Source organism: Amphiura filiformis, unplaced genomic scaffold (genome assembly GCF_039555335.1).
Source record: "Amphiura filiformis unplaced genomic scaffold, Afil_fr2py scaffold_37, whole genome shotgun sequence".
NCBI classification, from domain to species: Eukaryota; Metazoa; Echinodermata; class Ophiuroidea; order Amphilepidida; family Amphiuridae; genus Amphiura; species Amphiura filiformis.
Window position 1 is genome coordinate 632075 of NW_027305501.1, and position 72089 is coordinate 704163.

The 72089-nt window shown below is 38.0% G+C and overlaps 1 protein-coding gene across 1 annotated transcript; it reads right to left on the reverse strand.

Moving 5' to 3' along the window:
* Positions 1-5376: 5376 nt before the first annotated feature.
* On the reverse strand, positions 5377-55769 carry LOC140144028 (fibroblast growth factor receptor 1-like). Its single transcript, XM_072165856.1, has 12 exons — positions 55562-55769; positions 54596-54988; positions 53419-53811; positions 34532-34630; positions 34055-34369; positions 32657-32767; positions 27171-27358; positions 25391-25504; positions 19706-19817; positions 18368-18464; positions 15582-15681; positions 5377-7343 (listed from the first exon to the last, which is right to left on the reverse strand). Exons 1-12 carry the CDS (start codon positions 55626-55628, stop codon positions 7266-7268), a joined length of 2067 nt encoding a protein of 688 aa, XP_072021957.1. The 5' UTR covers positions 55629-55769; the 3' UTR covers positions 5377-7265.
* Positions 55770-72089: the final 16320 nt, after the last annotated feature.

Here is a 72089-nt window from a genome sequence, read left to right on the forward strand (position 1 = left end):
CCGCGCCTACCAACCAAAAATAACCTAGCATGCCAGGCCTAAAGTTGAGCATCAATATAATTGTAGGTCTAAATGCTCAACAATGTTCCGACCACAGCTCCTCCTCCTAATCATGAAAAAATTGTAGTATTAACCTGATTAAAATAGCTTAAAACAGATGAAAAGTGAACATACAGCGTGCACGTGAACTTGAATCAAGCGCGAAATGGCCCCCGGCAATGGCGGACGCAACAGCGCCACCCACGGTTGAGGCGTAGAAACAGCTCCCGTCGGATTCGTGTATACACGATCATGCTTATTACTTTCAGTGAAATTTCACTTGTTGAACTTTTTGTAAGCCCATTAACTTTGCGCCGCACCATTGTTATGAAATGTGAATGTGTTTTAAAATGATCGTTTCATGTAAAATAGAACACAAATTGAAGCATAAAAAGCCTATGTAGAAATATGCAACTTTTTGGCCGAAAATTTTATAAATGGCTGCATTGTGCAATGAAGATGATAAAAATAGCAACAAAAACCCTCTCTCTTGATGCATAATTAATCGGTCTATGATCCAATTTTTTAAACAAGAGAATTGATCAATCCGTTTTTGGATTATAACAAATGTCTCAGGGTGGGCTTTCTTTCTTGGAACCGTTTAGGAAATGATAGAATAAATAATAAGCAAGTCCATCCCATACTCATAAAATGATCTTATCATTTTTGAATAGAAACTTGTCAAATTTAATAAGGGAAACTATTCAGATGGGGATTTAATAGATTTCTATTCAAAATGAATCGGATATTCTTATCAAAATGACATGATCAAATTTGATAAGATTGCCTTGTCATTTAAACATGATATGGTTCTTGTTAAAAATGAATAGGTTCTTATCAAAAATGACCTATTTCAATAGTTTGTTTTGTCAGAGGGGGACTTAAAAGAATCATTTCAATATGAAATGGGTAATCTTATCAAATAATGAGTTGGACATCTTATCAAAATTAAACGGAAACTATTCGTTTTGATAAGATTGTAAGTTCAAAGTGATAATATACCTAATAAAAATGAATAGTATATATATCCAGTGGCGTAGCGTGGGTCATCACATTGGGGTGGGGTGGGGTTGGGGCACCGACCATGATTTGGGGGGGGGGCACTGGGTCTGATGGGGGGCGCACAAGCCGTTTTTCGGCAATTTTCCTACGGGATTTTTTATGCCAGATCGAGGGGGGGGGCACGTATGACGCTACGCCACTGAGTATATCTTATAAAAACGAATAGTTGAAATCAAACATAAATGAATAGGGATTATATTAAGAAAATGAATAGTGTGAAATTAGTGTGCAGGAAGCACTAACACTTTTTCCTGCCGGAAATATACTTGGCACATAATTATGTTGCTTGGGTCGATAGGATAAAAAAAAGGCGACGGGCCTCCTCGATTCCCCCCAATCCACTGACGATGGCGCACAAAACCACAAAGTGTACACAAATCCATTGAAATAACGTGTTTTTTGAATAACATGATACATTTTAGGCAAAATTATGACATGGTATTTGATTCACATAAAGATGTAAAAACATGTTATTTTAACGGATTTTTGTGCACGTTTTGATTTTTAGCGCTATCTTGGATTCATGGAAATAATCCCGTGGCCCAAACAACATATATGCCTAGTATAGTTCCGAAAGATAAAAGTGTTATTTTTTCCCTTGGATGGACCTGTCTAGTACGGTTAAGGGGTGGTTTGGAATGACAGGTGAGTCAGGGGTCAAAAACAAAATTTTTACCTTTTTGACCTCAGCACATGTGTATGTATGATCTGCCATACAAAAATTAAAAAACAATACCTCAAAGTATCATTTTTAATGTTTTTGTCATAATCACGCTTTTCTACAAATTTCATCTGTTTGTACCGGGGCGTGTCTGTTGCCAGGTAGGCCTACATGACAGCATAGACACACGTTACAACCTTGAATAATAATACAGAATTGTGACGTTATATTCTTCTTAACCTATCTTAGAACTGCCTATTATTTCAATTGTTATACTGTTCTGGTTGGTTTATTGCATATACTGTATAGAAATTATGCAATATGACGTCGAGCATGACAGAGAATATTCATGACAGATAAAATTCAGGTACCCGTAAGGTACCACGGAGCAATTCGCACGATAATACAATAAAACAGATGAAAGGTATGAATGGTTGTGGAATCGAATTGCAGACCTGTCCCTCTGTCACCTTAGAACTGCATCTCGTAGGCAATGGTAGGTAATAAACCAACCGGAACGGTATAACAATTGAAATAACAGCATGCCTTGGTCTCAATTCAAGATGTGCAATTTGGACACACCTACCCGTTGGCTGATTTATACTTCAACAGTTCCTCAAAACGATATCAGAAAAGCCACTATCTCATTGTTCATTGGCCCGCAGTATGCGCTCGCCCCGGGGCACTCAACTTTAGAATTGATGGGTATATGTGCCTACAAGCGTCGCGAAGTAGGCGCATATCAGTACAAAAACGTTGGGGTTTTTTATAATAAAAAAAGGGTCATTATGTACAATCAAAATGATAAAGGGGTCATTGGGTATAATATTTTGAAAACTGAAGGTGCCTGGTCATCGGGTATAGTCGGCTTCAAAAGAGGGGCATATATTGACAGGCACATACCGTCACCTCTAAAGTTGATGCCCCCCGGGTGCTCGCATTATATTTTGTTCATGGCTCGGCTTTTAAAACTCCCAAACATCACAATAAGGCTATTGAAAAGTGTATAGAATAGCTAATGATAGACCGGTGCCTGCGATTAGTCGCGGACCCGAGCGACAATATAGTAAACACATCGAGTTTATAACACAAGTGACAGAAGTCTTGAATTATGGAGGGTTTCATTGAACTTCTACCAGCAAAATATGGAATAATACTAACACAAGACACCAATCGAGATGATGATACCAGCCATAATGGAAAGCTTGTATTTGACCTTCTTATGAATCCAATTTCGTGGCGAGAAGTTAAAAAGGTAATGTATATTTCAAGAAATTTGGGTTCAAAAATTCCGTATCAGCTCGTATCATCAATTCCGTAAATATGGCGTATAGAGGCACAACTTGACAATAAACTGAACTATTTAAACGTAAAGGACGCACTGGATACACATAAATTTGTGTTTCCTTGCTGGCGGAATAGTTGCAAAACTCTTTTTGTCAAAAAAAGTTGGACAATTTATGAATTATGATTGGCAAAATAGCGAAAGGAAATAGACTTTTCCAACCATGTAAAACTACACTGGGTTGTTGACATGGTCGACATACAAGGCATATGCATGTTCCTAAAGTAGGAGGTAAGTACTATAATTAATTGTTTAAAGTGCTCAACATACCAGCAAAAAGTCATAGGGTCATCAGAGTACAGGGACTATGTGAAATACTGGGTACAAAAATAAAGTGCGTGAGCCGATATGCAACATCAAATATAAAAGCCGATTTACATAATTTCCCATGACCTTACAGAAGTGATCGTGCTCAAATATAAAACTATAGAGTTTGGTCCTTGATATGCACCATCAATTGTGTACTTGTGATCAATATTGCTAGGCAAACAATTACAGCAAACATGCCAAAATCCTCCCATTTCTCCTCCATTTACACACACATAAACCCATCCCTTAAGTGAATGTGTGAAGTTGAATATATAATGATAATAATAATAATAATAATAATAATAATAATAATAATAATAATAATAATAATAATAATAATAATAATAATAATAATGTTGGTAACTTAGTATTGGAAGCAATGGAAGGTATTATAAGATCCTGGGTAATATGGTTAGGTAAATACATGAAGTTGAAATATATAATTATGCGCTTGAGTGAATTTAATGTATTTTTATCTTTGAACTTGAAGAATAATTAATTTCAGAGTATTTTGATCACGTGATGAAGAACATTAACATAAAAACGATAACGCATGAACACTGCTAAATCAACCGGTATGGTGGGAAATATAAAGAGATTATAATAACACATTCCATCCACCATTGACAACATTGATAGTTAGAACCGTAACTCAGAAATTGTAGATTTAAATTTAGCGCCAGAAAGACGTAATCAGTAATAAAATGAATACCAAAGATGATCTTAAATTCTACTATTCTTAATCATAATTAACATATCTTATAATGAATAGGATACAACTACATGCTATTAGACCAAATTGAAGTTAAATCAGACACTTGCCTTGTGAGTTGTAAATAGGTGGGAATGTCTTTGAATATTAATATTAATAGAAATGTGGACTACTTTGTAGTCCGATTGTTATTTTTATTTATTATTATTATATTATTTTGGCGATTTTACGGTGCAGTTATCAAGAGAGGGCTCCAACCTTTGCGTTTTGCAGATTATTTAAAGAACTAATGAGAGAGAGCACTGTATATGTATGCCGTTATTTTTTATACTATAATACTTATCAAAAGAGGGCTCTCTTTATGTTACTGTAAGGTTTGCCGGGGCGTCAATTTCGGGAGGGGTGGTTACTGGGTTGGGAGCATACTCAAATTTTACAGTAACTGTAAAGGGAGCCCTATCTTGTGAGGAAATTAGATTGAATGAATTGAACATAACAATGTAGTGATTAATACTTAGAAATAAATAGAAAAAAAGACCAAATATCGACTATGGCATACCCAGCAAACACAAAACGTTTTCGACATCATTCGCAAAAGGTTATAAAAGATTGTCAGAAAACGTTTAAATGTCGGGTTATATAAAGGGTATATTAAGAGTATAAAACGTTTTCATAACCTTAAAAAACATTTTATGATAATCTACTGCTCAGCAAACAAAAATGTTTTACAGAAAACGTTTAAATGTCGGGTTATATAAAAGTATAAAAACGTTTTAATAACATTCCAAAAACATTCTTGAAAACGTGATACAAAACATTCTAAACAGAATGTTATTTTGGGGTTGAAAAAATATTTTGCGAAAAAGGTTTGCCCAAAATATTTTCAATCACGTTTTAAAAACGTTTTCATGACCTTTAAATAACCCGACATGTAAATGTTATTAAAAGGTTTTGAAAAAAAAACCATTTTAAGAACATTTCTGTGTTTGCTGGGTTCAAATATTTTAACATAATGTTATTTAAGTATTGACACAATATTTGGCAAAATGTTTGCAAAAATAGTTTACAATAACATTTTTTGAAAACATTTAAAAATATTATTGTAGTGTGTTTTCATACAAAACGTTTTAAAACGTTATCATGACCTTTATATAACCCGACGTTTTAATGTTATTAAAACGTATATACCTAAACCAAAAGCTAAAATATAACTTATTTAAAACGTTTTTAAAACGTTTTTGTGTTTGCTGGGTAGTCTAATAAAAATGTGGCTTCCAATAATCAATAGTAAATTAAATCAAATTCACTAAATGGAGAAATACACATGTTGAGGAAACTTCTTAACCACCTCTATGATATAATCTGGTATAAATAATATAATATTTACTGTTAGGCCAAACAAATGGTATAGCTCAAAAGTTGCAACTCGAATTCGTTTTGAAGTGCGCATTTGCCCCGGAAAAAACTGTGGTCAATTTAATGATTTTAGCAGATTTTACAAAAATGTGTTTTAAAAGTATTTTTTGGAAGATAGTGTTAGCAACACTTTTACAATATTACTGAAACTATACCAGTATGTGTTTACAAAAAGGGAGAAACGCGCATGCCGCATTAGATTTTAAAATTGTAGCAAGCTTTGAGACATATTATAAGAGTATCTATAATAATTATAGGTCCAATTTCTATTTGTTATTTCATATGCTTCTCAAGTAAAAACATAGGATAAGCTATGCTATTTATGTGTTGATTATTTTGACTATTTGAAATAACCTAGCCCCAACTCCAAGCCCATGTCTGCCATATTTACTTTACACTACCAGATTCCTATTGCTACCAACCCCAGAGGTACTACTGCCTAGCAACTTTGTGGATACTCTAAGGTAGCAGTACCAATCTAGTATCAGTGTGTATACTGTACATGTGATACGAGTACCCAAACAGGTACTCTACGGTACCAATGGAATGGAGTAGCTGGGCAGCAGTGTACCTATGAGGCCACAGTAATAGGAATCTGGTGCTGTACTTGTAAATACATATGACATGTATGCACTTAATGACTTTGTGTCCCTTTATTTCCGATCTTTAATGTCATTCAATACAAGCTCACCATTTCAAATGGTACATTCATTACGTTTTGTTACCTGAAGAGATTTGATCATATCTCACCTCCTGTTTCAACCAAAACGACAGTAATAACATTTAACCATAAATCGCCTCAGGCAAAACTCACATCCTGGGCCAACCAAATACCACACAAGGTCAGTTTTATGTAACTCATTGTGTCATATACTGCCTCTAGCCCTTTCACGCACCGTGTCCTCATATGAGGACGGTAATAAATGCACAATGAAAAATGTATTAATACCCCCTCATCAATGTGCAATGTTGCATCACAATGTCAAGACAGGGCAGTATACACTATGAGCTTTTATAAATGCCTACAGGCTCTATTTACCCCCCCAGGCACATTTCTACAATTGGGATTTCACAGCCATGCGCTATTCTTTATGATCTCTAGATTCAGCCAAATTTTTTACCTGTTTTATGACGTAGGAAGTGACTACAATTTTTTATTAGTATTTATAGATGTTATAGAACATAATGGAAACAACTATATTGTGACAAATATTTTAGAATACTTGAAAATAGTGAAAAAAACATGTGTCTTCAAATGAGGACACTGTAGTCCGACGAATAGGACCTAGTTTTTGAACTATCACTGCTCAGGCTCTGATTGCTCAAGAAAGATTGACCGCGAAAGTCCAGTGACCGCGCCGCCCTCGGGCGGCGCGGTCACTGGACCTTCGCGATTCGTCTTTCTTGCGCCATAGATATGAGATAGTGGTCATAGTCTGAGGTGAATATTGTCTGGTAAATAAGAAAAAAAGGTCCTACACGTCGGACTAGGACACTGCGCTATTGTGGTGTCTTACTATAGCGCCCTCCCGTCCTCATAAGAGGACACTGGGCATTTACAGATGTAAAATTTACCATGGTGGTATAGGAAAATACATACATGTAGAATGAAATAGGCCTACTACAGAGTGAATGTAATAATGATCGTATTTCATTCCTTAAAAAAAACTTAATAGGTTTCTTTTGACGCTGGGTAATTTGGGCAACTTGCTTCTTCCTTGTTAAACTTTTTCATCTTCATCAATCACTCCAGTATCGTCATAAAGATGTTCATCAATCTCATCAAGTAACAAGTAGTCCTGGAAATAATTTGATTGAAAACAATATTAAAAGTATATCAGTCACGGAATAGTTTTTATTCCTACAGCGTTAAATTAAAGGGCAGGTCTATTGCTCGGACAACATCATATCATTGGCAAGCTAATATTATGAGGACAATGAAAATGACCCCTTTTTTGAGAAAATAAGATGTTTAAAATTGATATTCCGCAAAACCCAACTTAAGATTTGGCCTAGAAAAACGGTGACGTCATGAAATGAGATGTGCCCGCTGTGAGAAAAGGGACTATAAACGCTCTCAATGGACAGAACGTATACTGTTGTTGTTCACAGAAAAAAAATCCAAATTAAGTATTACAACTTTAATGGTTTTTAAACATATGGATAAAATCAGCCGCTTTTTTTTTATATATTGTGATATTACAATTCATATGTATATCAATATCATGAGAAATATTAGGCGTAAAAAATAAATACATAATTTGAGCTTAGAATTTCATATGAGACTAGCATATAAACCGTGTTAAGGGTACTTGCCCATCAATTTCATTCAGGGGTGTGTTTGAAAAACGGCACAGCGCATTAGTAAAAAGAATAAAACATACTAACATTTACACAACCACTGCCAAGGCACTATGAATGCTAAAAATGCCCACTGTGCCACGGTGACGTGGTTAACATTCGGCGATTTTCAAAGATATACATATCAACACGTTTCTATTATATTAAAAATCAGATTTTGATAGGAATACAGTCGTAGAAAGACATATGACTCTACTTGTCTGTTTGTTTTTCATTTAATACAAATTAATTTTGATGAATTGAACTGGTATGACTCTTAGGACTCGTGATAAACGATGATTAATTTTGTAATACTAAAATGAAAACGCTGGGTCATTCACGACGTCATTATAATTCACGTCAAAACCTGGGGAGTGACCACGCACATACGTGTATACTTGCGCGATCGATACTCAATGATCCACACAATATCATTTGAATATACCACCCTTATGTATGCACATGCCTGACACATCTGCGGGAAGATATACTATACCTAATAGCTTACAATAGATACCCCACCGTAAATACGCGTAGTGTGCGTAATTTTGAACCATATTTTGTTCAAAAATGATAGGAAGGGACTGTTTTCAGCTAAAATGTCGGCTATCAGCAGATGGCCAATGGTATCAGGAAGTGTTGCAGAAAGGTAAGTGTAATCATTATTTATTCAAAATTTATTTAATTATACAATCCGACTGGGAAATCAGAAAAAAATGTCAGGTCAAAATTCTCACCCTAGAAATATTGTGAAATAAAATCGAATCAAATTTAGGCTCCGCAAACAATGTCCAACTATTCCCAGAGGGGTTTGCTAAACGCGTATATAATAAATTATGATTTGGGGTTAATTTGAGAAGAGTTATGCCTCAAGTTTAAAAAAACAACAACCGAGTGCACCTTTTTTGACCAAAAACCTCGACAATTCAACACTCTGTAAAACAAATCAAGAATTATCTGGGATAATTGCAACTACGTATATGAACGTTATGATCTAAGCTACCAGATGCATCATTAATTTCATGACTATGATATTAGGTTGTGGAAAAATATTACTTTAAAATTTCAACCAAAAAGAGAAAGTATCCTTAAGTCCACAAACTCATGTATCTGATATCCCTGTATATTGCAATGCTATAGTTGGATGAAATATTACAAAGCAAATGCATAGTAACAATACTGTGTGGGTTTTGTTCCCGAAATGAGAAAAATAGTGTGCATATTGTTATGCAGCATTGTTATGGTAAGTGATACTATCACTTACCATAGTACAACTCACTCATAGTACAACTCATAGTACAACTCATTGTTGCTAATGTCAAACTTGTCAAAGTGATTGTGATTGTATGATGAGAGCAAGATAAAGTGCCCGCTCCATTTACCTACGTTATCAGCCAAACGGGGGGAGAACACGTACGCTTCAAACGGGGGAAGAACACGTACGAGGCTGAACTTTACCCTCACAATTTCTCCTTTTTCGGAGAAATACGCGCAAAAAAATTGCAACAAGTGTCAACTAATAACTATTCTCTTCGAATAGAGATAAACTTGTTTTTAGCAATAGACCTGCCCTTTAAGTAACTTTATTTATTCCTTGCCATACACAAGTTGACAACTTTTTGATTAAGTAAAATTATATAATATATGCGTTCCCCGCATTTTTTTTCTTTTTGTTTTGGTTAAAAATATATAAGTTGGATATAGATGGTAATGCAATTAAATCGCTCTTCTGGTTTCCTCTAGTTATATATTATCTAATAATATTGTGAAAATCTAGAAAATGTATTTTTGGAACAACATAATGCAGGAATGTGGCTACAATAAACGGAAACTAACAAAGTTCGCGTCTGACGTCAATAAAATTCACCAACGGGTTTTTAGTTGACTCCCGGCATGCCTTGTGTTTAGTTTTCCACTTTCAAACATGTAAACCGTTTCAAAAGTAAGGTCCTAATAATATGCCCTGAAGACACCTTGTCAACCAAGGCCTAGAAAAACTGATTTTTGCTTTGTAACAGTGCCGATATTGTTCGCCATTTTCTAGAATTCCTTTTCTCTCCGACTTGCTAGCAATTGTTAAAAATAATGGAAACAAAACCATAATGTAGCGCACGCTTTTCGTAACAGGCTGAACGCTAGTCAGTCTATGCTCTTGTTCAACAAGACCCACCCAGTCACGTAATTAGGCGCTTGAAACGATCGAATTCGGTGTTGAAATAAGAAAAAAATTAGTTACACGCAATAATTATATAATATTGAATGACTTTGAGTGTGATACAAGAAAATATTGCACGAGATAGAAAAATAGTGAACGAGTCGAAGACGAGTGCAATATTTTTCTATCGAGTGCAATATATTCTTGTATCACACGAAAATAAGCCATTCAATATTATTATATACTGCGCCAATAAAGTATCCTTACATTTGGAAAAATAATCACAATTTCAAAACCGAACAATATTGGGGTAAATTTGTTTTTTTAATAGACGCACTGTCTAATCCTGCACAATATGACACCACATTGAATTCAATGTGACCTGAAGAAGTAAAGTTACAAGCAATTGAATAGACGACGGTCCCGTTTTAAAAGTGACAAACTGGCCTATTCAAAACTCCACAGACTAGACATCTGGTTTGAGAGTGTTGAATGGCTAATATTGTGTTGCATCCGGGTATTTTACAAATATTGTACAATATACAGTTTTATTGTATCGCTCAAAAGCCTGATATAAATAATAAATACTTTTCTCGGTCAAATGAAGAGCAATAATTTTTATTTCTTCGGTAAATGTCAGAAGAAAACTATAATGCTTGGTACTGTATTTTTTTTCAAACCCTGGTGTTGAAATTTAGGCTTCTAATATAAGATTTTCACAGGCTTCATTTTGCCCCGCGAGCTTTTTCTGGGGTTAACGTTTTTGCTTTTCAAAGTAACATAATTCGCTGACGAAAGATATTTCCCAACTTTTTAATGGGCAATATGTCATAGTTTTGTCAGAATTTCGGTTTTGATTGCACCATTTTTCAATTCCGACTACTACTTTTGTCAAAATCAACTCGCGATTGTACCCATGGATGGATGATTTTGCAAGGCACAATAGAATATCGATTATTTCTGCTGGTTATATTAGAAATGAAGCACTGGTTGGACATTTTGGGAGTGCGCAAGTGGAAAAAGGTGAAATCAAAACGGATATTCTGACAAAACTATAATAAATAGACCCACACGATGTGCCTTACAGAGGTGGGAAATATCTTTCTTTATCGAATTATATTAATTTGAAACGCTAGAACATAAATTCCGCAAAAAGCTCGCGGGCGAAATTAAGGTCTATAAAAAAATATTTAAATGTATATCCAAGCACTATGCTTTTAGCTGACTAAAGGGAAAAAATTATTGCTTCCTATTTGACCGAGAAAATTAATTTTATAGCAAAAAGGTGTATTTCTGAATTATGCTGATTTCAACATGTATCGATAGACTTTTTGCCCGACTATGCATAACAAAAGAAGCTGTGACCAGCGTGCAGAGTGGTAAGTGTTCCAATACATTTTGACGAGGATTGTAGTTGCCACTTCAATCAAGCGTAATCCAGTTGATTTACATTTTTCTGATTTAACTAATTTCATATCACTCCTGCCTACGTAAGAAATTAAAAACAAAGCTAGCCCATCAATCCCTAAAATGAACAGGTATCGATCAATCAATACAAAGGAACAATATATCACTAGCCCTCACAACGAATAACAAAGATACTCTCTCCTGTCACTCGTGTCGATTTTTACTTATGCATTTACATTATGTACAGTAACTTACAAAATAAGGCACTTGTAGGCTCTTATAATGTGTCTCTTTTTACATACAAAACATCTCCAAGTCACGTCTTGCAGGTTGTGACAAACAGGTACCCAACAATTATACCGAATTCTATAGCGTATTGTCACTTCAACAATAGGATGTTTGGTTGAATAAAAACCTTATTGACCGTCATTACAAAAGAGTTTACTACTATTGGCCGATTTCTCAGTTCTAACCATGGAGCTAATATAGAAAGGAGAGGAAATAGATTACGTAACGCCTATTGTTCCTTTGTGCCTATTTGAGTTTCCGAAACGCTATTCATCGAGAGGTACCTTTTGTTCGAGACAAAGGGCTTCCGCCATTAAATCAGTAACTAACCTGAAATCGTATTAAGGACAGAGTAATAGAAGACACATTCGTCCACGCCCGAATTTGAGATTTCTTGATATTTATCAACACTAAGATGTATTCTTTCACTTGAAACTGATAAAATACAACTTGCTAATATTTACTCGTATTTTTGCTTGATTTATTTCATTCTTTTCAACTCTAAAAAGTCACATGGCTCAAGACAGCTTAGTAAATTGGCGGGAAATAATGAGTCAGAAATGCGCGAATGTCCAACGCAGTCAAGGCACATTCGGTATGTTGTTAACGCCAGCAAATGTGGTGTAAACAAAACAAAAATTGATTTTTTTTTTACTCCGAACGGTTTTTTTTTCTAAGTTGTCCCAAAAAGTCGAGATTTTTAAACAAATCTGACGTCACCATGAAATTCCTTGGCTCATGTCCTTTCCAAAAATGTATAGTTTTATATACTTTGGACATACAATTAAGAAATAATGATGCTCGAAAAGGTCCATGTTCTCTCAGATTACTCTGCCCTTAACGCTATAATATGTAGGCTACTGTCAACAAGTGATGAAACGAAAGTCACGTGAAAGCGCCTACACGAACGAGAGGTACCATTTGTCCTAATCCAACCCAAGGGTGTGATTGAGTTGTCGCATGCACACAAAACAGAGGTTCGTCTGCCTGCAATACAAACCTATTGCAGCGCCCAAATTGGTTTGGGCGCTCATTTGATTATACTCAGTGAACACGCTTTGCTCTACCATTTCGCTACGGACAGTTCAGCAGCATAGGCAAAGTGTGCGCTCTGTGTGGCGGATGTAAGAATCTACACAAGTAAGTTGTCTACATTGTTTGCCAACAGGCCTCCATCTAAGGATTTAAAGTAATTATGATATCGCTCCTACTGTACAGTAGTATTTTTAAGGACATTAGCCGCGATCCACATCGTGTTTTTTTATGTCCTACCATAATAAGTATATAGGACTGGCAAGCGAGTCTACCCTGGACCTCATATGGTATATATTTGCTAATAACTCAAGAAGCATATAGCCGTACTATTTCTGAATCAATCAATAAAGCAAAGCAAGTCATACTTGTAGGTCTATAATACTATATTATATATGATTGCAGACCAACCGATGCAGCTCAATACGCCCAGTGTATGAATAAAAGCACCTAACAATAAAGTCGCCCAATTGAACAGCTGTAGGTCTCGATCGCACGACTTCATGAATATTGATTGGCAACATTTTCCAATATGTGACCCGGCAGCACGAATGAGCCGTAAATTCCCTAAATTGTATTCTGAGTTATGGTGTTAAATGTGTATGAAGGTCGTATTCATCGGTAACTTAAGCTGGCCCGACATCTGACTCATTTTGATAGTCAAAAACTAATCAATAATCCTATTGTTGAAGTGGATAATAAGCTTCTACCTTAGATGGCTATAGAACTTTTTAATAGCTCTGGTCTTTGCTTGCTTTTGCTAAATCCTGTTCAAGTGGTGGGTTACCAGGCATTGTATTTTGTACAGGTATGCATAACCAACAATGAGAGAACTTTCTTAAACCTCGTTGACTTGGGGATGATTTGAAATGACCGCCAATTATGACTGTTTGATATGTATTGCCAGCAATGTGGAAAAAGAGACACATGTAAAAACGTAAAAGCTATAATTTTGTTGAAGGAGCAAAGTTTAAGAAACCAGAACCCCGCTTCTGGATATCGTTTGAAGTCAAATGATAGACCATTTTTAAGTTTGTGATGTTTATTTTTTAAACACGAAATAAAACAAAATTGACTGGGGAGGAATTTACGGCTCATTCGCCGTGGACGGTCACATATGTCAGCGCTCAAATCGGACACAATAGAACAATAGACCCTTCAGTGCGTTGGTCCTAACACTCGTCGTTCGTAACAGACCTGCCGTAATTTTTTCTTTTCAGTTTCTGTTTCCGTATCCGTATCCGTTTTTGTAAGTCATTGTTATTCTGAAGTGGTAGCCTTTTGTCACTTACTAATAATTTGAAGCAAGTCAGTATCCATATTCGTTTCCATAAGTTATATTAATTTCTGACTTCAAACCTACAGGTAAGTGGGTACGTGTTCATTTAAACAAAAGAAGTATCTACATTTTACGGTCCAAAATTCACGAGAAATTGTACGGCTTCATTTACTTGTGTGTACTTAGGGGAGGGGAGGGGGAGGGAGAGGAGAGGAGAGGAGAGGAGAGGAGAGGAGAGGAGAGGAGAGGAGAGGAGAGAGGAGAGGAGAGGAGAGGAGAGGAGAGGAGAGGAGAGGAGAGGAGAGGAGAGGAGAGGAGAGGAGAGGAGAGGAGAGGAGAGGAGAGAGAGAGGAGAATTCGAGGCAGGATAAATTACCATAAACAATAAACAGATAATTATTAAGAACGCCCAAATTAATGCTTGATACTGAACAAGTGAGAGTGAGAGAGGGACGAGGAAGATAGAGAGCAGAGAGAGAGAGGCGGAAAGACTGGAAAGAGAAGAACTCGAGAGGAGAGAAAGGTGACTGGGAAGGGAGCGGAGAGACTGATCATTCGGAGGGGGAGGAGGAGGAAGCAAAATAGGTAGATAGACATTGATACGAGGGAAGGGTGACACTGCGGCCGTGCACAGGCCCGTAGCCAGGATATATTGGGGTGCGACTGGCTCATAAGCGGACCTTTTGTAATTTAAGGGCTTATTTTCAACGTTTTTACAGAAAAAAGTGCACCTTTTCATTCGGATTGGATTTTTTGTCATATCAATTTACCAACATCAAAGACGACAGGGTGCTAGGCCATTAAAAACACCGATGTTCCATAATCTTGCCTCTCCAGCCTTTATTGACACACGCATCCACCTCTATTGAAATAACCTGGTTGGTACTTCAAAGCTAACAAAGTCAGATTACAGTAAACTTATTCAATTCCTTGCGTTTTCGCATCTGAACAATAGACTTACGAAAACTGAAAAGATAAAACGACCACTGTGCGCGAGATTAAGAATTGGATTGCCACGAGAAAGTCTAAACTTCGAGGAACGTGGACAGATGGTGGGTTTTTATGCTTTATAAAAAATCGACAAATTCGCGCATAGAAGTTAATTTCAGAAAATAGAAGATTAGATTACCATAAAAACGAAACAGTAATCTTTAGCGAGGTTCTATGTAATTTTTACATAGACTTTCATCATCTTTTTAGTCTTTATTTTCACTAAATAAAAAATGTGCTATATAAATTAGAATTCTCTGCCTCCTAAACAAGAAAAATTGTGCCGCGATTGAGTATCACAAATCCTTTTATATGATGTGCAGTCGATTTTCATATATTCTTTTATACATAGTATGCTTCATTTTTCATTATTTTAAATTTCATTGAAAACCCTCCCACTCGGCTATTTCAAAAAGGTAACCAGGCTTTCTTAGCAAGTGCAATAAATGAGCATTAAAATTAATCTTATTCTATAGGGATTCTTGAAACACTTGTCGTATGGCGTCCACTGCTGTACCTTTATATGTTCTAAGGTAATGCACTTACTGATTGCATATCTATGATTCTGTCGAGCTTCTGGATAACCTCTGCAAATGATGGTCTGTTGCTTGGATTGGATGACCAGCAACCACACATGATATCATACCTAACAAAACAAAACACAGAAACAACTAACAACAAATTCCAATTTCGTTTTTGCCTTATAAAATAATATTGTCGGGTTTCTTACAAACCGAATTAAGACGTTTTTCCACAAAATGAATAATGATATTAGTTTCCACTTTCATAATTATGTTCCCGTCTCATTCAAAAGTTAAAATGAAAGAAAATAACTATTTCGATAAAATTTCGGGATTTATTTGGCAATTTCAGAGTTTGACACAAAGGTTTACGAATAGAGCACTCGTCTTCACAATATTATATTGATTTATGCTGGATCCCTATACAATTGTTTCATTAGTCATTCCTTGAATGGTTAAAAAAAACATATATATGGGTGGCCGTTATCAAGACTCAACTCGTTACAAGTGGACAAGTGAGGGACAACACCACCTTAAAGGACTTTTCACCAAATCCTGCAGCATGCGGGGAACCAGCTTGACCAACAGCAGAGAAGAACGATGCTTTGAAGCATCTCACATGAAAAAAGGCCTATTCATTATTGAAAGACATTAATAGGCTGCAGCTTTCATTGTAATTTATTCACTGAACCATAAAAACTGTTGAATGTGTGACACCTAAATCAGGAAAAGCTTAAATGTAATCAAATTCAATTATGCTTCTTTTTTATTAAATTACTCATTTAAAGGGAAAAAAATTGTCAAACACAAATTGAAGCATAAAAAGCCTATGTAGAAAAATGCAGCCATTTATGACATTTTCGGCCAAAAAAGCGGATGAAGATGATAAAAAGTAGCAACAAAAAGCCGCTCACTTGAAGCATAACTAAGCAATCTATGTTCCAAATTTTAAAACAAGATAATTGATCAAGCCGTTTTTTGGATTATACTAAAATGTCTTAGGGGGGGGGGACTTACTTTTTTGGAACCGTGCTTATTGTCATGACTGTGCTAAGCAAATATCGGATACATATCTATTGAATGTAGACAATTATAAATGGATCGGATATCAACACGTGGATGGGTCTGGTGTGGCACTGTGCTGAAGTATAAGCGTTGAACTTTTGTTTGTTTGTTTGTTTGTTTGTATGAAACATAAACGATGCATGATGATGGAGATTATTTGATTATGAATTAGTTTATTGGCTCCGGAAAGCACAACCCATACCTCTTACCTAGGCTTCCCTCTCCTTCACATATATAACCTCCTCCCCCACTTGCCCCACACTCTACATGCTCTATATTTACTCTCCACTATATCTTTATCTTCACTCCACTCTCGACATCCCCTCCTTCCCTTCCCACTTCCAATGCTTTCTCCCCACTTTCGAGTAACTTGGAATAAAAGTCAATTTAAACCAGCCTATATTGCATGTCATATAGCTTTCCATTATATCGATCCTCCTGCATGCGATATTGACATAAGCAGAGTAGTGTATAATACTGTATATATTACTCAGTCGTCTATTCAAAGAACAGGAATTAATTGACACGCATTTTCATGTTAATTCCAACGGTGACAAGCGGATCATGTTTTTATATAAAACGGCCCAATACACACATATTGTACATGGAAAACACCGTGACAATACGTAGTGTATTGTCACGGTGAAGACCGTGCTTGGAAGAGTATGCTGTATGCTAGCATACATATGGTCACGGTGTATAACGTTGTCAAAATACCACGTACTTTAGTACAGTAATAGTACAGTAATAGCGCCCTCTGTTGGTTATAATTCACTTTATAAAACGTATTTTCAACGTAGTGAAGAAATATTTTAGGTAATATAACACTATAGAATATAAAAACTAGTATTTTTAGAAGTTACATTTCAAGGTCGTTACATTAAGGTTACTCAATGTTTCAACATTAAGGTTACTCAATGTTTTAACATGAAGGTTAATTTTTGTAAACAAATTAGAGACAGCCCGTCACCCTTAAGATTACTCATTGTTGTTTGTTGATGCTGGGCCCCAGTATCAACCAAAAACATCAAGGCCGGTGACTCCCATACGACGACTAAACACTCCAAGTGGGACCCCAATATAAGGGCCCCGCAGGTCAAGAAAGCAAGAGTAACCTTAAGGATGACGAACTGATAACGAAAATTCTGTTATATTTACGGACAGCTCGTCACCCATTTCATAGGCCTACTTTTACATTTTTTTTTACTCTTTACACCATAATTTCCCTCATTCTTCAGGCCCTGCCCTCTATCGTGGGCTAATTTATAGTTTAAGCGTTTATATTCTATGGCGTCGCATATTATCTCTAATATTTCTTCACTACGTTGAAAATACGTAATTATGACCAACAGAGGGCGTTATTACTGTACTAAAGTACGTGGTATTTTGACAACGGTATACACTGTGACAATACGTATGCTAGTATACAGCATACTCTTCCAAGCACGGTCTTCACCGTGACAATACACTACGTATTGTCACAGTGGTTTCCATGTCCATACGTGAGGATCAGGTCCCGATGGTGTCTTCCTGGTCGAGTTGAATGTAAACTGAGATGTATTACAGTTTTGGGGTACCTCTCAGTGATTTTGGAATATCGATGAAATTTAAATTGTAAATTAATTCACGCCCTTATCAAATTTGTTCGAATACCCCGAGGGATTTTTATATTATATATATATATATATATATATATATATATATATATATATATCTGATTTTGAGTAAATGAGAGAATGAACTTACACCTCTTGCAGGCAGTGGGTTGGTTTCGGCATCCTATACCCGCTCTCAACCTCACGGATAACAACTCTGGTACCCATGCCGGGATATGGCCGAGCACCTTTTGTTTAAGTGTAAAATAAATAATTCAATTAATATGAAAGTAGTCAGTCAAAAAGTACATTAGATAGCCCACCTAACCAAGTACCCAAGTGTGTGTGTGTGTGGGGTGGGGATTTGAAATCTATTTCCATATTATTTCATATCAATACAAGCGTTGTTCTTTCCTGTCAAAAATGACACTTATGTTGTAAATAAAAAAAAAGCAAAAAACAACAAAGTAAGAAAGTAAGAAACATAATAAAACAAAAAGGCATAAATAACCAAGAAAAAATAAGTAATTGCAAGTAAAGCAAAAGAAGTCCCATTCGGTATCCATTTTACCCACAAATGAATGACACTATTAACAAAATCCATTGACCATTAACCTAATGGTAAAGCCCATTCCATAATGAAGTTAATTTATAAAGTTATCATTGAGGAATGTTTGATATTCATGCATGGTTTTCAATCTTTGAAGTAGCCAAACCTTCGCCGTGGACAGAGTGAAAAACGGGTACATTTCTTTAAAAGAGCATATCTTCAAAAGTTGTGAGCCGATTGATATTATTGTTTTGGTTTATTAAAGCTAACGACTCAAGGTTTCTTTACATATCAAAATATATTTGATTAATTTGTCAAAAATAGGAGATAAAGAGGGCGTAAAGAGGGGCCTCTTTTTTTTGGACACCCTGTATGAAACAATAATGGAGATAGAGAGATTTCAAAATTGTCTGATAATACAACCGTTTTTGAAAGTTTCCAAACTGTTTTTGAGGAGTTCATTTTGATTTCGCCAAAGGAGCCTATTTAACCGGTACGACGTCAGCTCACAAAAAAAACCTACATATATGGAGTCACATAAACTTGACGTCGACTTGATGTTCGGTTGGATACAGCCAGAGCGCTCGCTGTCGCGGATGCTTCTCTGTTTTGTTCTTTAAAACCCTTTCGTAAGTACAAATCTCGACATTTGCAGAAACGTAATTCTAGGGATGTTGTTCTTAGCTCTAGTAACGTTGGCGTTGTTTTTGTCCGTGCCAAACTTTCACACGGCTGAGATAGAGTCATAGGATATTCCTCGCCGACTGTCATCATTACCGGAAGTCTCCGGTACTCAAAGTCATTTGCATCACAACTCAGTTCGTCCGTCGGTTCGTCCGTCAATAATAGGTATGTCTGGCTGACCAGATTTAAATTAAATCTTAAATTCCACATACCCAGATGAATGAGAGTATACAGAGTTCAATTAATTGGTCTTACCGAGTGTTACAATCTCCCACAAAAGAATACCAAAAGACCAAACGTCGCTCTCCTTTGTGTGAATGCCATCTGCCCATGACTCTATAGACATCCATCGTAATGGAAGCTTGATCTGGAAGATAATGTATGGAATACTTAAAACTCCATAAATTCCGGGCGATTCATTTGCCATTCAAAATTTTAATTACCAGACACGCTGCAATTGAAACACTAATAAATGTATGAAAAGCGAATGGAAAGCAACATGGAGAGCCCAGTATGGAATTGGGAGAATATGGGTGGTGGAAGTTATCATTTCATGAAATAGAGAAGAAATACGCTGCACATTGCTTATCTGACACAGGCCCTGATTGTCGGTTTTGTTTCCATATTTTGACTTTCATACTACCCCCCCCCATTAAAACATCATGTTACCAAAATGCATGCAATTTTGATGGATTTTATATTAGAAGTTGAACACGATGCATTCATTCATTCATTAATTCATTAAAGGTTTATTACACAATTGTCATAGCAGTATAAAAACTGAAATGCAACAATTTTACAAAAGTATACACATATAAAATATTAAAATACATAGGTATAAATGCTAAAATACAATGTACATATAAATACAGCAAAAACATGAAGAAAAAAGCAAATTACATAGTAAAACATCCACACATTCATTTTCACCCATTCATCCACATGTACACCCCCACACACACCCCTGCATCCCATATCCACTCATAAACTATCACTACCACAAGATCACACCCACTGACCTTACACACCACTTATTCAAACTCTTTCTCTACTCATGCACTAGTGACTACATACTCAAACTCCTTCTCGGCACACACATACTTTCATAAATGAATTACATAGCATATTAAGATCATATTAAATGACAAAAAATGAATGAGAGAAACAGAAAATATATTGCACACAATAATGTTTATAAAATTTGGTGAAGATGGGAGTGAAAATGCCAATAGCCCTTTAAAATAATAAAAAAGCTAAAAACTAGGAGTCTTTTTATTCCACATATTGGCCATGTACACCAGAGGGCTTTTCTGACAACGCAATGTTCTACACCTTGGTACCGACAATTGGTCAGAATTTCTTAAAACTCTGCCATGAATGGTGCTCTTCTTTGGCGGTACCCAACTATGGAAACGCTCAGATTTGAAAAGCGAGTTGAAAAACTTCAAACATTGTTGCTCACGTCTCTCATACATGGATGGCAACTTACAAAGCTCAAGTGCCTCATCATAGGTCGTATACTGCTTGCCAACAATGATCCTACATGCTCTCTTCTGGATTCGTTCCAAAGCGGCACTTTCGTTGATGGTCAGACCAGGGTGCCACACAGGGGCAGCATACTCAGCTAATGGGCGTACGAACCCAGAAAAGATAGTAATAAGATCATCTGTTGGCAAGTTGAAGCGTTTGAGAAGTTTAAGCATATACAGTCTACCATTTGCCTTTTTAGCACTTCAGTAACATGGTTACCCCATTTCAGATCAGAACTTACATGGACACCAAGTATTTTTGCAGCTGAGACAGACTGAAGGGGAACATTAGCAATCATAAGTGGTTGGTCAACTGGGTTGTTTCTCAAGAATGACACTTTCATAGAAGCACACTTTAAAGGGTTAAGCTTCATGTGGTTTTGCACCGCCCAATCCTGGAATTTGTCAAGATGAGTCTGCATGTTAGATGCATCATTACGTGCTCTCGTCTCAACCAAAGTTAAATCATCGACATATTTCAATGTCGTAATGGAATTGTCCATAGCGGCATCATTAACTACGGTGACAAAACCAAGTGGGCCAATGCGTGTGCCTTGAGGCACACCACCTTTCAACTTAACCCAATCACTATTTTGACCACGGTACCTAACACTCTGTTCTCTACCATCAAGAAAACTGGCAATCCATGTCACTACTGAGGGACGTATACCAAGGGATATAAATTTATTGATGAGCACATTGTGGTTTACTAAATCGAAAGCTTTGCTGAAATCAGTGATAACAACCGAGCTCAAGTGACCGGGTTTGTCAGAATTCATGATCAGAGTATCCATTAATTTCACCAGATAATGTGTGGTGGAAACACCTTTGCGGTTCCCGTATTGATTGGGATCAATAGATTTCTCTAAGTCCTCTAACAACCACGTTGCCATAAAACCCTCTGCAACTTTGGCAAAGTGGTCAGTTAGAGAGACTGGTCTCAGTTTATCCCAAGTAGCGGGTTTAGACTTTGGAATCGGGACTACAACAGCCCTCTTCCACTGGGGTGGTACTGAACCTTCAAAGTATGATTGATTGAGGATTTCGGCCAGGGGTTTACTAAGTTCATAGGAGAACTCTCTAATGAGCCTGGCAGAAATACCGTCTGGACCACCGGCTTTTCCAATTTTTAATTTTCTTCAGCATTTCATAAACCTCGTAGTCATGAACAGTAGGGCATGGGTTTGGATCTGGTCGATAAGCAGGAAGCTTAGCGGTATCAAGCACATCAAGGTCATTAGAAACTGATGCAAAGATGTTGTTGATGCTGTTCGCAACGGCTTCAAAGTCATTAGCATCAACACCTGGAGGGGGCTGAATGGTTGACTCAGAGTTGCTCAAATTTGCCATGACCTTGATTTGCTTGTACCACTCAGCTGGATTTGCTTTTTTATGACGCTGAACCCTGGTTTTATAGTGCTCTTTCTTTGCAGCCGATAGATTGATTTTAGTGCCAACAATGTTCAAGTAATGTACGCCATGCCGGACTATATAAGTTTTGCGCACGCTGGCCAAGTTTGCGCAAGCCATTGGAGCTGGTCGAGTCTGTCGCCCGCTAGTGGAGATTCTACGCTTGTCGAGCTTAACCTCGCTTTAATAGTTTGTTCAACCAACATGTTCAAAATTCAAAATGAAACCTTTGCCAAAACTACAAGACAATACCATCCTGTCCAATTAAAAAATTGAAACCTTTGCCAAAACTACAAGACAATACCATCCTGCCCAATTCAGAGGGATAAAAACCAACAGCAATATATACAAAGATAGTTTTTTATCCTCACACAATACTGGATTGGAACGATCTTCCTACAAATATTCTCAACATAACTAGCACTGAAAGTTTCAAAGCAGCTATTTCAGATCACACAATTATAAGTAACTCAATGCTTTTTATGTGGATTTTTAACCAAATCCATCATTACCATCTCAATTAGATTTGTTTTTTTCAACGTTATTGAGCATTTCGCAGATGTAAATTTATTCATGGGAGAAGCAACTGGAGACTGCAACCAAGAATATGCTTGGCCTACGTACATTCTTGGTCAGTCTGTCATCTGATCATGGCAAAAATAAGAGAATCCTTTTGCATGTGTGTTGTGAATACTCTCAATCATCTGGGAATCGTAAACGAGAGACAAGATTAAATCTAGTCAACCAGATAAACATATCATAGTGCATTGTAGGAATGCCTTTAAGCCTCCTCTGCGTTTATCTTGAGAGGCTACGGTATCGCACCTTATCCTAGGTGCATCTTCAGGCCGCCTGTTCATTTGGCGGCACTTGGTCATATGATCCCAATTTAATATTCTTTATTATGTATTTATCTAATTATTTCTTTATTTTATTAATCTACTGATTATTTATTTAGTTGCTTGTTCATTTGTATATTTACTTATTCGTTTGTTTGTTTGTTTGTTTGTTTGTTTATTTATTTACTATTTTTTCGTTTCTTGATATGACGACCATTTTATTTGTGGTGTGACACTACCTGTTCGGAAGTGAGATAAGGCAATACACTTTCACCATTATTCAGTCTACGGTTGCTATCAGTGTAGCGTCATGTCGTTTAGAAAGAAATAATTTTATTACGTAATAGAACGCAAACCGTGGATCTACTTTCAATCTGAACAAGAAAACATCATCTTTTGAAAACCAAAATTGTGGATAAATTACCCGTGGAAATTCATATCTGTTTAATTATTTGAACAGTATATTTCATATAAAAATAAATACAAATTATGGTGTTATTTATACAGCTCTTTTCAAATGTTTTACGTGTATCAAAGCGCTTTACATTTAATCCACTGCCGTTAGAATATGTTAGCTGCCATACAATGCCCAAGGCATGCTCATAACTTTGGGTAGCTCTTAATGGAAAATATTCATAGCAGCTCACAATTGTACAAACTGGATACAGAGAGGCAAGTAAGGTAAATCGCTTGCCCAAGTGCATAACACGATGGCACTGCCGGGGCTCGAACCGGCAATCAATTATTGCATGACAGAGTCCGTACCTCAGCGCCACTTTTAGGGGTATGAGAAATATTGAAGTCGTCTCGCAAACGGTAAATAAATGTTCGAATATTATCTTTGAATTAGTCGTATATTATTAATCTGGATAAATTACGCATACATTTTCTGGAGCTTCCATTTTATCATTCTGAAATACATGCAAAGTTACAGCAAAAACGTATTTTGCCAATGATTATGTTGCACCTTTTCCGCGTTGCTACGGTAAAACACATTGACCAAATATTGCTATGCAGTGGACAATTTGTTGAGAAAATGATATCTGGTTGTTGTTGCATTAGCTGCCCTGCTCGTATCTTTTAATAAATCGTAGATGTACGTAGCTTATATATGCCAACATCGTTTATTGTTACAGGTAACTCTTTTGAAAGACAGTTGCATTTTTATGTAATTTATAAGATCACACCATGGAACAATTATTAGGAAGCGGCAACGTGAAATTAGTATGAGCCGCTCTGTTATTTAAATAGAGTATTGCTATACAAATTTGGTCTCAGGTCTTACGGCGACATTAGCGAGCGGAAGTTATGAAATGCAAATGAGCTTAGTTAGTGTGTAGGCTTGTTGGTATGTGGAATGCGCATTTTGAGTTACAGAGCAAAATGTACATAAAGGTTGTTTCATATGTACCTACATTTTTGGTGGTACATGTTTCTCATTATGCCAGTGCCAGTCAAACACCTTTTAAACCAATCAATAATCCTATTTTTGAAGAGGATAATAAGCTTCTATACCTATGTATAGGATTCGTAAATAGCTATAGTCTTTGTTTGCTTTGGCTAAATCATGTTTAAGTGGTCGGTTACCGAACAATCAACAATGAGAGGACATTCCTAGACCTCATTGACTTGGGAATGATTTGAAGTGCCCGCAAATTATGAGCGTTTGATATTTTTACCACCAATGTGGAAAAGAGACACATGTTACACCGAAATAAGTTATCCTTTTGCTGAAGCAAAGTGCAACAAATCATAACTCCAATTCTGGATATCGTTTGAAGTCAAATAATGTATTATTTTAAAGCTTATAATATATATTTTCTAAACACGAAATAAAACCAAATTGACCGAGGCCGACTTTACGAATCGTTTCGTGGTGGAGGGTCACATAATGATTAAACTACGCTGCCAGATTCTCTTTGCGACCCCTGCAGCTGGTCTCCTCTACCGGTATACCATCGCCAAGGTACTAGGGTTGGACTGTGCAACACCAGCGTAGTATAAGTGTAGTACCAGGGCAGTGCAGTGTTGGTTGGTGGACCCTGTGCAGTAGTAATACTGTGTAGGTACTCCGTGAGTAAAAGTCAGGAGATACTTGGCAACATAATACTTACGCCAGCGGCCCCGGTATGAGTCTTGCAGTGTACTATATTGGTACTTACGTCTGATTTTCTATGATATTCTTCCTCTTCTCGAGCTAAACCAAAATCAGACACTTTACAGACAAGATCCTCACTAACGAGTACATTCCTGGCAGCTAGGTCACGATGTACACACTGAAATGAAAGGAAATGTATAGCTATAATTGTATGACTTAAAAAAAATTACACACATTTTAAGCGGTAACTTGATAAATGCCTTGGAACTTTTTTGTTTCTTTCTTTGTTTTAATTTTATTTATTTTAATAATTTTTAAAATGTTATAAAAAAAAAAAGTAAGAACGAGTCTAGGGTCGGGCCTATTTTTAGGGTCGGTCGGGTTACGCCAATAAAACAATTTTTTTCTTACTTCAGTTGAATCATAATAAGGTTTAGCATGAAAAAATTATACATCCCTAGCACATACACTCTAAAAATCTAGCTGTAACACTTTTTAAACACGTTGGGCGTTTAGTCAAATTGTTATTATTATTTACTTGTACAATTCCAGAAAAAAATTTCATATTTTGAAACCTATTCTCCTTCACATCATAAATGCAAAATAAATTTAACACCGTCCTTTGGTTTACACGTTTACACGTTTTCACATTTTGAATTTGTATCTAAACACATCCTTAACACTTATACCCCTTCCAAATACTATGTTTAACTTGTGTTTAGATTATAAACATTTCCAAAAAGTAAGTACTCCTTTACATTTGACGTTAAATTGACCATAATATTTATGGGATTAAAATGGGTCTTAACACACGTCATCAGGGATATCACTGATTCAGAATTCGCATTACTATGCTCTTATCGAATGAGGAACGACCCACAACCCTGGACAAAGGGGTTGGAATGAAAGTAGTACGGTATTGCAAATGAGCCCCGTTCCCCCGATCAATGTTGAATCCTGACATTTTGTTCATGTGCGCTCAGTAGTACCCTACATTGATTGGTGGGGCAGGGGGAGGTATTGGGGTTGAGGGTAATGTTTAGACTTGACACTAAAGAAAGCGCCATTTCATCACTCTAGAAATAACGAAAATATGACCATTACAAGGTGCACATTCTATTTTTCATTCCAACCTATTTTGTCTACCATTGCAGTTTAAAAGTTGTCAATTTCTTTATGTATTTATCATCATTTTTATAGCGATATAGTAAAGAAAACAAGGTTATGACCCTATGCTGTTTTTCTAAATAAAAAACCAACCCAGGGTAATGTTACCCATGGCGCGAGTTCAGTTGAATATCAAAAGCCATAATGGGTACTTCCAGTAGAGCATATAGTACATAAATATATATTTTTCAGCATTGTAAAAAAAAATAGAAAGGCATTCTAAGCATTATGGGAAGGTATCCACTGGCAGACATTCCCCTATTTACACTTTACATTATGGGATACAATGCATTATGGGAAGCTATAGCATAATTTCAACACTGCATTATCGGAAAGCATTCCAACCAATGTAGCATGGGAAGGCATTCCAGTAAATGCAGGATGCGAAGTCATTCCACTATTTACACTTTACGGAGCTCAAGGGATTCAAAATTCTATTGTGGTAATACAATAATAGCGTTATTTATTATAGATGGACAGACTCAGGGAGTTTCAAGTTTCAAGTTTTTTTTTGTTTATTCTAATTCACTTTTACATCAACGGTACTCATCTATCTGATAGTACATCCAAGACATTAAATATACAAACAAAACTTAATAATTATAGACAAAAAAGATATCTATGGGAGAGACCCCATAGATTGATGCAAACTAGTTTTATAGATTTAGACATACTACCTTGTTGGAAGTTATGAAATTCATCCCAGTTGCCACTTGCTGCGCAAATATCATCAACTGAGTCTGCGACAAAGTGGACTGGATGTCTCGTTTCCTGGTATACGCATAATCATATAATTGACGACTGTTCATAAGAACTTGGCGCAGAGTGCCTCTCGCCATATATTCTAGGATTATGCAAAGCGAGCCTTCAAAGAACAAAATATAATACGTTTTTTAGACAACAAATGTGAAATGATTGATGGATAGCGGGAGATGCTATGCGCACTCATACCCATACTTTTATATTTAAGCCATATTGGCCTTTGAGGTCATATTGGTTAGGGGGGTTGTCATTTTCTTCGGCAGGGGGGGGTGTCATGAATATGTCGGTGACCGGAGTCAATTTTTATGACCCTCCCTATCGCGGGCAAAAAAATTTACGACCCCCCTATCGCGGGTCGAAAATTTTGATGACCCCCTGCCCCTTCCGCCTACACAGACTCAAGACAAATTATTCATTGCCGGAACAAAGACAAGGAGCGCACCAAAACTTTAGAGTGAAGAAAGTGTGCATTAAAATTCTGATCGCGTGTCTAAAGAAGGTCACAAAATTATATAATGCAAACATTTTGCATTATATAACGAAAGATTGTGCGCACAATTTGATTGTTAAATTAAAAGAATGCGCTTAATAACCCTTAATAATTCTATACCCCCCTATTTTGGGTGTTAAAAACTCTAGCCCCCCTATGTTTGGTCTTAAAATTCTATGTCCCCCCAGAATATTCACGACCCCCCCTCCTTCCGAAGAAAATGACAGTCCCCTTAGAAACATAGGTGATCATAGACATGTGCGTAAGTGTGATCAAATTTGCTCAAAACCCAAAACTCCACGAAACTACGAGGGCACTGATAGTCATTAGAGAGATTGCGAAATTTACGTGAAACGGGAACGAGAACGGCAAGCTACATTAGTCGAAAATCGGTTATTATGCCCTCTAGAGGGTGAAATCTATTGTGAATTGGTCAATCGTGGAATTACCGTAAGGCGATTACGTTGCGGTTGGTAGCAAAAAATGACGTTCCAAAATGACAAAAAAACGCATTATAAAATGCAGAAAAATGTTATGTTTATCATATTATGAATCGAATCAAAGTATCCTAATAGAACAAGTAGAGTCCGACATGTAATAAAATCCATTTTGGGGGTTAAAATCTGATCTCGTATAGACAAGAAGAAGTGAACAAATTTCGATTTTTTTCGACGCGAATTCGAACTGGCAGATTGCCTATTCATTTGTGTGTGGAAAATGCCGTCCAAAAATCAGCTTGCGAAGAGGCGTTTTAGGCAAGATTGTGTCGTGTTACGGCATAAATGCGGTATAATGGTATGTTTGGGACGGGGAACAGAAGTTCGTGCAACGCTATTTTTCGCCTTGTTTTTTCGTTGTGCATTAAACAGCTGTCAAAATGTTTTGCTTATGGATACTATTCAGCAAACTCCAAAATGTTTTTAAAACATGATAATGCATGTGCTTTTGATAACATATCGATGTATGTTTATATAAAAATCATGAAAACTCGTATTATACTGCAAAAATAATACGACAACATTTTAAGCCAAATTCGAAATGCTTTAGTAAAATATCATTTGGCAAACATATTTAAGTGTCTATTGTGTTAGAACGTTTATCAGCAAATTTAGAACAAAGAGTTTTTTGAATGTTATTAAAACTTTTAATGCCCTTGACCCTCACATAACCTTTAACCGGACATTTAACGTTTTCTGTAATATATTTGTTTGCTGGGTAGTAATCGAACTATAGGCATATTAGATTATCTATTTTCATTTTGCTTTAGAAAGTAAACAGGGTATTATTTATATGATAATGGAGTTTGTTTCTGGTTATTCGAATAATATACACCAAGACTTCCTAGGCATCCAACACCAAACTCTGTTTAGATTATTTAGACAAACACGTGTGAACATAGGCCTATACTCATTTTCCAATAGCCCGCAAAACTCAAATATCGCTAATCTGGACTGAATGCTTAGAGCATTATAGAAACAGCCAGTCGTATTTGCATATCAATACCGAGGAAAGTAGTTGGATGAAAGAAGATAATATTCTCTGGTTCGATGCACCCAAGTTGAATCAATGGGTGCTTCCTATTACCTTTAGATTATTTGTCTCAGTATAGCGCCATCATGATTGCAATTGCGTTTACACGTAGTCTTGGTTCAGACTCTATGCGGCTATCACGAACATACTAGGAACGACGGGCGTTAGGACCGACACAAACTGGTTGTGCAGGAGGCTAGTTTGGATGTGAACGGGACTATGACGTTCTACCGCAAAATGCAGAAATCCGTAACCCGTATGGCGTTTGCAGCGAACGCCTCTCCGCAATCTCTCTATTTAAATCGATTGACCGGATAAAGAAACTTGGGCAGCAGCTCCTAGTACACCTTGTCTGATGGTTATATTGAATGTAAGTAGCACATGTGGCATTATTGAACTGTCTTACAAACAACAGCTAGCCTGGATTTATTGGGGTGTTTGGTTCCCAAAATATGGATTTGCTTTGTAAAGAATAATGTACCACATCCAATTTGGTCCCATAGAACTACCGGTTAGGTACCGATGACTCTTTTTAAAACATCACTCCCTGCAGATGTAATAAATTCTAACAAGCATAATAATTAATAGTTGCATAGTATTTAAGTTAGGCGTGCAGCCTAATTAAGTTAGGCGTGCAGCCTAACTTATTTCTTTCTTGCCGTTTCTTTCTTTCTTTCTTCTCACAATTTGCTACTACTTCCGCATCCTTGATTGGATTTCGACCAAACTTAGTCACAAGCAGTATTGGGTAGCTGGCTACAAAAGTTATGGGTTGTTTAACGTCAGAGGTCATCCAAGGGGTCACAGGGGTCAAAAAAGGTCCTTTTAACCGAAAATGCTCCGATTGAGCTGAAATTTAAATGCAATGATCCTTATGACATTCTAAACATGTTTAAAACATTGTAAAATTTATTTAAGGTGATTAAGGGGCCATAAAGGGGTCAAAGGTCAAGTTTTCCAAAATGCTCCAATTGAGCTGAAATTTAAATGCAATGATCCTTATGACATTCTAAACATGTTTAAAATATTTTGAAATTTATTTAAGGTCATTAGGGGCCGTAAAGGGGTCAAAGGTCAAGTTTTTCAAAATGCTCCAATTGAGCTGAAATTTAAATGCAATGATCCGTATGACATTCTAAACATGTTTAAAATATTTTAAAATGTATTTAAGGCCATTAAGGGGCCATAAAGGGGTCAAAGGTCAAGTTTTTCAAAATGCTCCAATTGAGCTGAAATTTAAATGCAATGATCCTTATGACATTTTAAACATTATAAAAATATTTTTAAATTCATTTAAGGTCATTAAGGGGTCATAAAGGGGTCAAAGGTCATGTTTTTCAAAATGCTCCAATTGAGCTGAAATTTAAATGCAATGGTCCTTACGACATTCTAAACATTTTAAAATAATCTTAAACATTTAAAGGTCATTAAGGGGTCATAGGGTCAAAGGTCAAGTGTTCCAAAATGCTCCAATTGAGCTGAAATTTAAATGCAATGATCCTTATGACATTGTAAACATGTTGAAAATATTTTAAAGTTCATTTAAGGTCATTAAGGGGCAATAAAGGGGTCAAAGGTCAAGTTTTAAAAATGCTTCAATAATGGCTGAAATTTAAATGCAATGATCCTTATGACATTTTAAACATTTTAAAAATATTTCAAAATTCATTTAGGGTCATTTAGGGGTCATAAAGGGGTCGAAGGTCAAGTTTTTCAAAATGCTCCAATTGCGCTGAAATTTAAATGCAATGGTCCTTATGACATTCTAAACATTTTAAAATCATTTCAAAATTCATTTAAGGTCATTAAGGGGGTCATACAGAGGTCAAAGGTCAAGTTTTTAAACTGCCAGCTTTCCACGATCAAGGTATATTAAAACGGCAATTAACTAGATCTGGTTACAGATCTGGACCTAGCCGGGGCCGGAAATGCCAGTCTTAACTTAAAGTTTCACCTTTGACCGGCTATTATGGACATCTCACACCATTAATGGTGCATCACTGTAGCATGTAGGAGCTTTATCCGTCTTCCATAGGCTGAGATACAGCTACTTTTCCGTAATTTTAAACATATTTTTGCAAATTTGACGTTTTGACCTCCTTAATGACCTTTGACACCAATATAAAAAAAACTCATATACACCGAGAAAATGCATTGTTACAGTTTAAATTAAAAAAATATACTATGCTTAGTTATGGAGATAAAAATTCTTAAAGTTATTTAGCTTAAAACCGGAAATGACGTATAAATGACCTTTGACCAAAAAATAAAAATACCGTGCATACATCGGGTAACACTAATGCATATATGAAGTTTATATCACTCTGGTCTGGTTACGTTTTGAGATTTAAAATAATGATGATGATTTTTGGTTTTTGACCAGAAGTGACCCCTTAATGACCTTTGACCCCGAAACTGTAGACACCCCAAAGACCCTGGTTGGTAGAAATGCATGTGTGCTAATGACAACACTCTGCTATGTAATTTGTAAAAGCAGTGATTTTTTGAATATTTTTAGCTTTCAGACCGGAAATGACCCCTTAATGACCTTTGCCCAAATTCTGTGAATAACTTATAGGCACTGGATATAGCCGATGCATGTGTAAGTGACATCATCGTACTATGTAATTTGTGGCAGAAGAAGCATTTTGAAGATATTTCGTTTTATACCGGAAATGACCCCTTAATGACCTTTGACCCCAAATTTGTGAATATCCTATAGACATTGGATATAGCCGATGCATATGTGCAAGTGACGTTATTGTAGGATGTAACATGTAGGAGAAGAATCATTTTGAAATGTGTTGCCAGAAGAAAGAAAGAAGCAGAAGAAGAAAGAAGAAAGATCCGATAGCATCACAAGACCTAGCCGGTGTCCCGGCTAGGTAATGAAACAGTCCAGCACCCAGCACAGTATTGCTGCTTGATCAGATCGTCACAATCATCCGCCTAACTTACCTTGCAAAGGGCACAGTTGCTCTAGTAGTGTTTTTCATTTAAATAAAAAACGAATGCACTGTACAAATGTTTAGGGTACGATAAAAAGCGTCATCGGTAACTTTTCGGGCATCGATGGCGCTATATGACCAAAAAAGGTGTTGTGCCTAAGTTTTACGTGGATCTTATTAATGCACCCTTAGCACACTGAGAATGTGGACCATATACGTTCTTTGTCTTCAGCATTTGGACCAATTTGACAAATTGCACATATAATAGGTCGACTTTTTGGTTTCGTTTTATCCCGGGAGATGGGAACCTTGGGATACAGGCATGCAAACATAGGCCCCTAAGCTTCATGAAATTTTTTTTTAAAATCTAAATATCTAAGAAAATCTTAAATGAAGCTAAAAATATAATACTTTGGAAACAGAATCACATTACCTCTCACAACGCAGCCTGCTAAATACTCTAACACGTTCGGATGATTTTTGAACTTTTTCATTAGGTTCAGCTCTCTACGGAGGTCTTCTTTTTCAGATGTCGTTGCGCCCTCTACAGGTATAAAAAGAGAACTTACTTAACCCTCACAGCATTTGGGAAATAACTACATAGCTAGATTTTTTTTAATGTACACGAAACCTCTCTCGTGGGGCTACGATGAGTCATATCCACTGTGAATGAATAACCTCATCATTTTAATCACAATTGGGCACATTTCCCCTTCACTGTTATGCTTATTTTGATAGTGTGGTTCAAACAAGTGCAACAATGCAATTGAGATGAGGAAACAATACTGTTTAAAACGTTATATAAATGTTGTGTGTTCAGTGACGGGGGTGTCAGAAATCAACTAATTTTACGCACATTTGCCGATAAAACAAAATCAATTTTTATTTATTATTAGTGACCCATTCCATGTCAACTCCAGGGATGTGCACCGCAGCACCTCTTCAATTTTTTTCTTTTTCTGTGTGGTGGTAGATATTGATGAGAAAGTAAAATTCCGAACATTTGAGCTTCATACTCCATTTCATTTTCCCGTGGCATCAATTTGAAATTTAGGGGGGTCAGCGTAAAAAATGTGTCGCAACGCGAAACACAACGTTTGGAGGTCCATATATGTATAAAGGGAACCATTTACAACTTTGAAAAGTATGTATTCTGGGGTACTTATTTGTGTAGAATTCAAATCTGGCATCAAAAAACTTGTAACTCCTTTACTTTAAAAGATATAGGGCCCTCAAAATGCAACTTCGTCCATCCAGGACCAACTTTGGGGGGTCAAAACTTCAAAAGTAAAAATAATTTTAATGTCCATTTTTTTGCCAGTCAGAGCCCTTTGGTAGGACATTACTCTTATCCAATATTGAGCCTATTAGAATACTTTTAGCTGATATATTACCCATGCAAAACCCCAATTGTACATTTTTTGTACATTTTTACCCCCCTGAAAACCAATGTCAGACATTTTGCCCCACCATCAACTTCAGGTATGTTGACGATATGTCCTTGGACAACATTTCTGAGAGATATTGGCTTTGGGACTCGATGGCTTCAACACATCAGTAAGGTTTGCATTCTCCATAGAGTTGTACACATTTTTGATTTCGCATGTATAATGACACATCCCTGGAGTTGACATGGAATGGGCCTAGTATTATTTTATTTTTTTGGGGAGAGGTTAGAGTCCTGACGAGGACATTTTCCCCCATGCTCCTCCCTCTGTCTCTCCGCCACTGAGCGTGTTCCTAGTACAATTTCATGTAGACCCAAAAAAAGGGATTTCGACATTGGTCTCGTAAACATAATAGCAATCATTATAATAAGATTAAACAATACCTTTTGTAGTTTTAACGACCACTTTAGTGACAACGCCCGATTTTGTGATCATCTTTGTCTCAGCTAGCCACACTACACCATATTGACCACTCCCTAATTCTTTCATGAATCGAAGGTGATCACCTGTAATTTCACAGGCTTTCACAGGGCGTTGAGGTGGTAAAGGGGTAAGATATCCTGTATCTTGAGGCTGTGTTCGCGTGGAAATGTTGTGACGATTATGGCTTGGTTTTAAATTGACTTCGTGATCAGCATTCGGCTCAAAAGTTGGATTTGAATGGACTGCGTTATTTGTATTGTTTTCCTTCTTACCAACTGGAAAAATTTAAAAATATAGGTACATTTTATTAAATCGGTTAAGCCGTTTGACGGTCAATTAACGCAGTATAAAACAGCAAAAGTGATTCAATCGCGTGTTTAAGTGGCCCTGTGGTATTCTGTGATCGATTTATAATTTATATAAAATGCATCCTTTACCTGCATTTCTACGTCTCCAACAGTAAAATACGCAGGCAACAATAACACCAAATATCATGGCTGCTACGACAGGGATTATCCAATATGTTGGGTTGGTGGCTATAGTGATAAACAGAAAATAGCTATTTTAACTTTATACAAGATGTCAAGTCAGCTGACCGTGGCGTATCCAGAAGGCCCTTACCCCCCTCCCCGGGGAGGGGGTGGGAGTGAGATAGGTTTGTGCCGTCCTGAAGAAATAATACAGGATGGCGCCCTACCTTACTGAAGCCATTCGTGGACCATTTTTACTATTATTGTATGCCTAATTATGAAGGTGTACGTATGTCCAAAAGAGAAGACAAAACGAGCACTTGTTTATCCGTACGTAGGGTGTCTGCTCATAAGTTGAACATTGAAGATCCAATTTGAAGCTATTTGGTGCATCATTTTTCTCTTTTTTTATCCATGCGCAGAGTGTGTCTGAGGGGGTATGTTCCCCCCTCATAAGTTGGACATTTTGTCAAATGAAGGTCCAAATTTAAGCCGTTTCGTGCATCACCTTTTACTTGTTTATCCTTAACCCTAATAGCCTCAGGGCTTGTTGGCGACGGAAAGGGAAAGAAAGGAATAAAGAGAGAAAAGAAAGAAAGAAGGAGTTTGTTCTGGGTGGGATTTGAACCCGAGACCCATCGCATGCCCAGCACACGGTCGGCCACACCTTGTCACGGGTCTTTGGCTTCGCTGGCCTGCGAAACCGTGGGATGCACGGTGCACAGTGACATCGCCCCGATATCTTCATGGTAGAAATCGCCATGGTAGGTTGAATCCACAGCCACCCATGGCCATTTTATTCGGACCTTATGAGATGCATAATTAGCGAAGTGACCTGACTAAGGCTACCGACAATAGCCGGGGTAATTGATTTCTCGCTGTGTGAGTAAGCTTGTATACGACATTGCGGTCAATGGTCATCATCTGCCTCCACTTGAGTAGCAAGTGCAGCTACTGCGCGCTGTCCATACAGGACCAACGCAATATAAAATAGAGTTTCGGTCAGATTTTAAGTTCAAAGCGCACGGCCAATTTTCAAAGCGCACGCTATAAACGAATATCATATCTGTTCAACACGTATTCTCAAGTGTATGAGACCACATCTGGTTTATTGAGACGAAATCATTTACGGGAGATATTCATCATTTTCTAACCCGGTATCCGAAGATTTTCGTCTGATATCAAAATCGTGCATAGCAATTCACGTATATCGATCCCGTGTATTCATTTCTGTGTCTCTGCTGCACCAAATAATTATTAGCCAGGTGATGTTGGTGTGCCGTGAGATGCACGCACGAACGGCGCATATAGACGAATCCAACGAGCCAAGTCATGGTCAGGATTTGGTCGGACATCTTTGGGTAGCCGCTAGTAGCAACCTGGTGTTTTGAGCGTCCAATTGTGCAAATAAAAGCCGCCTAACACCTAGAGAAGATGCAAGGACGAGGAGGGTTAATAGAATAATATCTAATAATATATATAATAGAGATAATTCCGCAGGTAATCCCGTCGCATCTATTCATACATATAAACTGGCCTCAAAAAGAAACTTATATTTTTTCACAAGGTCATATCTTGAAATCCTGTGCATCACAATGAACCAAATTTACACACAGGATTACTTCAATACTCCACTCTAACGACATGTCAGTATCCAAGCAGTTGCACAGCCGAAACAACAGCAAAATGCACTGATATGGAACAACATACTGGACCCCATGTCACAGCCCAATAATTTCATTCAGAGATTAATTTCAAAGCTACTCAATAATCAAAGCACACAACGGTGAAGGTCAGATTCGAGCTCAGCACCTGTGTGATCCTATTGCTATGCGTGAATGAGTTTGTGTGGTAAGTATGGGTTTGTATGGGGTGTTCTCTTAGCTGATCTTCATTTTTGAATCCTGCAGTCTTTTAGAGGTTATGTACAGGCTTTCTGTCTAAATTGAAGTTTCATCCTGTGTTTGATATGCCACGTTTAACAACTGATCAGCGTTGGAGGGCAGTTGGATGGTTCGAGGCTGGCGTTACACAAAAGACCATTGCTGAACGTCTAGGCTGTTCACAACCTTGCATTTCAAATCTAATCAACCGGTATTTGGCAACAGGGACTGTGGACGATAATCCTCGTACCGGGCGACCAAGAGTTACAACGCCCAACCAGGACCATTACATTGTCCTGCAACATTTGAGGGACCGTTTTCGGACGACAGCAGCAAGAACAGCTGCTGAAACAGTTGGAGTCTGGTCTGGAGTGGAATAACCACCAATGAGAGAACTGAGCTAGTGACAATTGCAGGAAACTTAACTGCACAGCGATATGTCGATGAAGTATTGGAGCCTCATCTGATAACTTTCATTCGGGCGCATCCTGCTGTTTCCATATTTCAACAGGACAACGCCAGGCCTCACACAGCTCGGCTTACCACCATTTCTAGAAGAGCAGGACATTGAACTCTTACCATGGTGCTCTTGTTCCCCGGACCTTAATCCGATTGAACAACTGTGGGATGAGCTCCAGCGACATGTTTCGTCAAGGAACAATCCGCTTGTTAATGCACAAACACTCAGAGCAGCTCTACAGGAAGATTGGAACAATCTCCCCCAAGCCTGCATCAGAAACCTGGTGGAAAGCATGCGTAGAAGATGCAATGAATGCTTCCGAGCACATGGTGGACACACACATTATTAATGTCTGTGTTTGGGCAAGTGACATTACATTCATTTCAATTTGTTTTGACTTCTTAATGTGCCTTAAACTCTTTGCTGCCGAAATTTCCATTCTGTGACATGTGATACAGTAAGCGGTTCCATGCCAGTGCATTTTGCAATTGTGTCAGTAAGGTCACCGTTTAGATATTAACATGTCATTAAAGTAGAGTATTGAAGTAATCATGTGTGTAAATTTGGTTCATTTTGATGCACATGATTTCAAGATATGACCTTGTGAAAAAATATAAGTTTCTTTTTGAGGCCAGTTTATATAGTCCTTTTGTTTGCAAGTACATCAATGCATAGATACTGCTTGTAGTTAATCCGATTATTATGTCACTTCAACAGCGAATAGACCAGCTGTGTGTTTTGTCGAAGGAACTGTATTGTGTTGTAAACTTTATTAAATCTTTCTTTTGTCTACCTGTGTTTTCGCGGAAGGTGTAAAACGGGTGATGAATGCAGTTTAAAATTTCTGCCAAGGCCGAATCATTTCACATTTTGAGTGCATTGTAGCCGACGGCTACCCAACTAAAGGCTGCTAGTCAGGTGTAGGAATGCGTGAATTTGGATTCCTCTATAATCAAGAAGTATTTTGTAGTACACGGTATGGTTAGAGTTAAGGAAGCATATATTGAGTTTCGATAGTGGTAACGTAATCCTAACAGCCTCAGGCCTTTTTGGCGACGGGAAGGAAAATAAGGAAGGAATAAAGAGAGAAAAGAACGAAATACGTTGTTTGCTCTGGGTGGGATTCGAACCCGAGACCCCTCGCATGCCCAGCACACGGTCGGCGACACCTTGCCACGGGTCTTGGGCTTCACTGGCCACTTGCGATTGCGTCATCACACCACGTCGGATGCACGCACGAACAGCGCATACATCAAGTAGTATTTTGTAGTACACGGTACGGTTAGGGTTAAGCAGGAGGTGGTGTCTGAGGGGGATGTTTTCCGAATTTGGAAAATTTGCCAAATGAAGATCCAAATTGAAGCCGTTTGGTGCATCATTTTTCTCTTGTTTATATATAAGCAGAATGGTGTCAGATGGGGTATGTCCCCCGTAGAAGTTGGAAAACGTTGCCAAATGAAGGTTCACATTAAAGCCATTTGGCTCCAAATGAATGATGAAGGTCCAAATTGAAGCCATTTGGCTGAGACTAATTCATATATACTAGTTTCAGCCATTTGGTGCATCGTTGTTTTTTTACTTGTTTATCGATACGCAGGGTGTGTCCGAGGGGGGTGTTCACCAGAAGTTGAAAATTTGGCCAAATGAAGGTTCAAATTGAAGTCATTTGGTGCATCAATTTCCACTTGTTTATCTATTAGGCCAGTAAAAATCAGCCCCAAAATCTCCAAAGGTCAAAATAATTGCAACATGAATTCTATTTTCGGAAAATGTTGCTCTTAAATCTCTATTGTAACATACTCAAAGTCTACCAAAATCAACCTCTGCGAAAGATGTGTAAAGTTGACTTTTTCAAAATGGCAGCCAAAATGCCGTACAAAATAGACAGTTGTGATTTCAATATTATATGAGTGTCCATATGGGAATTGGGTGACATTTTGACCTATAAATGCTCTTATGCCCTAACCGTTTCATAAATATTTATTTGTCTGCGTAGTTTTTTGTTCAACATTTCAAAATGGCCGCCAAATACGTTCATTATGGGTTGTGAATACAGACAGGGCAATTAACTTTTCACCATAGAAGCTGAATCAGTATTAAAATAGTACATGTTAGTTATGAAAATGTTGCTCTTAAGTCTCTATTTTAACATACTCAAAGTCTACCAAAATCAACCTCTGCGAAAGATGTGTAAAATTGACTTTTTCAAAATGGCAGCCAAAATGTCGTAAAAAATAGACAGTTGTGATATCAATATTATATGAGTGTCGGGATGAGTGTCCATGTGGGAATTGGGTGACATTTTGACCTTCAAATGCTCTTATTCTCTTACCGTTTCATAAATATTTATTTGTCTGCGTAGTTTTTGTTCAAAATTTCAAAATGGCCGCCAAATACCGTCATTATGAGTTGTGAATACAGACAGGGCAATCAACTTTTCACCATAGAAGCTGAATCAGTATTAAAATAGTATACATGTAAGTTATGATCCACATATTATGTGTATCGGATACTTTAGAGTAAATATTTGAATGGTAATTAGATGGACGGTCCTAATATAACATTCAATACAGCGTTGTCAAACATTTCTCCCACAAAGAGCTACCGGTTCGATTCTAAAGGCCTATAAATCAGGGGTGATTCGAAAAGGTGATTTATTGTCAGCATGACTGCAATATGACTGTAACTTATTTTTACTGTTCCACTTGAATAGTTCTGGGGGCGACGATATACTTCGCCAGGGTCCGGGTCTCCCATATGCTTGAGGATCGCTGATGTTTGATTATGCGCTCTGATTATCAGGCAGGCGGCATCGGTTCAGGCTCGGGTGTGGCTTCGCCTATTAGGGCTGGTGGCCAGCGTTCGGAGCTGCCACTTGCGTGGAGATACAGCTATACTTCCTCGAGCAGTTGCAAGCGTGGCGGCATCCTCAGAGCCTCATAATTCCGGTCCTCGGCAGCTCCAATCCTGCCTCTCCTGGTGGATAAATCAACTCAGTATGACAGCATGACCGTTGCGTTTTACATCAACAGGAGGGGCTTGCTTGTCGGGGTGGGTCAGTCCTCATCTCTCTTGTCTAATTGAGTGGCACCTCACTCAGTAGTATGCATGTATCGGTCCATCTTTCAGAGGTTAGATCGTCCCATCAGAACCATTAGCTTCCGCCTTACTTCACCCGGGATTAAGGGCGTTAGGCCGGGACACCATGCAGGAGAGTTGGGAGGGCATATTCGGTATAATGCCTTCCCTCCCATTGCCATGATCCTTCTGGTTCTGCTGAAGGTAGCCAATTCTTGGAACTGATTACTCCTTTTAGCCGCTTTCTCTGGCCCAAGCAGTGGATTGTTCTCCGCCTCCTGGATCTTCTCGTGGGAGAACTAGTCAGTCGTCTATGCCGCGTAGATCTTCTCACAGTTCCGCCACGCCACCGGCACCAGGTACATATGGAGGTGATTAACAACCTCCACCTGACTGTTTGGCGTACTTCCGCCAGTCCATCCAGACAGCGGGCCATTAATATTCGGTTGCTGCGCTTGCTGAAAGGCAAGGCAACAGTCAACTAGACAGAATTACGATTCGCGACTTCGCCGATTCTACATGCCTCGTACCGCTTAAGCATTCAATACTGTCATTTTAGCGATTCATCATGACTTGGGGGAGGGGGTATATGACGGTCTTATCGAGTCCAGCACTTGCGGACCTCATTAAGAGCATGGTGACAGAAAGACCTCCAGTTCGCTCCCTGGTTCCAGAATGGGACTTCATGCTGGTGTTGCAGTATCTACCCAAGGCCTTCGAACCCACGGAGGACCTCTCTCGTTGCAAGACTTGACACTCAAGACTGTGTTCTTGATGACAGTAGCCTGCGGTCGACATTGTTCAGTTATGTTCTGTCTATAGACGAGCACCACCTACGCTTCACCACTGGGGTAGTCTCTATCCTTCCTCGGGCTGGGTTCCTGGACAAGAACCAGACCATGCCCTGTCCTTTACTCGTTAACCGATGTGCCTACCTGATCTGGTTCTCATTGCGGGTATATGCCATGAAACCGTCACGCCCAGTCAGGGCTCTGAGAGGGTACATTGCGCGTATCAAAGAGATCGTGGGAGGTAAGTAGAGTTGCTCAGTGTTTACCCCACTCAGAAGTGAGAGGGAAATACGCAAGCACATAATACTTACCTCTCACGAACTGAGACTGACCCGCGTTTTAGGCGTTCCATCTCTCAAGATTGTCATACGTTCACACGTAGAGGGTCACAAGAAACGTGCGTTGGTGGGGCGATATGTCGTTAGGGTTTGGTGATACCGGGCATCCCCGTTCCTCTGGGGTGTCAAAACCTTTTTCTGTGGTACAGAGGGTTTCTTGTGGTCCCAAACTATCAGTTTGTGTTTACAAGTGCTAATTATTTAATTCCATATTTAGTGATGGAATAATGACCGTTCCAGCTATTTTGGCGGCCATTTTGAAAACTTACAAGTGAGAAAAAGTGATTAATCTTATTTCAGACCCTCGAAGCATGGCTTGAAACATACGAATCGTGTGACTATTACTAATAAGTGACATAGTGAGTCTGTTTTCTATATTTTGTCCACCATTTTAATCATTTTGGAGGCCATTTTGAAAAAAATCGATTTATCCATATTTCGCAGAGGTTGATTTTGGTAGACTTTTAGTATATTGATAAGGGCACCTAATAGAAATGTTTTCCGCAAAAAAATTCCATGTTGCAATTTGTTTGACCTTTTCAGCTGATTTTACTGGCCTATATATGCTGGGGATGTCTGAGTCGAGTGGGGATGTTGCCCCCTGATAAGCTGAACACATTTGCCAAATAAAGGGCCATATTGAAACCATTTGGTGCATAATTTCGGTCTATCATTTTTACACTATTATCATTGCTTACGTGGGTGGAGGAGGCCGTTTGATATTGTGTTCCCCCATCCAAAAATGTGGAGGGGACGTGAACCCTGTCCCCCAGGATTGACGCTCATGGTACATGGTCTAGAAAATGTAGACTTCCGCCTCTCGGAAGGGGCTCACAATCCATCAGCAGGCGCTGAATCCATCTATGGCGACACGTTCCCCACTGACTTCCATTGCAACGCCAATAGAACGGCGCTATATATACCTTTGAAATAGATTGTCTGAGACAATTAGAACACAATAGATCATTGTGTCACTCCCAAAATGTGGGATAACTCCAGGAGCTATGGTTATACATCCCCGATTACACTTAGTTGGGGACCCAGTGGTGGTAATTTTTGAGGGGGTCTACACAGAGAGCTACACAAAGTTTGAGAAGTGTTCTTAGTCAATTTAGGGGTGCTGATTCAGAATCTTTTATGTGTACTAACATAAATGTAGTAAAAGGTCCTTAAATTTGTCATTGTGATTTTACCCTTTCGTTGTTAACTAGACATATCTCGAGATTAAAACAAGCAAATTGAACAGAACAAACGGCATTTCAGAGATAAGACTACTCTCTTGACGTTGATATAAGCATCATGTCACAACGGTATTTTTTCATTGCCAAAGAGGGCGCTTTTCACTTGCACAATTTCTTTTTTGAAGAAAAACAGGCAACATTACACAGCTGTAATCATGCCAATAAGTTTATATTGGTGCAAGAATTACACATTACTTTAATAAGTACACTATAATGATTGCTTTTTATAAAAATGGATTAGGTAGTTTCCATTCCGATTATTATCTAACCATTAGACAACTACGTACATAGGGCATAGATTTCAAAGCAATGTTCTATGTGTTGAACAATGAACATGCATGTTCAAAGCGGTTGCGCAATTGTGAAATGAGAGTTACGAAAGCCGTCGTCTTGACTAACCTAGAGCTAGTCAAGCCGGGTTGACTAAATTAAAGCTAGACAAGCCGGCTGGACTAACCTAAAGAATTACGGGTTTGACTGACCTGAAGCTAGTCAAGCCGGCTTGACTACTCCGCAGCTGCCTGACTAGTTAATGTTTTCAGTGTAGGACAAAATGTTTTTCAAAACGTTATTAACATAATACTATAAACGTGTTTTGGTTGTGGTCAAAGCTTGTTTTAAAAAGTTTTGAACAAAACCAAATCGCGTTTATAGCATTATTAAAATAACATCTAAATGTCGGGTTATGGTCACTAACATCTAAATGTCATGTTATGGTCATGAAAACGATTATTAAGATAATCAAAATAATCAAGAAAAGCAAGAACAACAAACAATTTGCAACTATACTCCAATTCCAGGTTCTCGACTAAATGTATTGTTCCCAATCCCGACTATATGGTTTGACATGGTAAACCAATACTTAAGCAGTAGAGCCATTTAGACCATGGTGAATAAACTAAACAAATTTTAAAGAAATAGTGAGCGAGAAAGAAAAACAGCGTAATGCCTTGAACCAAGGCTAAAAGTAGGTTACCTGTGGTTTCTTTTCAGGATATAGATCTTTTGTGCACAAATCCACGTATTCTTTTGCGATGTGACTAAGCGTGCATGGTTTGGAAACAAAATAGTGGAGATTATGTTGTCAGTAATAAACACCTCAACAGAAGAACGTTCTTACTGTTTCAGTGGTCATAAACTAAAATAATTTAACACAATGAATTAAGGTAAGTAAATATCGTATAAATATGATCAGCTTGGAAATCTCGAAGGCGTTATTAAATGACTTTAAGAAAACTCTTTTTAAGTTAATCATGAAAACTTATTATGGATGTTTTGAAAAATGCCTTTAAAAAACTCGTGAGCTTGAGACTCTACTCCCTACCCCAGCAAGGGGCTTTGACCTGGACTGCAGCAGGGGATATAAGGCGGATATCCTTGGACCCCACTCGTTTGAGCTCACAACATAACTTGCGAGTAAAACTAGTCCTAACCCCTACAAGTGAGAAAAGCGTTTGACCCTCGTAATTTCCCCTCTAAAATCAATATGTTAGACCCTCGGCTAAGTTGCTATTTTTGTATAATTCAAATTGTATTCAGAGCTATTTTGTTACGCAGTTCTCCTATACTAAACTCCCTGCGCCGTTCTCCTATGCTAAACTCCTTGCGCAGTTCTCCAATATTTAACTCCTTGCGCTGCTTTCTCCAAACTTGGTGCTATTTCCACCTTTCACACAATATATTCAGGAAGCAGGACTGCGATGCAGTTGTCCCCACTTATCTTGACAGTTGCGTTGAATCAAAATACCAGACTTCAGCAAGTCGACAGAAGAATATATTTCCTTTCTTGGAAGAAGTACGTTCTTTAACGTATTCGTTTGCAATTTCCTTTCTTTGAAGGAATTGGACTGTAAGCATAGCCCAGATCAACACTATCAACTGTGTAGAAATATGTTTACCTTTTCTTATATACCAGGCCCTGGGAAATCCCAAGTATTAATACAAATGATGAGAACTTGGAAATTCCCAAGCCTTAATTATAACATTAACCTTTCTCATTACATCACTTCCTTAGGGGAATTCCATTGCATCACTTTTCTTTTACAACCTCAGGGGATTTCCAAATATTCCAAATTAGAAATGATTCAATTTGTTTTTGATCAAGTTGATGCAAGAAAGGGGAATCCCTAAAATGTCTCACTCATGTAACTTTGTAAACAAAGATAATCAAATTACTGAGGGCACATCACAATTTTCACTTTTGTTTGCAGATTTAGTATTGCTATATAGTTCAAGAGTGTCAAGTGTCGAATCAGGTAACTTAAGTCAAAAATGAGTCACTAAACCTTCCTCCACCCCTCCCCGCATGCTCGTCACAGATGGTTGATCATCGAGACTTACAATTTGCCAACGTGCAGTTACTTTTTTTCTCCTAAAATATCCCCTGATGCTTAATGATATTTCTTGTGCAATTGGCCACAACCAATATTGTAGCATCAAGGGGTCGTCTACTTCTCATTGTCTAATTGAAATTCTTGATGCTTTTTCAAAGGTACTGACAAAGGATATACTGTAGGAATCCTAGTTATGACGGACTTCTCCAAGGCATTTGATTGCATCGACCATACTTTAGCTATGCAGACACTCCACGAGCTTGGTGTCAGAAGCGAGTTACTGTCAAGGATTATAAACTTCCTCACAGCTCGTCGTCAACGGGTGCAGTACCATTCTGACAGAGCAGGACTCTCCCATGTGGTGTCCCACAGGGCACTAAGCTCGGCCCATCAAATTTCTTGGTGTGATCAACAATGCTTCTGGGGAGTCTCTGACTAAAAGCTTTAAGTATGTTGATGATCTCACCCTTGAAGAGTTTTGTCCTGCCAGCAGTGTCAGCCAGATTGGATCTCATGTTGAGGACTTGGATGCTTGGGCAAAATGCCATAATCTCAAGCTCAAGTCGAGTATTAAAGTGCAAGGTAATGCAGGTTTGCTTCATGAGGGAACCATATAACCCTCCTTGCCTTCAAATAGCTTGGATTAAGCTTGAGGTGGTGTCTCAATCTAAGCTCTTTGGGGCTGACTGTTCAGTTCAATCTTGGCTGGAATTCTCAGGTTAGATATGGTATCAAAAAGCAGTTGAAGTTTCAGCATGCTCTCGCGTCTCAAACCCTTTGGTGTTCCAACTGGTGACCTAGTCTCTAATTATATTGGTTATGTTCGCCCAACATGTAAATACAGCCCCTGTCTGGCATTGTAATATCACCAACTACCAGGCACACTAATTAGAGAGCTTTAGAGCGCAACCAAAAGAGGGCTTGCCGCATTATCCTTGGTGCTAATTACTCATCCTACACAGATTCACTTGATCAGATGGAACTCCCAACTTTAAATAGAACATTACATCTTTGTTCCCAGTTTGCTTAAAAATGTGTCGAATTTGATAGGTACTCAGAATCGTTTCCACACAATATGAGGACCCACAATATGACCCTTGGACAGTGTAATAAGTATCAGGGGCCAAAACTAAAACAAAAAGATATGGGAAAAGCTCAATACCCTATCTCACTCACTTGATATTAGTGCATCTCATCATGTTCATATTCAGCTGGTGTGTTTTAACTGTGATTTAATGACAGCATTTTATCTTGATGTATCTAATTTGCCCTTATAATTTGGCTGGTCCAATTTATGTGCAATATTTTGTGAATTTTATTAATCAATTACTGTTTTATTAAATTTTTTTTGTGCCTCTGTGGTGTTGTGGTGTATGTGTATGGTCTGACCCTGTTTCAAGTTTTCTTTGGCAATATCAGTTACTCTGTTAAGCCTATGCTTAAAATTGGAGACATAATCCAACAAATTGATATCTAATTTCTCATTGAGCCATTTTTCTTTCAACAACTTTAAGGGCCGGCGCACTGTGTGTCCAAACACTAACTCAAAAGGACTAAATCCTAAGGTTTCCTGAACAGCTTCCCTGGCAGCAAACAACAACCAGTGTACTCCCTCATCCCAGTTCCTCTGAAATTCCAAACAGTATGTCCTGATCATGTTTTTCAATGTTTGGTGGAACCTTTCTAGTGCACCTTGTGATTCTGGATGGTAAGCACTTGAGGTATACTGTTCTATACCTAATTGATACATGACCTGCTGAAATACTCCAGAAGTAAAGTTTGATCCTTGGCCTGACTGTATGGACTTGGGGTGCCCCACAAATTTGAAGAACTTGGTTATAGCTTTCACTATTATCACTGCTTTAACGCGTATTGACGCGCACATAATTGTCAGAAGGTATTGATTACCTGACTTAGTCTTTGGTAGGGGGCCTACACATTCAATAATAACCCTACTAAATGGTTCATCAAAGGCTGGAATTGGCTTCAATGGAGCAGGAGGTATTTTCTGATTTGGCTTCCCTACTACTTGGCATATGTGACATGTTTTGCAATATTCAGAAACATCTTTTTTGAGAGTGGGCCACCAGAAATGTCTCAGAATTCTTTCATGAGTTTTCTTAACACCAAAATGCCCTGCCATGGGACTATCATGTGCTATGTTAATTACTTCAGTGTGGTATACTTTTGGTACCACAATTTGGTGCACTACCTTCCACTCTTCATCGGCAGGTACATCAAGAGGGCGCCATTTTCTCATTAGCACATCATCTTGTTTGTAAAAACAGACAGAACTTTGTTCTGCTTCTTCTAGGGTCAATGCCCTTTGATTGATCTCTTTGAGTTCTGGGTCATTTTGAATCAGCTTGTCATGACTTAATGGGTATTTCATGTTTTCCCCAATTTGTTCATGCTCAGAGGCTGTGTCATTTTGAGGGGTCTTTTTATCCCCTGGAGAAGGAAGTTTATCAGACGATGGTGGACTACGTTATTCACTGTGGCAACAGCCAGTATCGTAAACAAAACAGACAATATGACGGCAACACTGCCTGGACATTGGACGCCCCGTGCCGAGTTGTGTTTTTAGCTCTATTGGCCCTGTTACAGAAAAAAAAAATGCACAAAATATATTCCTCAGTGAATGTATAAATTTTCACATAAAAATAAATATTTTGGGATTCAAAATGAATGTGAAGAAAAAAAAATATAGCCGGGAGTGAGCGGGACTCGATCTCGGGACCCTATGCACCGCAGGCGACAACGTTTACCATTACACCACGCTAACCGTGATACACAATGGGGGAAAATTTTAGGTATATATCATAAACATACCGTGCGTTATTCATACAAAACATTCAAAAAACAGTACTTGCAATGAGGTTCACTGGCGAACCTCAACGGATTTAGACTAATAAAATAGTGCTTAATAACATACGTACAGTTTTGGAATAATTTGAGACATTTTTGTGTTTACGTGTAAAACCAATGACGACGTCAAACTTAAGCCAATCTTGGCCGGCCCCCCTGGAAGTTTATCTTCTTTCTCATTCAACTTTGACACACATTGTCTTCCAAATTGTAGCCTAAGTCATCAATTTGGTTGTCCTCAATTGTTTCTAATGAGGCCTTCTTACTCATTGCCCGTGTAACTGCACATGCGGGAAATAACTCCTTTTCCTCACTACTATCATCCTGTAAACAGGGCTTATCTGTGACTATTGGGTCAGGAAAAACCTTCCCCCCCCCCCTGCCAAATCATTTCCTAGCAACATGGACACTCCCTTGACTAGCAATTCATTCCTAACTCCTATGGTTACAGGACCAGAAACGAAGTCAGATTTCAAGTTAATTTTGTGGAGAGGTACATTAAGTATTTCCATCCCAATACCCTGGATCAAAGCATTACCTGCTGAAATATCCTCATTAAAGGGCAAAGTTCCTTCCAGAATCACAGAACGTGTACAGCGTGTGTCTCGCACGATCTTAATGGGCTTTGGACTACCATTATCACCTAGTGATACTACTCCCTCTAACACAAATGGTTCAAATTCCCCACACACCTTGTCTGTGTCACCTCCCTTTTGTGGGAATTCTTGTTTCTTGATTTCACTGACTTGTTTCTTTGATCCAAATAACACTGCACAACCTACAGTATTACTAGTAGTTTGCTGCTGTTTTTGTGAGTCTTGTCTGCCTTTTAAGAAATAACACTGGTTCATTGTATGCCCTGGTCTCTTACAGTGAGTACAAGTCACTTTGGATTTAAATTCAGTCCCGAATCTTGATTTGTTACTTGAACTTCCTGAGGTCCCTCTACCTCCAGCACTATGCTGTGAATTAGACTGAGATCTCCCTTCTTGTGTACCACCCTGATTTGCTCTAGGTTGGTTATGGCTGAACCTGCTTGAATAACTTCTGTTATGACTAAATTTACTTGAATTCAACTTGTGCGTCAAGCCATAGTCGTCAGCCATTGTCGCCGCCTCATTAAGCGTCTTAATTTTGCTAGCGCTTTCATCCAAATGGGTTTTAATGTCAACGTGGACACATTTCTTGAACTCTTCTATAAGAACCAATTGCTTAAGTTGGCCGAAATCATCTTTGACTTCTTTTAAACCATGCCACCTGTCAAACATTTGTTCTTTTACTCTAGCAAATTCTACATGGGTTTGATCTGCTTGCTTTCTTGAATCTTTGAACTTTTGTCTGTATGCTTCAGGCACCAACTCATAGGCCTTAAGTACTGCCTGTTTGACTTCTTCATAATTATTACACTTCTCTATTGGTAGAGCTGAGTAAGTCTCCCTGGCCTTCCCCACAAAGCTACTTTGCAAAAGTAGGGTCCAATGCTCTTTAGGCCATTTCAAATTTGTAGCTACTTTTTCAAAATGTTCAAAGTACTCGTCAACTTCTTTTTCTTTGAATTTAGGCACAAGCTTTACGTACTTTGTAACATCAAAGCCTGACTTTGACTTTGAGGAGAAACTTGATGAGTATTTGTCACCTAGTTTTGCTAACTTCTCTTGTTCAAACTCAATTACTTTTTCTTTCAAATGTGCTTCCATTTCTAATTTTTGGTGTTCAAGCGCCATCCTTTCTTGGCGTGCTTTTTCTTCCATTTCTAGTTTTTGTTTCTCCATATCTAATCTTTCTTGTTTTTCTTTATTTTGCATATCTAGCTTTTGCATGTCCAACTGCAATTGCAATTGCATTTTCATTTTTTCCATTTCCACCTGAACTTCTAGTTCTTTCAACTTTACAGCATCCCCGATTTCAGTTTTGACCTCTTTTCTCTTGTCCAAAATGGATTCTTCAAAATACTCTTCATCAACCAAAACATTAATTAAGGCATTTTTGATTACTTGTTTTCTGTTGGCTTGCTTTACATCCGATTCATAGTATTTTGCAAATGCTAATAAATCAGGTTTCTTCAACTTATCAAACTTCTCCCAATCTATAAGTTCAAGAACCTCTTCTGCTAAGAACTCTGCCATACTGTACTTTCACTTTTAAAACTCAGTAAATTAATGTCAACTTTTTTTACAGTGTATTTCCCGGACGAGCCCCCAATTTTGTTACGAGAAAAAACACACCACATTTTACCCGAACTCACACGAATGCACAACACAAATACACTGTTTGATTTTAAGCTAACAAATCTAAGTCTTTAATTATATTTAGGCACATGCATATTTGCCTACATAGAGTTAAAGAGAGCCCTCAAGGATTATTTTCAGACTTTCTGGTTGGATGGGGTTTCATCTCTAGAGGGAGCTATTATTGATTCTCAGCAGTCTTCATCAGGTGATGAGCTAAATTGCATATTGCCTGGCGGAAAATTTTAAAGTGCCACATGTACACATGTGGCATCTTCATTGGGCAGGCTGCTTGGAAATAGAATCACGTTTGTGAATGCTGTTGGAGTATCAACACCTTGGACAAGTTTGTGCTGACAAGAAGCAGTTTGTAATTTTCCCTCCCACCCTCCCATATATTTTCTCTTGGAGGCAGCTATCTTGCCGGCAGTTTTGAGGCAGTGGTTAATCAAATCTGTGTGGGTTGGAGGAGTTCAGGTAAAGATGGAGCCATGGATTTGGGTGGTTGGCCTTTTTTAAAAGCTGAGCTATACTCAGGGAATATAATACTTCTTAGTAATATTTCTGGAGGAATAATGTTCAGTATGGACGAGTTATATGCAACCCTTGTGTCTACATACTGGGTAAAGTAATGTTATGGAATTGTGACTGCCTTAAATCATACTGTTCCTTTTTACAGGTTATGCTTTAATAGCCGTGAGCATTTGTACTTGGCAAAGCAAGATATGGCTTTGTGAAATGCCTTAAATGTAGTCCAGGATGGGCTAATTATATGCAATTATGCCTTGAGCCTGTAGATGTACTTGACAAAGCAAGATATGGCTTTGTGAAATGCCTTAAATATAGTCCATGATGGGCTAATTATATGCAATTATGCCTTGAGCCTGTATATGTACTTGGCAATTAGCAAGATACGTGTATATGGCATTGTAACATGCCATCAAGAATGTCCATGATGGGCTAATGATATGCAAGCCATGCGCCTGAAAGTTGTACCTGGCAAAGCAAGATATATGGCTTTGTGACATGCCTTAAATGTTGCCCATGATGGGATAATATGCAATTTTAAGCCGTGAGCCTGTAGATGTACTTGGCTAAGCAAAATACGTGTATATGGCATTATAACATGTCGTTAAGAATGTCCATGATGGGCTAATGATATGCAAGCCATGCGCCTGAAAGTTGTACTTGGCAAAGCAAGATATATGGCTTTCTGACATGCCTTAAATGTAGTCCATGATGGGCTAATGATATGCAATTTAAGCCTTGAGCCTGCAGATGTACTTGGCTAAGCAAGCTTGGTGTATTTGGCATTGTAAAATGCCATCAAGAATGTCGACCCATGATGGACTAATGTTATGCATGCCTTGAGCTTGAAATTTGTATATATACGTGCCAAAGCAATATATATATGACTTTGTGACACACATTAAGTGTAGTCCATGATGTGTTCGTTATATGCAATTAAGCCTTGTGTCTGTAGATGTACTTATCAAAGCAAGATACATGTATATAGCATGGTAACATGCCTTAAAGAATGTCCACGAGGGGCTTTGGGGAAGCATTCCCAGGTCTTCTCTGGAAAAAATTGCCTTGAGCATAGGCACTGGGCATGATCATTTACTGGTATAACAAGATGCATGGGAAGTGTACCTATGTAAGGTGTATTCCGTTATGAATGACTATCTACGTTGATATGTACATATTCTAACTATGATTGTTTGCTTTATTCCAGATAGAGAGCTTCAGTAGCAGCGAGTTACAGTTGTGTACGGTGCTCAATAGGATTTCGAGTCAATATTGGAGGGTTGGGGTGGGTCAGTTTGTTTATAACAAGTTCATTATTCAGCAAATAAAGTAATAAGGTTACGCAATGTTTCGGCTCTCCACAAGCACATTGTATCCAGTAAACGGGATGATTTTAAATTCCAATTTGAAATGTTGGTGATTCTAGAGTTCTTGCAATGTTCCGGACGACTGATGTAATATATCCTTATTCACTTGTCTTGCGAAAAATCAGCAAAGTCCATTGTACACTTGCTTTTACAAATCCATGCGTAAAAAAATCCTCATACGAAAATGATGATGCTTCCTCCAATCTCCTTTGCGCTGCTATCTCCACAAATATATCTCCTTGCGCTGCTTTCTCCAATAATGGTGTTTCCTTCACCAATCACTCTTTTTCCAGGGAACAGGTTTCTTTAACACAGCTCCGCTGTTGTTGTTGTTTTTGACAGATGCGTGGCCTTCATAAACCCAGCAAACTCCAGCAATTCGACAGAAGAACTTTTATCATTTGATGAGGAAGAGCACTTTCGTGTGCTCGCAATCTCCTTCGTTGCTGTATTAAAATAGCTCAATTATCGGCTATATAAACTGGTTAAAATGTACTTTTTTTTTTAAGCACGAAGACCATCACACCCATGTGGAGTTTACAATCTCCCATGACATTCTGTAAAGTCCCAGCAAAAGCCTCCAGCTGTTTATATCAGTACTCATGCAAAAAAACCATCATCTTTTCGGCGATGAGTTATACCAGCCAAGTTTTACGTCGTATTGTTATCTCATTAATTGATTTTAAATTTCGGTAATGTATATTTGTAATGTATTTGTAATATCATTTCCCATGTTTTAATGTGCCATTTTGTTGCAAGAGGAGAATAAAAGCTCTGTTTGGGGCATGAGAAACAACAAAAAATCATCTATTAATAAACCATCACTTCAATCACATTTTCATAACATTGCTGCAATCTTGAGATTTCCCAAGATTAATTATACACATTCACCTTTCACATTACATCACTTCCTGGGGGGTTTTCCTGATGGTGCAATAATGAACTGGGGATTTCCAAGTTCCAAACAAAGCTCTGACTTTGTTTACAATAATTTGGGGGGATTCCAAAATGACTTTCCACACCATTATCTTGCACGTACAAGGGGGTTTCCCATCTCATGACATACTTTCAGATTGTAAACAAAGTTAAATAATTAAATTAAATTAAATTACTCAGGGCACATCACAATAGCCATACTTTGTATACAAATTCCAAAACAATGATAGCGCAACAAGCACAAAATGTTTTACAGAAAACGTTTAGACGTCGAATTATATAAGGGGTATAAATCGTAATGACGTTTAAAAATATTTTATTAAACTTCCTATTAGACATTTTAACATGTTATGTAAATATTGATAAAATCATCTTGCCAAAATATTTAGCACAGAAAGGTTTACAGTCAAACTTTTCATATAAAACGTCTGCATGAACTTGAACTTTATTAAAAATCATTAATAACGCTTTGACGCAAAACATATTATGTTATTAATGTTTGTTGGGATGTGATTAAATGATGCTTGATGTTACCTTAATTAATGGTTTTAGTCATCAAAACTTACTTATAAATAGCAAATGAATATTATGTGTTATATCTGTCTCAAATATAATCATTTTTGTATGCGGGATGGGATATGCGGGTGTTTATTTCAGTGAATTATTTGACATTGTTTCGAGTGAGAATTCAGCCCTTGACACCTTTGAATACACTGTCACCGCGATAGCAATAACTGCCATACACAGTAAAATAGTAAAATTTTAATTTAAGTTTGTAAAATTACAAATAACATCATACAAACCTAAGCTGGGTCTTCCGCAAACAACATTGAAACTTGGTTGATCTAAACAACGTAGTTTGGTCCCTCCTGTCTCAAGTACTGTGACATTCACGCAAAATGAATATTGCACATCACTGGAACACGTCGTAGTTGCTGGCAAAGTTACAGTCAATGCATCATCCTCTGTAACTCTGAACACAGTTATTGGCGATCCCGAAGGAAATGTCTCTTGTTTTGTTTCGAATAACTCCACCAGTTTCGTACCATTACTATCCCGAAAATAGAACAGAAACTCCAAACTTCTTGTAACTGATTGATCCGTTTGCAGCGCAAGAATAATGTTAAATGTTGTAGGCTGTTGTGTTACAAACGTTATATTCGCTTCGGCGAAGCTAAAACTATGGATATCTACAACTGGATAATGATAATAAAACCAAAACAAATAGGTAGTAACATATTATATAATATCATCTAATGCATAATTTAGTTGTACAGAAAAAAAATTAAATGTTACATGTTTTTATCAGTAACTGCCAGTTTCATGCTAGACATTCGTATAGAATGGCAACAATCATCAGACTGGTATAAACAAGTTCATTTTACAACAACAAAAACATTATTGATCAAGGCAATACATAAAATAAGTTATTGATTGGATACATAATACATAACTTATATATAAATACTCTTATACACCTATATTTGGTATATTCTTCTCAAACCTGATTTTGTCATTTTAACATGTTATGTAAATATTGATAAAATCATCTTGCCAAAATATTTAGCACAGAAAGGTTTACAGTCAAACTTTTCATATAAAACGTCTGCATGAACTTGAACTTTATTAAAATCATTAATAACGCTTTGACGCAAAACATATTATGTTATTAATGTTTGTTGGGATGTGATTAAATGATGCTTGATGTTACCTTAATTAATGGTTTTAGTCATCAAAACTTACTTATAAATAGCAAATGAATATTATGTGTTATATCTGTCTCAAATATAATCATTTTTGTATGCGGGATGGGATATGCGGGTGTTTATTTCAGTGAATTATTTGACATTGTTTCGAGTGAGAATTCAGCCCTTGACACCTTTGAATACACTGTCACCGCGACAGCAATAACTGCCATACACAGTAAAATAGTAAAATTTTAATTTAAGTTTGTAAAATTACAAATAACATCATACAAACCTAAGCTGGGTCTTCCGCAGACAACATTGAAACTTGGTTGATCTAAACAACGTAGTTTGGTCCCTCCTGTCTCAAGTACTGTGATATTCACGCAAAATGAATATTGCACATCACTGGAACACGTCGTAGTTGCTGGCAAAGTTACAGTCAATGCATCATCCTCTGTAACTTTGAACACAGTTATTGGCGATCCCGAAGGAAATGTCTCTTGTTTTGTTTCGAATAACTCCACCAGTTTCGTACCATTACTATCCCGAAAATAGAACAGAAACTCCAAACTTCTTGTAACTGATTGATCCGTTTGCAGCTCAAGAATAATGTTAAATGTTGTAGGCTGTTGTGTTACAAAAGTTATATTCGTTTCGGCGAAGCTAAAACTATGGATATCTACAACTGGATAATGATAATAAAACCAAAACAAATAGGTAGTAACATATTATATAATATCATCTAATGCATAATTTAGTTGTACAGAAAAAAATTAAATGTTACATGTTTTTATCAGTAACTGCCAGTTTCATGCTAGACATTCGTATAGAATGGCAACAATCATCAGACTGGTATAAACAAGTTCATTTTACAACAACAAAAACATTATTGATCAAGGCAATACATAAAATAAGTTATTGATTGGATACATAATACATAACTTATATATAAATACTCTTATACACATATATTTGGTATATTCTTCTCAAACCTGATTTTGTTGTGGGTGTGAATGCCTGCGTGAAATTACAATCATGTACATGTGTTTCTTAATATTATATATATATCCTAATATGAGTATTAAAATGACATATTGCATAACTTTTATCACTAGCTGGTACATTGTGGTAGCAAAATAAATTCAATACTATCCAGAACAAATCCATTGGTTTACGTCAGTTAAAAATGCAAGTAATATCACATCACGCGCTTTTGTTCTGTACTTTAAAATTATTCACCTGAAAAGCATCGACTTACCTGTTTGTGATTGACTACATGGTAACACAGCCATAACAAGCACGATCCATGCTAACCTTGCCATCATTTGTATCGTCACTCTGTATTACTCTTCACGGAGACTCTAACGTTCTTATCTGTTTTTCATTAGCTCCTAATTTGTCTTAAATTTTATGCAATAATTACAGGTATTGAATTAAAAGCAGCCCTGTTTTTTCTGTTGTCTAATTCTCTGCTACTTATATCAAAAGACTGCATGTCTGGCAGTCTGCTGATTATGTATTGTTACGAAAGACGGAAGTAACATATTTTATTCAAATTGTATGTTTGGTGTAGGTGTTTTTGTGTATATAATAATTGCGTGAACTTGAGCGCACATATCAAGCTACATGCTTGGCTTAACAGTATGACTAGACTTGCTTTTTTGGGGCATAACTTCTCTATTTATCACGGGTGCTAATGTATTGAAAGTAATAGTTTGGTGAGTTTTATTGAAGAGTTATGTATAAAGGAATACAAGACTACACACCATGCCTGGTTAAACAAATTGTGTAATATTGTGGAATCTTATCAAAACAATGCGTTAACTTGACGCTTAAAAGAATTAGGGTACAGATGCCTGTGGATTTGGCATTGCGCACTATGCATTCAATTTTGAATAGAAACTTGTCAAATTAAACGACGGAAACTATAAACAGATGCCTCTTCAAAATAAATCGGATATTCTCATCAAAATGACAAGAGGCTCATTCAATTGGCTTATCATTAAACAAATTGAATAGGTTCTTGTCAAATTTGAGTAGCTTGTATTGTCAAAAGATGACCAAAACAATAAATAATTAATCAATTAATCAATTAATTTCAATAGTTTGGTTTGTCTTGTCAGAGGGGGACTTAACAGAATCTTGTCAAAATGATATGGGTGATCGTGTCAGATAATGAGTCGGAGATCTTGTAAAGCACTCTATTATAGACTTCAACGTTCAAGTTAGCCGTTCAGATTGAATTTGTTTTCGGATTGTATTTTAGTCCCACAATTTACATAGACATGTCAGGCTTCTTACGTGTCATGAAAACGTGAAACAAGATAAATCATCCTGCTTAACTCCTGTATTTTTTATTTAAATGTTACAGTAGGCTTAAGGGGGTACTACACCCCTTGATAAATTTGTGTCTATTTTTGCATTTTTCTCAAAAACTAATAACACACGTGGTAACAAAAGTTATGTATATTATAGGGGCAAGGAATCCAATTACTACATTGGAATTTCAGTGACCCAAGACAAGCGGTTTGGTATTTATGATAAGAAATAAGGTACCGCTAGGATGTACCTTATTTCCTATCATATTATACTGAACCGCTTGTCTTGAGTCACTGAAATTTCAGTGTAGTAATCGGATTCCTTGCCCCAATAATATACATAACTTTTGTTACCAGTGTGTTATAATTTTTTGAGAAAAATGCAAAAATAGTCACAAATATACCACAGGGGTGTAGTACACTTTAACTGTACTTGTCAACACAAACCCGGTACCAGCGATCGATTTAACTCGTTACATCTCATTTGTATATAAAACAAGCAATAAAAGATAAATAGTAGAGCCGAACGCATTATTATTTTCCTCTATACTTATTAACGATTCTGACGAAACAAGAAATCATGAAAATTATACCAATAAAGGGAAATAAATCGTTTAATTTAAAGTACAACAGTTGTCACAAAAGTCACTTACTATTGAAATTCATAGATTTTTGTTCGCAGTATTACGGAAGTGGTTACTATAATTATACCATAAAAAGTGGAAAAGGCGAATAAATTAAGGACCAATTGGCAGTCTAGACCATAAGTAAACAGAACAATATGAAGAATAAAGAATATTTATGGGGTAAATTATAATTATTTGCAACTGGACTTACTGTTTTTTTTGGGTAGGTGTGTTGGGGTGTTGGGGTGTGTGTTGGGGTGTGTGTGTGTGTGGGGGGGGTGATTGTGGAGGGCTGATTCTTTGGGTGTGGGTGTATGTGTCTGGAGATATATTTGGTTGTAAGTTGTATGTGTGTGAGTTTGTGATTTTGCCTCAGCAAGTGCAATTAATTTCTCAGAGCAATTTGATTGTGATTTTATGTACAATTTGTATATTTTTATATCTTTTAAATGTAAACAATGCAAATAAACATTTAGTAATTTGGCCTACGTGTGCATTGTTGTTACGCTGTGCTATAAGGGTGTTCACAGATTTGTGACCAAAGGTCATTAAGGATTACGGCCAAAAACGTAATTTTGACACTAAAATGCTCCGTCTACAATAACATAGCACAGTGACGCAAGATTTTTCCGGAAATATATCGATATCCACGATGGTAATAAGAAAAAAAAGATCAAAAATGAGAAATATCAGGGGGATGATCATGCTATCGATCTGGTTGCATACCTCTAAAGGGTCAATTCCGGTCCAAGACAACATTTGTCAAAATACTTTTTCTGCCATAAACAACATAGCAGAGTAACTTCACTTGCACACATGCATTGGCAATTAGCCAGTGTCTATAGGGTGTTCACATATCTGGGATTAAATATTATTAAGGTGTCACTTCCGGTCAAAATCCAAATACATTCAACAATTTTTTATTAGCCACGTATAAACACATACCACAGTAACATTTTGTTCACACATGAATTATTGTTACCAAGTGCGTATCGTGTTTTTTTATTTGGGGTCAAAGGGCATTTAGGTGTCATTTTCGGTCTAAAACCAAATACATTTAACAATTTTTATAAGCCAAGAAATACATACCACACGCGACTCACTGAGCATAGGCGCGTTGGGGTCAACGGAGTATGGGACTTACTGTGTCCCAACGGAGTACGTGGTTTTTTTCTTGTTTTTGTTGTTGTTGTGGTTGTGTTTTTTTGTGGGGATTCTCAATTCACGGCTCCGTTGCTCCCAACGTGTTGATTCCCGCCATTCTTATCAGTTCAATGATTTATATGTCAAAAAGGTTACGTAACAATTCTAAAACATCACCTCTTTACATTGAATTCAATTTACCACGTGATTGGTTGAATTTACATGTTCGATTGATTTAAGTTGGTGATTTGTTGTTGTTTTTTTTCACATCGTGCCATTGTTTTAATTGATTTTAAGAAATTGAGACCCGTCATTTCTTGTAGTGTGGGCGACTTTTCCCAGAGACCGTTTGCGCAGTGGTGGCTTAAATTCGAATTGCAAATGTCTGCAATCGAATCTAAAAGTGGTTTCCCTAGAGTCTCATTGACGCAACAGTTAAGTAAAACATGCGCAGCGGTTGGAAAAGTACCCAACAGATTGGCGGGATTGAAGAGTTGCAATAATAGGGGAGGATTTGATTTGCGACCAATGGTTAGGTAATAGGGATAGATACAAATTCAAATTTGGGCACAAAGAACCCCTTTTGTTACCACCTTTGTACTGGGCCGAGGGATAAGGGTTAATCAATCATTAGTATAGAATGGGTACAAAGGACCGACTTTGAACCACCTTTGTCCCGATGTGAGGGGTAATGGTTAAACACTTGAAGACCTGAGTGCAAGAAGACCGTAAGTCCACGTGGCCCCTCAACATGTATACACTAAAGTTACGTACAGTTTCTTAGGGTTTTATAATGTTTAATACATGTTCCAGGGTGAAAACATCATGAAAGGTTGTGAAAGATTTGGTTTGGCCCCTGAACATGTATAAAACATTACCAAACTATACGAAAATACACGCAACTTTAGTGTATGCAATGTAAGGGGCCAAGTGGACTTACGGTCTTCTTGCGCTCAGGTCTTCACTTGTTATTCAAATTTAGGTACAAATAACCACACTCGACGTACCACTTTGACTCGCATAATGTGACCGAAGGGGGTACGCGTCCATATCGCACAAGACCAATGTTAGGTAACTAGTACGGTTTGCTATTGGACAAAAGTTCTGTAATTGATCTGCATATAACAATAAGAGTGAAAAACTATATAAGATCTTCGCCTATGGTATCTGCCTTTCATTCTTCTTCAAGTCAGTATGGAGTACAGAGTAGTAGAAGACATTCGCTTCAATCCCTCATTGGGCAAAGAGATTGACGCATATGTTGGGCGTCCTTTAGGAGTGACCCGGGGAGCGATGCGGAAAGCTAAAACGAACTACCAACCGGGACGAGAATTATATTTAGACGAGGCAATAATTGTCCACAAGGGGAACAAATCTTGGGTCAAAAATATGTGGCTAAAGGGAAAGCCCACGCCGTGGGGTTTCAAGTGTTACTTTATTGCAGAAGCCGCCAGGCGTCGCAATTGAACTAATCATGCATCCAAATGAGAAGGCTACGGTACCGGATTTGATGAAGCAAGTCAGTGCGCCAATACTTGATGAAAACCATCACACATTTGCAGACCGGGTGTGCATCCTGCGAAACGGAATCTTATCTTAAACGATATCTTCAGAAGTACGTAACTTCATCGAGAGACCGTATGCGCATATGCGTGGCAGAACGGAATGCAAAGGTTTACACTCGAATCTAGAGGAGGTTTCCCGTACGTCCATAGACCAATGTAAAGTGCGACATGCACAGAAGTTGGAAAAGTAACCAACTGATTGTGTGTTCTGTCGAGCAGACAGGATGGTTTATACAAATAATGTATACACAAATGTGAATAAAGTTTACACCGACCAGTCGCTTCACCTTATTCTCTCCTGGAACATGATTGGGTCTTGTCGAAAGACACCAGCCGGCGCGCGCCTGCTGTGAGACTTCTTAATCGCATCTTGTTCAGAGTAAGAGGTGGCGTTGACCCGATTCGGGCACTTCGGGGAGTGTAAAGATCGAAATCACCAAGGTTGCCGGTAATGTAAGGCCCGTTCCGTGGTTTTGCGTGTGCAATTTAAATTCTGTCTGGTTGAGCTTTTTTTGTCCGTTAAGCAATGAACTCACGCGGATCCCCAAGGCATCTTAGAACCGTGACATTTGCCAGCAATGGACGGGCTGATATCCGTAATTGACTAGGTCGAATATATTTGTAGGAAGGGGATGGGGTCAAAGTCACGTACTCCGTTGTCCACCAACGTACCAAGACTCTGCGCCACTGTTTTATTGTTGTGAGACGCGACGCCGCATTTCTTGTAAAGTTGGTGACTTTTCCGAGACACTGTTTGCGCAGAGGTGGTCCAAATTTCAATTGCAAACGTCTGCACTCGAATCTAGAGACGGTTTCCCGTTTGGATACCTAAAGTAAATGACGAGGGATTTGGCTACCTTAAGTAACAGTTGCCGACACGCTCGGCATGGCTTACCCAAAAGCGCCTGGTGTGACATGTGTCTAAAGCAGAGACACGAGAGCAGAAGAACCAGACAAATATAAAGTACCCAGTTGCTTTACCAAAATAATCACAAGATAATAAGTGCTTTGAAAATTTGTAAATACCAGACTATACCTCTTAAACCTACATCTTAAATCAACAGGGATTACAAATAACAATAGCATTTTAAAATATTGTCATCAGATGTGTCAGACCCTCCAACATTGAATGATGGGGGTGGGGAATGGTGCACTGGTGCAGTGAAGGTGGATCTGTACATGGACAATACGCATTATGCTAGAAAAGGGACTTGACACTACTATCTTTTCTATTGTCCCTATGATCGTTCACCACCCAAATCCTTGCATTGTGATTGGAGCAGTAATAATTGATTGGTCTGCTCACCCAAGTGCGTCTTCGGAAAATCCGGATTAGGCCGGTGGTATCCGAAATCATTCGGCATCAATCGACACCCATGCATGCGCTCAATACAGATACAATTCATGATGAAAAATTTACAATAGTCTATTCTGAAATAAAACAGCCTCATGATATTAAAGACAGCGATATTCTGATAAAATAATATTTAATTAATTAATTAATATTACATATGTCTTTGCATTTTTATAACAAATACGTTGCAGAATTTTTTTCCCTTTTCCCTTCCTCCCTCCCGAAAAAATAGTTAAATACAGGCTTGGGATTAACGGTGAGGATTAGGAGCTCAGCTGCTACAATGATTTCGGTGATGTGCAGTAACGTCGGTTACGGTTCGCTATCTCTAAGAACCGCTATCTCTAAGGTTCGCTATCCCTAAGGTTCGTTATCACTAATTACGAAAAAGGTCCACTATAACTAAGGTTCGATATCACTAATTTTAAATAAGGTTCGCTATCTCTAATTTTAAATAAGGTCCGCTATCACTAATTTATTGAAGGTTCGCTATCTCTAAGGTTCGCTATCACTAATTTAAAATAAGGTCCGCTATCTCTAATTTTAACAATCCTGGTATCACTAAGGTTCGCTATCTCTAATTTCAAATAAGGTCCGCTATCTCTAAGGTTCGCTATCTCTAAGGTTCGCTATCTCTAAGGTTCGCTATCACTAATTTCAAATAAGGTTCGCTATCTCTAATTTCAAACAAGGTTCGCTATCTCTAATTTATAATAAGGTTCGCTATCTCTAATTTTAAATAAGGTTCGCCATCTCTAATTTTAAATAAGGTTTAAATTAGAGATAGTGGAACTTTTTTTAAATTAGAGATAGCGGACCTTTTTTTAAATTAGAGATAGCGGACCTTATTTAAAATTAGAGATAGTGGACCTTATTTAAGGCAGCTGTGTACTCTCAGACATGCATGTAGTAAAAGTGCCATAACTTAGTAATTATTAACGCAAGACATATAAAAGTATACATTTTTATAAAGGCAAGACATCAATGAATCGTAATATAGATACAAATTTGGTGTAAAAACAATAATTATGAAGAAAATCACAAAAAAGTGAGTTTTTGGCAATTTTTGTTCGGTACATCATAACAAAAAAACACTCTTTCCAAAAATTTTTGTTTTGTTTTTTTCTTAATCTTGAGACACCATTCCAAAAACTGTTTTTTTAGTTTTTTGATATTGGCCTTATTTTTTGAGATATTGACCATATAAGGCATCAAAATGAACTTCAAAAATGAGAAAACCGTTTCTTAAGTCGATCATGCTTTTTATGATGAGCATAATTGCTTACCTATAGATGCTGTATTTATTGAGTTATCGTGTACCTAAATCGTCATTTTACCGAGAAAATGAACATTGAAATAAAGGCCGTTGAAGTTTAAAGTGGTCACATTTTGCACTTTGATCGAAGCTCACAGGAGAATGCGGCACTTCTCGTTTTTCTACCTTACATTACGTGAACATCGGGTAAATCCACAGCCCTTTGAGAAGTTTGGGCGAAATCTATTCATATCTTGATGTTTAAATCGGGGAAAGAACTTGAAAAATTCACATTTTATCAGCTAAAACGGAGCCATTTGACCGCTAGGTTTTTATGAAATCGGTGCTTCCATAAGATGCGCGGCGCATGCAGCTAAGCGTTGCGTATGCGTAGCGTATCTGTGCGTTAACAAATTGCGCGTCTACAAAACGCGATGCGTTGTTGCGCGCGTATACCCCGATGGTACAACAAAGATTTTCTTTCCTTTTAAATTGCGGAAACGAGTGAAATAGTGAAATAAAATCCATAAAATAGAGCAGTTGGAGTTAACAAATCTGGATTTTCTTTCCTTGTATTTATAAAAAACATAACAAAGTAAATACATTTCAAAAAAGCTCAATTTCGCGAAAAAAATGTCTTGAGTACACAGCCGCGTTAAGATTAGTGATAACGAACCTTAGAGATATCGAACCTTAATTAATTAGGGATAGCGAACCCTAAACAAAATTAGTGATAGCGAACCGTAGGTATAGCGGACCTTTATTGCAATTAGTGATAACGAACCTTAGAGATAGCGAACCTTCAATAATTAGTGATAGCGGACCTTATTCAAAATTAGTGATAGCGAACCTTATTTTAAATAAGTGATAGCGAACCTTAGAACTAGCGAACCTTATTCTAAATTAGTGATATCGAACCTTAGAAGTAGCGGACCTTTTTTTAGGTATAGCGAACCCCTTTCTCTATTAGAGATAGCGGGATTCTGATCTCCATAGACTTTACACGTTAGTGATAGCGAACCTTAGAGATAGCGAACCTTAGAGATAGCGGTCCTTAGAGATAGCGGGATGTCACGGTAACGTCGGGGGGGGTAGAGGTCTATAGTCTATTCTGAAATAAAACAGCCTCATGATATTAAAGACAGCGATATTCTGATAAAATAATATTAATAATTAATTAATTAATTAATTAATTAATTAATTACTTAATTAATTAATTAATTAATTAAGATTATATATGTCTTTGCATTTTTATAACAAATACGTTGCAGAATTTATTTCCCTTTTCCCTTCCTCCCTCCCGAAAAAAATAGTTAAATACAGGCTTGGGATTAACGGTGAGGATGAGGAGCTCAGCTGCTACAATGATTTCGGTGATGTGCAGTAACGTCGGGGGGAGGGGGGGGTACAGGTGTATAAAATTACACGGGACATTAACCCTCGATCTTTCCCTCCAATAACTTACAAATGTTACAAAGTACCTCAAGTTCAAGTTAAATTTTATTAAATACATTCAGACCTTGGGCCCATAGTATTACAAAATATATACTTGCATTTTTTAAAGCATCACAAATACACAAACAACACCACGAATTATTTTTAAAATACACTCCTGAAAAGAATTAAAGCATCAGTTGAATATAATCAGCATTTTTGAAAACATTGGATATGATGATAGTATAATTGATAATTGTGCTTGCATAACTTGTTCCATAAAGTTTTAAACAAAATTCACTCATTACAAATATCCGCTATCACCCACATCTTGAGGGGAGGGGGGGGGGGGGGGGGAAATGGAGGCTAAAATTTCCACGGTCAAGGTCAAAGCACATATTAACATTAGTTTGTGTATGTGATGTGTGTTTGGGTCTATACGTCATATTAGTGGGTATAAGATGTCCTCAATGTATCCCCGGGGTGGGGAAAGTCATTAATGTAACCGCACAAAAGATGATCTCTCGGCCCCCTCCTCACATATCTGAGGGTAGGGGTCATAGTTGAGGTCCCTTAATAGTGCAACGTAATGCATAAATGAATACTCTATATGTTCTGTCGTTCTGTGCCATTTAATGATCACGATTAAGACCCCTACCCTCAAAGAAACGAGGAGGGACCGGGTCGTCATCTTTTATACGGTTACATCAATGACTTTCCCTACCCCCGGGGATACATTGATGTGACTTGACCTTGACCGTGGTGACTTTTGAAAAACGGATTCGCAATAGCAATTTTCCTATCTCCCCTCACGATATGGGTGATGGCGGATATTTGTAATGAGTGAATTTTGTCTGCAGCTTAGGGAATAAGTGATGTAATGAAAGAGCAAGCACAAGTATCAATGATATTATCATCACATTCAATATTTTCAAAGATGCTGCTTATATTTGACTGATCCTTTAATTCTTTTGAGGAGTTATAACATGTATAATGAGAAAAAACAGTATGACATGTAAAGTATACCATTAAGTTTTAACTACACTATTTCTTAGACTGAATGCATGATAAACAAATGCAGCTAAGCTTGCCAAAGTGTTCGAGTCATTATTAAAGAATAACACTTTTGACGAATGGGATGAGTCAACCCAAACTTGCAGTTATTTTAAATGCAAGCTGGTGAAAAATTGCAAATGAGAACAAAATGGAACTCGTCCTCGATATCTCCTGTTTAGCAAAGGACACAAATGCGACATTCTCTGTCAATATTTTGAATTCTTCCAGTCTCAACAAATAGTGAGTGACTGGAACACATTCAACCGGGCAAGGGCTTTTCTATGAGATCAAATTTCAACAGAAAACATATACAGGGTGTCCCAGAAAAAATTACCGAGTGAATCAAATTGAACGTAAGTCGAGAAAAAGACATCAGAATCAAAAAATTTAAAATGTAGCGCATAACCTATTCTGGTGTGCTTCACATACGAAAATTTTATTTGATTCGGTTGACTGGTTTTGAAGAAATGAACGATTGCATAATGCGTGCATCAATGCAGTTCATTCCAAGTTTGACCAACAGGCGCTTTTTTATACTCGCTCACCGCTTTCTAAAGTGTGTGTATCTCATTAAATTTAGTCCACATTATCTATTAAAATCCGACAGTGTTATGTCATTCATGCTTTCACTGAAGATGAATAACAGTTTGTCCGAGAAAACTTTGATTTCTGCAATTGGAAGCTCTCCAACTTTAATTCTTTAGGCTGTAGAACATTTGAGCCAAGAATGACAATGATCAAGTGCTTACAGCTTTACGTGTGATTTGTGATACCACGCAACATTAATGTTGAAGTTTTAAAAGATTTAAACTTTGCAATACAATTTCTTGGAAATATTCCGAAAACAATAATGTGTGTGAGAATTTTTTAAGCCTGCTGGAATTCTTTATGTAGTATTCTTCATGCATCATTTATATCAACATTAACGAAAAAAGATATTTACAGATACCGAGCATCATCTCACATGCAAGCTTTCATTTTCAATATCGTGCAGGTTTTCAAATTTGAACAAAATCTAATTAAATGTTTTGCAAAACAGGTTGTTTAAAAAGAACGAAAAGGATTTCATTTCAAATATGAAGCCCATTGACAATTTAACCACTCGTGCGCATTGTGTTGAATGATCTTTCTTTCAAACTTGGAATGAAGTGAATTGACACATGCGTTATGTAATCGCTCATTTCTTCGCGATCAGTCAACCGATTCCAGTAAAATTAACGTATAAGATGCAGAATAAGATGGGCTACACACTGATGTTTAGACGTTTGGATTCTGATGTCTATTTTTTTACTTACGTCCAAATTCATTTGCCGGGTTTTTTTTTCTGGGACACCCTGTATATTTCAGGATTCAGAATGCAGGATTGGCAGAGTATTCCAGAGCATTAGAGCAGACACTGGTTTTCACCAGAAACTGACCCAGTCAACCCGGTTTCGTGGGGAGCGATCACATCCAGATGTAGTCTTCTTATGCATTGAACACGCATTCCAAGATGCAAACTTGGTCATAGATACATGTTGATGACCAGTCTTTACTGATAACAACATTGATGAGGTTGCTCTGTTGATCATGGTTGATGGAAATAGGCGTAATATTTGAAAGATTCACACCACGAGTAAAATCGAAACAAGTAGGCCTACTTATACAGTCAGCGCTGTAGGCCTAACTGTGTTTTATGTTTACCAGCACAATAAAACAACATCATCGGCGAACATAAGAATTTTAATTTCTTCATCAGCAGACAGATTAACTCCTTTACCTCTATACTGGAAAACTATATCTTTCAATAAGGAAATAAAAGTTGCAATGGGCTACACATAAAACCTTGTCGAACACCCACAGGACAAATAAACAGTTTACTAATTACAATTACATGACTTTACGCACGCACAGACTGTCTAAAAAATATACACCTATTAGCGTTGTTGCGGCTCCCGTATGCTTATGCACCGTAGATTTTGATGAATAGACTGACGGTTAAAAGTCAATCAGCTGTATAATTTGAAGTACTCAACCTGCGTGACACACCACGAAGAGCGTGCTGATATAAATCAATAAATCCCACTTGAAATCCAATCCAAAGTCTATACACATAACAATGAGAGGGTTTGTGCATCGATGCATATATAATAGTAGGTCTAATATTTCAAAGCCTCTTCAATGAGGGCGGTGACTTGCGATTAACAAGCTCCATGGTCATCGTGGAGCAGAAGGGCTGGGAAGATTTTGAATATAGGGAGAGGTGGGGGGGGGGGGCAATTGTTTTGAGCCTGTTCCGAGACGCGACATGCTGAAGGGGTGGGTGCGGGAGGGCGGGTTTTGAAATGTATACATGTTAACCTAAAATCAATTACATTATAAATTATACTAAAATTATGAATTTGACCTTAAAATACAATACAATACACCAAAAAATTGAATACCTTCAAATTATGAATTTTACCTTTAAATTGTGAATTTGGTCTTAAAATTATGAACTTTACCCTTAAATTATGAATTTTACCCTAGATTAATGGGAAGGGGCCCAGGGTACTTGGCCCCACCAAAATTATTGCCTCCACCCCCCCCCCCCGATTCCGGGGCCACTGCGGAGTTGATTTGATTATATATGTAGGTTCTTGTCCTGGCCTTGGAAAGCAAAATAAATTCTATACCTCTCTCCTCAAATATTTCCGGCACGGGTGGCTTTATCCTTATCTCACCCTCTCTCAGGCTCCTCTCAAGGAGAGGGGGAGGTAGCGGCGGCGCCATAAATTTCTCTTTCGGGGATAGGGGCAAAGTGAATTTAAACAATGGCGGGCGGTTATTTTTGTCGGGGCATGGGGAGGGGGCTAAATCAACAAATTTTCTCCCATGTCACCCCCACCCCCGCGGCGCCACCTGTATGTGTTTGTTTAAATGAGGTATTTTTTAATCTCAATTTCTATTGTACTAAATAAAAACCGAAGGGGTGATATAGGGCTGATTATACTGGCCTTTGAAGTGGTCAGGCGCCCTCTCTATTTCTCTCATCATAATGCTCTCTCTCCTTTTCTTCTCTCTCCCACATACCACCCCAATCAACCCACCCCGTCTCTCTCATTCCCTCTCACCTCAACTCTCTCCTCTCCTGGGAGCGAACTTACAAGTAGGCCTACGTCTCGTGTGGACACACTCGCAAGTTACTTTCGAAATTAAACGAACATGTAAACACACCCACTTCTATGGGATTAGGTGAATGACCGCTAAGGTCCCTCCTTTGTTGGTATGCTAATTCTCCTTTGTTAGTTACCGTACGTTTGACTGTTCTGGATAAAGGATATGACCGGAACCATGACTACTCGGTACCTTCATTGTTATGTATCACGGGTACCATGGCTACTATGTACCTTCTTTGTTAATATGCTAATTCTCCTTTGTTAGTTACCGTACATTTGATTGTTCTGGATAAAGGATGACCGGAACCATGGCTACTCCGTGCCTTCATTGTTATGTATCACGGGTACCATGGCTACTAGGTACGTCCTTTGTTAATATGCTAATTCTCCTTTGATAGATACCGTACATTTGATTGTTCTGGATAAAGGATGACCGGAACCATGACTACTCCGTGCCTTCATTGTTAGTTTCCGTAAAGGATTAGAGAGCGCATGGAAGAAAGAGATAAGAAGGAACCACAACGAACACATTCACTTTGTCCACTCCCTTTACCGACATTTAATTGACATTGTTATTCATGAGGATTTACTTTGATCAATACCCCGCGTTAAATAGGTGATTGGTATTGTACTCTATGTATTTGCATGTCTTCTGGAGCGTGTCTGAAGGATGATTTGAACTAATGACCTTCCGTGCAAGCACTCTATAGGATTTTCTCTGGTGACATGATCATCGGTCATTGATGGCCTACATCTTTTTCTTCCATTTCGCCCAATTTTCCCGAACTTTGATGACTTTTTTCTCAGAGTTGGCAGTCTTTGGCACTGAAACGAGTTAGCTAGTTACGATTATACACATATAAACTATTAAATTAAACAGGTTTCATGTACCGGACTCAACCGGAACATTGTGCATTATTTAAGAACATTTTGCATCTATTTTTCATCGAAAAAGTCACCAAAATCTTACCTTATTTGCTAAAGATGAAACTCAGCAAATAAACGGCCGATTTTGATGACCTTTTCGATGTGTTAAAGGACATTTTCTACACAACACGATCAAGAAAACAGTTTGACTGTAGATCCCAAAACAAAGCTACTATACATGTTCAGAGCATCAGTGAAATTCCATAATCTTACTTCTGGGTAGCGTTTGTTTGTTCTTGGATGGGTTTGTTATAGTTTTTTTCCAGTAATGATTTCGCCAAGCATCGATCGCGGTAAATGGATCATACATGAAAGTAAGTACCATTGATAGCTTTTCTTTTCATGCATCAATGGATAAGCGGATTAAAACTTGGCCGATCGAAGTCGTTGTGGTTCCTTCTCATCTCTTTCTTCCATGGAGAGCGCAAGCCGCTTGTTATGCTAATTCTCTTCATTGTTTGTTACGGAACAGGTTACTCACCTTGGGTAAAGGTTTAAAATCAGTCGCTACGCTATCGCGACGATTGATTGACTTTATTGAATAAAATCGCTGTTCCAAAGGCGACTGGGTGTAAACCTTTACCTAAGGTGTCTAACCTGTAGGGTAAAACAATGAAGAGAATTAGCATAACACTGAGCGGGCTTGCGCAGCTGAGCAGTCTATCTAATCTCTTACGCAAATTAACCATATAAGTGGTGGGGTGGGGAGGTGGGGAATGTTCGGGGGGCAGTGGCGGCGACAGGCATTTTTCGGGGTACAAGGGTGGGGAGGGGCAAAGTAAATTTCAGGGGTGGGTAGAATTAACCCATTTTGCGCAAAATTGGAGCAAAAAGTTTTTCGTATCTCACTTTCTGGTTGTTTATTGTACCAAACGAAAACAAACGGGGTTATGTGAGTTGATTTATAATTTGGCTTCTTTAAACAAGATTGATTTGTACATCAATTTATCTTTTAAATAGAATTCAGCATGCTGCCAAATACTGATATATAGGGCTTATTATACTGTCATTGGAAGTGGTCAGGCGCCCTCTCTTTCCTCTCTCCATGCGAGTATTTGGGGCGGCTTTTGGGGGCGCAAGAAAAGAAGGGGCGGCGGAAGAAGGGGCGGCAAAAAGAAGGGCGGCAAAAAGAAGAAGGGGCGGCAAAAAGAATTAGTAAAGAAAAAAGGGCGAACAAATTTTAAATAGTATAAAAAAATTAAAAAAAAATGGTACTATACATTTGTTTTAGGGCGCTAAAGCTAACGCTTTTTTTTTTCTTTTTTTTTTTTTTTTGCTCTTCACTTTTTCAGACCTCCTTTTCGGGCTGTTTGAGGAAGGGACGCCAAAATTTAATTTTCTTCAGCCCCCGGGGTAGGGGCGGCCACGGTACGCCACTGATCTCTCTCTCTCTCTCTCTCTCTCTCTCTCTCTCTCTCTCTCTCTCTCTCTCTCTCTCTCTCTCTCTCTCTCTCTCTCTCTCTCTCTCTCTCTCTCTCTCTCTCTCTCTCTCTCTCTCTCTCTCTCTCTCTCTCTCATGATAATGATAATTATTATTACCGGGGTATCACTATTTGAACCAATTCGATATTATGAGTTCTGTTAACAAAACTTCAAAGGTATTTTAGTGAAAGTGGTGCCGCAATTGGGAACTTAATCCAATTTTCCTTCCCTCTTCGTCTGTCACTCATCTCCCGGTCCCTTTCTCACCCCACCCTCCCTTTCTTCTCAGTCTCTCCACACACAACTCCATGAAATACACACACACACCCTCTTTCCCTCTAGGCGGGGGCGGGGCTAACCGCCTTTGATTGAACTTACCAACTACAATGGCAGAGACCGCTTCCCTCCTGCAACATTAATTCTTCCTCCTCTCCCGTCCATCCCCTTTCCTTATCTGCTCTCTCTCCCTTTCTTCTCTCTCCCACATATGGCCCCAATCCACCCACCCCGTCTCTCTCATTCCCTCTCACCTCCACTCGCTCCTCTCCCGGGAGTGAACTTACAAGTAGGCCTACGTAAACACACCCACTTCTCTGGGATTAGGTGAATGACCGCTAAGGTGCCTCCTTTGTTGGTATGCTAATCTCCTACCGTACGTTTGATTGTTCTGGATAAAGGATATGACCGGAACCATGACTACTCCGTGCCTTCATTGTTATGTATCACGGGTACCATGGCTACTATGTGCCTCCTTTGTTAGTATGCTAATTCTCCTTTGTTAGTTACCGTACGTTTGATTGTTCTGGATTAAGGATGTGACCGGAACCATGACTACTCGGTACCTTCATTGTTATGCATCACGGGTACCATGGCTACTAGGTACATCCTTTGTTAATATGCTAATTCTCCTTTGTTAGATACCGTACATTTGATTGTTCTGGATAAAGGATATGACCGGAACCATGACTACTCCGTTCCTTCATTGTTAAGGGATTAGAGAGCAAAGCAAAGCCGCTTGTTATGCTAATTATCTTCATTGTTTGTTACGGAAGAGGTTACTCACCTTAGGTAAAGGTTTAAACTCAGTCGCTACGTTATCGCGACGATTGATTGACTTTTATTGAATAAAATCGCTGTTCCAAAGGCGACTGGGTGTAAACCTTTACCTAAAGTGTCTAACTTGCGGGTAAAACAATGAAGAGAATTAGCATAACACTGAGCGGGCTTGCGCAGTTGAGCAGTCTCTCTAATCCCTTACGCAAACTAACCATGGTGTGGTGGGGAGGTGGTGGATGGGGGGCAGTGGCGGCGGCAGGCATTTTCGGGGTACAAGGGTGGGGAGGGGCGAAGTGAATTTCAGGGTGGTGAATCAACCCATTTTGCGCAAAATTGGAGCAAACGGTCTTTTTATCTCAATTTCTGGTTCTTTATTGTGGGTTTATGTGAGTTGATTTATAACTTGGCTTCTTTAAACAAGATTTGTACATCAATTTATCTTTTAAATACAATTAAGCATGCTGCCAAATACCGATAGATATACTATGTAGGG

Excerpts from the sequence above, each read along its gene's own strand:
- LOC140144028 (XM_072165856.1), bottom strand. The coding sequence starts at position 55,628 with ATGATGGCAAGGTTAGCATGGATCGTGCTTGTTATGGCTGTGTTACCA. Across the intron at positions 53,812-54,595 it reads CTGCGGAAGACCCAGCTTAG|TTGTAGATATCCATAGTTTT; the intron begins GTTTGTATGATG and ends ATCATTATCCAG. Across the intron at positions 34,631-53,418 it reads TTGCGGAAGACCCAGCTTAG|CCACCAACCCAACATATTGG; the intron begins GTTTGTATGATG and ends TTATCACTATAG.